The 70,806-nt window shown below is 42.8% G+C and overlaps 5 protein-coding genes and 1 pseudogene across 13 annotated transcripts; 5 read left to right on the forward strand and 1 right to left on the reverse strand.

Annotated features, from left to right (window-relative positions):
* Positions 1–838: 838 nt before the first annotated feature.
* Positions 839–6,656, forward strand: LOC136470838 (serine/threonine-protein phosphatase 7 long form homolog). Of its 3 annotated transcripts, none has more exons than XM_066468573.1 (13): positions 839–1,391; positions 1,935–2,140; positions 2,529–2,632; positions 2,773–3,270; positions 3,885–4,145; positions 4,224–4,421; positions 4,500–4,866; positions 4,953–5,081; positions 5,161–5,366; positions 5,437–5,729; positions 5,832–5,907; positions 5,994–6,335; positions 6,429–6,656. In XM_066468573.1, exons 5-7 carry the CDS (start codon positions 3,886–3,888, stop codon positions 4,603–4,605), a joined length of 564 nt encoding a protein of 187 aa, XP_066324670.1. In that variant the 5' UTR covers positions 839–1,391; positions 1,935–2,140; positions 2,529–2,632; positions 2,773–3,270; position 3,885; the 3' UTR covers positions 4,606–4,866; positions 4,953–5,081; positions 5,161–5,366; positions 5,437–5,729; positions 5,832–5,907; positions 5,994–6,335; positions 6,429–6,656. The 3 variants fall into 3 exon arrangements, with proteins under 3 accessions (XP_066324670.1, XP_066324669.1, XP_066324671.1); XM_066468572.1 differs by having other exon boundaries at positions 2,039–2,140; XM_066468574.1 differs by lacking the exon at positions 1,935–2,140.
* A 5,149-nt stretch (positions 6,657–11,805) lies between these two features.
* LOC136470839 (cycloartenol synthase-like) lies at positions 11,806–17,142 on the forward strand. 7 transcript variants are annotated; one of them, XR_010761874.1, is made up of 8 exons: positions 11,806–12,168; positions 12,364–12,552; positions 12,906–12,995; positions 13,090–13,399; positions 15,523–15,614; positions 15,744–16,124; positions 16,228–16,550; positions 16,676–17,142. XR_010761874.1 is itself a non-coding variant. In XM_066468577.1 (5 exons), exons 1-5 carry the CDS (start codon positions 11,977–11,979, stop codon positions 13,329–13,331), a joined length of 606 nt encoding a protein of 201 aa, XP_066324674.1. In that variant the 5' UTR covers positions 11,806–11,976; the 3' UTR covers positions 13,332–15,459. The 7 variants fall into 7 exon arrangements, 3 of the variants coding, with proteins under 3 accessions (XP_066324674.1, XP_066324673.1, XP_066324675.1); XR_010761876.1 differs by having other exon boundaries at positions 13,090–13,136; positions 13,244–13,399; positions 15,523–16,124; XR_010761873.1 differs by having other exon boundaries at positions 15,523–16,124.
* A 4,073-nt stretch (positions 17,143–21,215) lies between these two features.
* LOC136477160 (putative disease resistance protein RGA4) lies at positions 21,216–24,407 on the forward strand (annotated as a pseudogene).
* An 8,666-nt stretch (positions 24,408–33,073) lies between these two features.
* Positions 33,074–35,041, reverse strand: LOC136477170 (uncharacterized). Its single transcript, XM_066475234.1, has 5 exons — positions 34,825–35,041; positions 33,862–34,254; positions 33,570–33,774; positions 33,323–33,486; positions 33,074–33,237 (listed from the first exon to the last, which is right to left on the reverse strand). The coding sequence occupies exons 1-5, from the start codon at positions 35,039–35,041 to the stop codon at positions 33,074–33,076; spliced, it is 1,143 nt and encodes a 380-aa protein (XP_066331331.1).
* Positions 35,042–37,421: 2,380 nt separating this feature from the next.
* LOC136470840 (putative disease resistance protein RGA3) lies at positions 37,422–42,145 on the forward strand. The gene is made up of 4 exons (XM_066468579.1): positions 37,422–37,525; positions 38,343–41,525; positions 41,609–41,838; positions 42,052–42,145. The coding sequence occupies exon 2, from the start codon at positions 38,378–38,380 to the stop codon at positions 41,480–41,482; it is 3,105 nt and encodes a 1,034-aa protein (XP_066324676.1). The 5' UTR covers positions 37,422–37,525; positions 38,343–38,377; the 3' UTR covers positions 41,483–41,525; positions 41,609–41,838; positions 42,052–42,145.
* An 806-nt stretch (positions 42,146–42,951) lies between these two features.
* Positions 42,952–44,045, forward strand: LOC136477188 (uncharacterized). Its single transcript, XM_066475271.1, is given in 6 exon segments — positions 42,952–42,979; positions 43,493–43,590; positions 43,592–43,611; positions 43,613–43,644; positions 43,735–43,798; positions 43,910–44,045. Coding segments are annotated over 6 exon segments (378 nt in total).
* Positions 44,046–70,806: the final 26,761 nt, after the last annotated feature.

A 70,806-nucleotide genomic window follows, 5' to 3' on the forward strand; every position in this document is an offset into this window, starting at 1 on the left:
CATTGCCAATGATGTGAACCTTGTGGTTCTGAACTTGATATGGGCACCAGCCTATGCCTGTAATTTGCACAATTTTATTCTGAGCACTTGCCTTATTGCTTGTGATGTTTGTTTTCTTATATCTGAACACATGTCCATTGTCTGTGATGCTTTATGACTGAACTGAGCACTTGCCTATTGCCTGTGATGTTTTTGGATTGATCTGAGCACATGTTCATTGTCTGTGATGTTTTTTGATTGATCTGAGCATATGCCTATTGCCTGTGATGTTATTTTGATTAATCTGAGCATATATTCATTGCCTGTGATGTTTTTTTTATTGATCTGAGAACATGTTCAGCTATGGCTTGATATGTTGTTCATGTTGGGAAGGAGCCTGGGGTCTACTCCAGCTGGGCCGAAGCACATGCTCAAGTAGTTGGTTTCAAGGAAAACTGCTAAAAAAATACGAAACAAGAAATGAAGCTTTGCTAGCTTTCTATGGTGATCAACCTGAAAATCCACCTCTCCTCCAACGTGTCAGTACACCTCTACTAGAAAATGATGGAAATGACAACTTTCGCTTGTGCCACAGTTCATTTATACTTGTAATAGCAGTAGTTATTGCTTTGCTAGTAGGTTTTTTCATTTGGAAATTGATGTAATATTTGATGTCAACTAGTGGGTGGTAATGTTACCACTACATGTAAGAGGTGACTAGAACTTGTTGTATGCAGCCAACCAAACAATGATCCATGCATGGGCTTTTTAAATCTACAAACACATGCATACAACCAAACAATGTCTCAGCCCAGCCTAGTTCCACAGATGCATGCAACCAAACAACCTTTGTTGCATGCATCTGGTCTAGGCAAATGCAGCCTGGCTGGCCTGGTCGGGCTGGGAAGGGTACCAAACACGCCCTAAGGCGCCCATCTGCGGTGCCATGGCCTCAACCGTACGGCGTTGCTCAGGCGTGATGCCGCCGGCCCTGATTTGGATGGTGCCGTCGCCTCCGCGCTTGGGGGCCTGACCCTGGGTCCTCGGTCGCTGCCGCCGGCCTTGCGCGCCGGCTTGCAGCCCCAGCCGTCTCCGCCATCGATTCGATCAGGGCCGCGTCGAGTTCCCGTCCAGAACACCACCATCGCTCCAAGGCACCACGCCGTTGCTGGCCATGGGAGTGGCCGCCGCCCCTAGCCGGGTGCAGCCACCACCGTGTGCCATGGGTTCGTCAGTCGGCTCGCTGCTGCTCCCCCAACGTCCCATCTCTGTCGATTAGAATATGCATCAACCCAGAGTCCACCAGAGATGGAGATCTGCGTTGGCACAAGAAGAGGAGGAGAAGATCCACTTCCAGACGGAGATGAACAAAAACACCTGCTGTCGCAGCAAGATCCCTTGAACCAGAAGAGGTGATTAATCCATCCCCTTTTATTTTTGGTTTTTATATTGGTACTGAAAATTCATTTTTTATGGGAAATATGTACTGTCGGTATATGCTTCTGTAATTTGCTGCACACCCTATGTGTAATTGTGATTTTGTAAGATTAGTCGTGCTTGCTGCTTGCAATATGAATCGATCTGAATAAAATAGCCTTTTTCTGTAAGATCTTTCAATGACCTGTCTTCAGAAAATAGATCTGTTTAAAGAAATATTATTAAAATAATTCTTGTACTTAATTGCTATTCAAAGCATAGAATGAATCCTTCTCATTCTAGATCATTTTTGGGTTACAAAAGTCGTAAGGTAATATTCTGCTAAACCAGTTGATTCTACTGCTCTCGACAGATACATTGTTGGTCTAATTGGCTGACCTGGCGCAGGCAAGTCCACATTTATTTGCCTTAATGCCAGCTTAATTGGTCCGAGCATAGTATACATATATACAAGAATACTATACTTCTGAATATATACTCATTTGTTTGTACATTTATTTGAAACTTTTATATTGTAGGAATCAGCGATGGCAATCAATATAGAAGCTTAGAAATAATCCTATGGAATCAATGACAGCTTATTGAATTTACTTGTCTGAACCTTTTTGTTCTCATGTTTCAGCTTCCAGGCATTAACTTCATCGAAGGGGATACGTATCATAGAGATATTAGCCTATCTAATGTTGCTTGAACTAGTAATTTTTCTTTTACCATGATGTTAAAGGTTAGTTTCCAAATTTTATTCTTGCTTTAGACTTTAGATGATTATTTCCTTAAGTTTGTGCAGTCTTAATTTTATCAATGTGCTCTTCCATCTATTGAAAATTTAAATTAGCTAGCCTCTTTCATATATCTGAAAACAGCTTTGTCCGTCTATTGAAAATAGCAGAGTTCATGCTTCCTCATCCCTATATTGGTACCGAACTTTGAGGTAAAATAAAGGGTTGAGTTATTGTTTATTGCCTAGATGTCAAAACTTAGATCATCTCAGGCATAGTTCTGCTTATTCAGTGCATATTGCAACTCAAGATGTCAACTCATGGATTATAGATGAATGTCGCACATCTGTGGTATTAAAGATATGTTTACCTTAGTTTTGGTGACATATGCAGATGCTTTCTATCGAAGAGGAGCTGTGCTCAGTTTACTGGAAAGAGACTTATTACCTGTCTTGTTAATTCTTTTAATAATGGTTATGGGTATAGATATATACAAGGTAACAAGTTAAATTCCTTTAGATCTTTTTTTGAAAGTACATTCGTTTAGATCTTGCAATCTGACATCAGTTCATTTAAGTTTTAACTGGTTATTATTTTGTTTGGGTCATGTATAGTGTTAACATTGAAGTTGCTGCAGGCTTCTCCTTGTTGACAAGACCGAGCTGTCGGAGGACAATGTTGCAGAGTGCCTCCAGTTGAGAATTTTTTTTAATTTTAACACTTTTTGATAACTAATTTTAAATCTAACACTGTAAGTTTTTTTTTAAAACTAATACTTTTGGCCGCGTCTATTACCCTGGCGCGGCCAAATGCCTGTGCCACTCCATGCATGGTGACGCGACAGAGGTCTGACGTGGCGACGACCGGTTTCGGTGACCGGTGACGTGGCAGCTCTTGCCGCGCCACCGATCTTGGTGCGGCAGTGCCGCGCCCTGATCCATGGCGCGGCAGAGCCGAATAAATACCGCCCGCCCTCACGCACCTGCCCGCCCGCCACTAGCGCCTGCAGTCGCCTGTCAGCCGCCAGCGCCCGGCCTCGCCCACCCGACCACGCCGCGCCCGGCCACTCCCGCCGCGCAGCGCCCGCGCCGGCCGCGCCACGAACGCCGGCGCGTCAAGGCCGCCCGCTCCTAAGGTACCTCCTCTTAATTTCATTTTTTTTTTGCTTATTATTGATTTAGGATAATTAGTGATTTAGGATAGTAATTTAGGATAGTTAGGGTTGATTTCATATTTTTTTGATTATTATTGATTTAGGATAGTTAGTAATTTAGAATAGTTAGGGTTGATTTCATATTTTTTTGATTATTATTGATTTAGGATAATTAGTGATTTCGGATAGTTAGTAATTTAGGATAGTTAGGGTTTTATGATTGGTATTGATTTATGATAGTTAGTGATTTAGGATAGTTAGGTTAGTGAATTTGTTTGTGATTTACGTAGGTTTGAGGTTGTGTGTTCTAGTTTAGTTAGGATTTTGGGTTTAGGGATTGTTTATGTATTTATTATTTAGTTTATAGTTAGTTATTTAGTTAGGGATTTTGGGTATATAGATACTAGTTTACTCTAAACCCAAAAGGGTTTCGGTATTTTAGGGATTGATTATGTATTTATTATCTAGTATAATTAGGATTTTGGGTTTAGGGATTTAGGATAGTTAGGTTAGTGATTTATTTGTGAACTTACTAATGTTAATTTAAATTTTGTTAATTTGAATACTCTAACGCTTTGTTTATCAATTCGTAACAGGATGACTCCTCCCACGCAGCACCCGTTGTACCCTATTTTTGAGGTGGAGTACGACGACCAGCACCGAGCACACATCTTGAGTGACAATGACGCAGAGGTGTCGCTGCCTCCTTTGAGGCCCCGCACGCACACCAGGGCGCACCAGTGGGATGAGCGTTATGCGCCGTATATACGACGTGTCAGCTTCCTCGAGCTTGTCCGTGTTGTCAACCACGGTCTTTCGCCCCTTGACACAACACTACTTACTACAGCTGTAGACAGGTACGGGTGCATTCTTTGTACGTAAACTTTCTTCTAGCAAATTTAAGGCAACTAACAGTCGTTCTATTCTTATAAAAGGTGGAGGCCTAAGACCCACACGTTTCATCTACCTTGTGGCGAGATGACCTTGACGTTGCAGGACGTAAATGCTATTTTAGGCCTTCGGTTGCGGGGACTTCCAGTGACAGGGATAGTTGATAACGATCACTGGAGGGAGCTGGTGGCTCAGTTTACTGGCTTTCTTCCACCGAACGACGATGCTTCCAAGAAAAATAAGTGAGTAATTCAAGTCTATTTAATACTTGCATTGCTTTCCTGTAGTTATGGGGTCTCATTTTCTTTGGTCAATTTCAGGAAAAGTTCTGGGGTTTCATTGTCCTGGATCACGGAGCGCTTTGATTATTTAGACCCACAGGCTGAGGAGACTCTGATCGATAGGTTCGCTCGTATGTGGCTCTAGCACTTTCTTGATGCTTTTCTCTTCCCAGACGCCTCGAGCAACACGATCAGCTGGATGTTCCTTGACATACTACGACAGCCGTGAGAGAACATAGCGACGTACAGCTGGGACAGCGCAGTCCTGGCATGGACGTATCGACAGCTATACGTTGCCTGCCATCGCACCTCAGGATATGCGAACCTTGGGGGTTGCTCGTACCTACTCCAGGTGTGGTGTTGGGAACGATGGCCCGTTGGAAGGCCTCTTAATAATGGTTTATCGGTAAGTACTTCGGTTCACTATATTCTTGAAGGTAGTTACATATGAATTCATTATTAATGGCTAATTCATTATCGTATTCAATGCAGCAATGGAACAGACAGGATACACTCCCTACAGCTCTGTATATCTGGACGGAAGCAGAGTTAGTTAGAGGGAATGCGAGGCGTAAATACAGGGAGTACACGGACGGTCTCGACGTCCTAACATAGCACCAGGTTACGCTCTCTTTACTATCATATCTGTGTCTTGTTCGATGTACACTATATCACAACCTAACTCAATTACAAAATTCAGGTGTATTGGTGTCCTTAGGATGCTCCAAAGCTCCAGTACTATCTTAGTCCTATCACTAGGGACGAGTCAGACAAGTATCGCTGCGACGTCCCTCTTATTTTCTTCCATGTGGTCGAGATTCACTTGCCCATCCGGGTCTGCAGACAGTTTGGGAGAATGACAGGCTACCCACCACCGCTTTACTCCACCAACCAAGAATTGCACGGGTACGTTATCGATTAATAACAATGCTACAATCCAGAGGTGTGTGGTATAACTAACATCGTTTTGTTGTAGGTATGACTATAGGAAGAGGTATAAGACCAAGGATTGGCGTGTGACACATAGCTCGCGTATCCATTTGTGGCAGAACAGGGTACGACATCCGGTCCATGCGGGTCCTCTACACGACCAGCACACTTTCGACGAGTACCTGTGGTGGCTTCACAGGTCTATGAGGACACATCAAGTCCCCGTACATTGATGTGGCGATTGACGAGGACTCGGAGGAAGATATCGTCGAAGATGTGTATGACGTTACCACTATGGAGGACACACAGCTGGAGAGAGCCCCGCTTCAAAGATACGTGGTAATATACTTGAATGGTACAATTTGTTATCCTTTTGGTATTAAGTATGTGTACTAAAACTGTCCAAACGCATTTCTATACCCATGCGACACAATTGTTAAGGCTGTCCAACGAAGCAGCGTTTTGGCTTCACAAGTCTAGAGGTCAGGGGCTAGGCATTCTCGCGGCTTTTGTGGAGGTAACATAAACTTGACCGTTCCGAAAATGTTTCTTTAGTATATATGCATTTAGGTAATGCACTAACTTTAACGTCTATTTATGCAGAAGGTGAAGAAGAGCTGCATGAAGCTAGCTTAGAAGCTGAGCTGCATGGACACTCCTTATGAGGAACCGCCACTCCCGCCGTGGTCGGATGCCACGTCTTCAGCCTCTTTGAGGACACCAGCTGGCTCTTCTCAGCAGATGATAGGTGTCAATTCCGCAGTGCGTACACCACCACATCATAGCACTGGGAAGGACCCTGCAACCGAGGACGACGAGGACGACGGTGACGATGACCCCCCAGGTTTCCGCAGAAAGCACGACCAGTGGGACGATTGGCCGCAGCACGAGATTGACATGTCTCAGCTAGGTGATGCCCTGCTTGGTACCCAAGGAGCCTCACAGGTACTATCAAAGATAGTTTATTTAAATAAGTAGGCTCCCTAAACTAACGATCATAAAGAATTATAATTAATTGTGCGTATCATATACTTGCAGGGTACGAGCCATACGCACCGTCGACGCGACTATACCGACGTTGGCTACACTCCCAATGTGTTGTCAACAAATCCGAAGAGACAAAGGCGTCCGAGGGATCCTTATACTTCTTGTCTTAGTTTGTTAGGTCAAACGAATATTGGCATCCGAAACTTGCGGGGTTATTTGGTTATGTTATATCAAACTTATGTCAAAACAATAAAAATGTTACGTGGCAGCTTGTCAACTTACGCACGAACTTCATTTATCTGTTTCATATCCGTTTCTTTGCGTCGCGGCAGCACTGCCGGCGAGATTATGTACCAACTACTTCGGGAACCGGCAGTCCCGGCGTATCTCAACGCCGGTGGCAATTTTTCATAATTGATTAGTTAAATTGATGGTTAACCGTATTATGAAAGACGGAAAACAAATCATTGGCTTATCAAATTCTCTATTCGTCCGTGAAAAAAATTCAACAAAAGACAGAAACAAATCTACTATTGATTTTACGTCAAGCAATACTTAGAATAACTCCCACTATTGGCGAAACACATTCGGATTAAACCGTTAAGGTACCGCCGGCCGGACGGCGGGCGCGGCGGCCCGGCGGGCTTGCTGCTCGGGTAGGCGGGACTGGATGCGGTATTTATTCAGCTCTGCCACGCCACGTGTCAGGGCGCGGCACTGCCGCGCCACGTATCAGGGTGTGTCACTGCCGTGCCAAGGGCGGTGGCGCGGCAAGAGCTGCCACGTCATCTGTCACCGAAACCGGTCGTCGCCACGTCAGATCTCTACCATGCCACCATGCATGGCGCGGCACAGGCATTTGGCCACGCCAGGACAATAGGCGCGGCCAAAAGTGTTAGTTTAAAAAAAACTTACAGTGTTAGATTTAAAATTAGTTATCAAAAAGTGTTAAAATTAAAAAAATCCCGGTTGAAGATTAGTATTTTAGTTATAGTAGTACACGGGTGTTCACCTTCAATATAGCTTACTGGTGCTAATTTTTTTTTGTAATAGGAATTATCCATAAGTTAGTCACTGTTAGTTTAATGGTGAGCTGTTTTTTTCTATTTTTCAACAATATATTTTTATGTATTGATAAATTGTAAAAATAATAATTGATTGCTGTTGCAAGTTTATTACTTGTATTTTCTCTGCTGTGAAAAATATGTCATTGTATATGGTGTCAAGTGGTGGCTTGTGTTATAAATAAGTAGCCAATGTGGAAAAATATATCAATGTAGATGTGCCCAAAAATATTATTCATTACAAAAAAATGTGGTCGTTATTACTAAAACATGGTCCTTAGTGCCTCATGGTAGATGGCGCAAAAATATTAACGATGAAAATGTGGTTGTTACTATTAGAATTGCGGTCGTTACATGTCTCGTATCAACGACCACATATTGTTCGGTCGTTGAAAAGTTAACGACGAGAAATATTATGTGGTCGTTAATTGTATTAACGACGGAGCTTTTAACGACTATGGACGACCACACTTTTGTGGTCGTTAATACCTTTTAACGACCACATTTGGAGTTTTAACAACCACATATCCCGTCGTTAATACCACTTTTTCTTGTAGTATGCCGGTGAATGACTTAGGTAATTACTAATTATCTAAAGTTCAAATTGAGTTGCTGCCAAATCAGCCAATTAGGTTTTAGGATTAGCGGACACTCTTACAGAGAATGTGAAGCAATGAACTGCTTACCACTGATCAGCTATTGCTGCCGTCTGCTGAAAAATAGGGCCGATGGTTGGGTGTTTGGGTCGCCGAGATCGTCGAACACCGACTCCTGCTGGATTTTCCAAATTCCCAGCCTCCTCAGCATCGATCACCTCATACACCTGTTCAATGTTCTAATTCTAGTCACGCAGTCCGCATTCACGTTCGCCAGGATGTGACGTACGTACTTGCATTGGGCCATATACGGACATGTGGACGTGAAGTTTCTATATGTTAGAGGTGTGGAGCTGGTCTCCACTATTCAGTTTTCAGATGAGGAGGATGAAATGGTCTGGAAGTTCACATCTAAAGGCACTTACTCATCACAATCTCTCCTAGGGTTCATATGTTTCTTTGGCTTCTTATAAATAACAATAGAGTCCTTACTAGAGATAACCTTGCTAAAAGAAGGAAAGTGGAAGATGAGAGTTGTTTGCTCTGCTCTGAAAAAGAAAGTAGTCGGCACCTTTTCTTTGATTGTGCAGTAGCTAAACAATGTTGTCTAGTGATCTCTGGGATTCTAGGAATTTCAGTAGGTAGAGCAATATTATTGATGTTGGTAAATTTTGGCTGAGCTCTAAAAAATTCTTAATAGTTAATATGGTTACTTCTGCTGTTTTATGGTCTATAATATGGAAACTCAGGAATGAGTGTTGTTTTTAGAGAATTGGATGGAAAAGTATGGAAGTTCTCCTTTACAGAATTCATGGGCACTTAAAGAACTGGAAAGTTCTGTGTCCTGGAGACAAGACAAACCTATTGGATGGATACCTGGAGAAGATCAAAGTGGCGGCAAAGATGGTGAGGTGGCTCCCAGGCATACAAAAGGGGAGATACCTGAAGCTGTATCGCTGCATGGAAGCTGGAGCACAGGACGGGGAAAACTACTGGAAAGATGCTCCGAAGGTGATGAAGGAAGCTCCTCTCACTCCTTAGTGGGGAGATCTGGAGGTGGCCATGAGGCCTGTGTAATAGGGTTTTGTTTCAGTAGCTTAGCTGTCTCGTTCTGAACTGTCTAAGGCGTGGACTGTCTCTGGAGTTTTGGTTCAACGACCCACTGCCGGTTGGCGGTTGGAGTTGGGTTTTCTTTTGGTTTTATCTGCGCTGTAACTGGATATATGATCTTTTGATTTTAATTGAAAGGCCGGGGCTGATTGCCCTTGAACTCTAAAAAAGTTTTTATATGTTCTTGGGAGGTAAAATCACAATTTCCATTATTATTAGGGACACGCTGGTGCATTCATGCATGAAAAAAAGGCATCATATATAATATAGAAGAAGCAAAAGCTGTCCTAGAATAGTGGGATCAGCTGGGCCTATTCTAGAACTACACCTGGCCTGTTATTTTGGTGTGAGAAGGTTATTTTGAAGTTCTCAACTATTGTTGAGTTCTCAACTAGGTCTTTAAATTAAGAAATTGTTGTTTTGGGCTCCCTAATCTATTTTGGTGATTAGCTTGGTTAGGGTTTGGGGTTGAGTGTCCTTTCTTCTCCAACTTCGACGAGTTTAGAAGAGGCTCGGGGGAGGCAAGCCGGCCAAGTGGTGGGGATGGCGGGAGGGCGGCTTTAAGGTTCCAGCGGCAGTGGAGGCGGCTAAGCCAGGTCCGGGCAGGGGCGTCCATTGCCATGGCGGCGGCTGTAGGTGGGGAAGGGTAAGGAGGAGGATGCCGCGGACGCGGTGGGGTGTCGCCGGAGCTCCACGGCCGTAGCCGCCACCGCGCCACCGCGGAGCTCCGTCGAGACCCTACCGCGCCACGGCGGGGCGGTGGGCGCTGGGCGGCGGTGGCGCGTTTGGAGGAGTAAGAAGAACAGTGAAGAAAAAAAAAATCGAGTGATCCCCACCAGTAAAACACTCAAGTGTGTTGTATAGATGCCTCCTAATAAAAGCGGACATCAGGTTAAAGTAGATGCGAAACATCAATTCCACATGATCACGGACTCATGGTAGAACATTGTTTATATTTTTATAATTACAGATAGATCATAGTTTGTCAACAGCCGATCGTCATCGCATTAACAAACTGATCAAACACTACGGGTTGTGTGTGACTCTGAAATCTGAACTGAAGCCGTCACCATCAGTTGGCGGCGTCTTTCAGTTTCAAGGGAGCGGAGTGTCCGATGCTGCTGCGGCAGTCAGGCACGCCTCAGCATCACCTGCGGCCACCGCCGTGGAGGCGGTGCTCATGACGCCGCAGATGCTTTTGCTTTGGCAGATGCGGTTGCAGCAGTCGGCGGCGGACGTCGGACGACGACGCGCGCGCGCCTTCGTCGGCAGCTGCTGGTCGGCGGCGGCTGGCCGTTTGATGCAGTCCTCGAGGCAGCTGACGTTGCAGGGGTAAACGCCGGTGTCCTTCCGGCACTCGGCGTAGCACGCCTTGTAGCAGCGGCAGAACTTGGACATGGCCGCCTCGCCGGCCGCTGCTGCGCCGACAGCAGGAGCACGTACGACGAGCAGGCAGCAGGCGGCGAGTCTGTTGCCCTCCATTGTACTACTTGCTTGTCTTCTTCCGCGTATTTCCTAGTATCATATTTCATATGTTGCCACAGAAAATTGATCAGACTGTATGTAGAATTGTAGACTAACAATGCGCGACGATGCATGCAAGAAAAATAAACTGGACGAAATGCATGGAATGCTTACTTTACTTTGAACTGAATACCTTGGGAATTCTACTGTTCGATGTGCTGCGCCTCTCTGCTTGCTGCTTGCACACATGTACGTACCATACGGTATATAGGCGCTGTAATCGATGCTTTATTTTGGCTAGTAAATGAGTAAATAAATCAAAGAATTATTATATGCCTCTATAACGTACGCATGCAGTAAAACGGAAGGCATCAATTACGGATTTTTCTATCTATGTATAAGTTACTATATAGATTTGAAGAACAGGCAAATAATGCAGGAAATCGCTGATCAGGCACAACGCTGGAAATATTGCCATAAGCATAACGACACTAATGTGACCCGCATTGTACGGCCTGATTGATTAGTTGCATCTCCTCCTAGCCTGGCTCGCATGAAAAAAAAATTTCATGGTATTTTATTATTAATAATAATGAAAAAAAACATTGTGGAATATTACAAGGATACTACTATATGAACAACACACAATTAATATCTATAGAACATTTCATGAATATAATATTAGGTGAATGATCGATAAGATATCATGAAATATCCTATGGATATAACATGAACAACAAAAAATACACCACGTGGCCACGTGAAATGAGGAATACAAAATATACTTAAAACAAAGTAATAAATAAATAAACAAGTAAGGTAAAAAAGATTATTATAAAAAGAAAAAGTTCGTAAAAAAAAGAATAGGGAAAAGGGGAGTGGAGGTGGAGTTCAGGCCACGTGGACGTGGCCACGTGAATAGCGCCATGCAGGGCCGGCCGCGGCCGGCCGGTGTGCACGCGCGCCGTGAACAGGCCGGCGTGCTGCGTGCAGCCACTGCAGCGTCCACTGCTGGGCCGCGGGCTGCCGGCTGGGCTCCTAGTCCACTGCATGGCGACGCGGGCCCAATCTCTGGAACGGACTCGTGTCATGCGGGCCCCAGCGCGAGCCACCCACCACGCTCGCACGGCACTGGGACGGCACGAGACGAGAGAGAGCAAACCAACGGTTGTGGAAGCGAAAAAAAAAAACAAATTGAAATGCCTGCAGCCGCTTCTGCCTAAACCTAAACCCCACCAGCGGGAGCGGGAGGAAGGAGAGGAGGCCGGCGGAGGGGAGCCAGAGGAGGGAGGGTCGTCCGCCGCGGATCGGGATCTCCCTCGAGCGCACCAGCACCCGCGTGCCGCGGGAATTCGAGGAGGTTAGATGTGGCGCCTGCGGATCGCGGAGGGAGGCGGGGACCCCAGGCTCCGCACGACGAACGCACACGCCGGCCGCCAGGTCTGGGAGTTCGACGCCGCCGCCGACCCCGACCCCGCCGTCGACGCCGCGCGCCCGGCCTTCCTCGACCGAAGGCACCAGCTCAAGCACAGCGCCGATCTCCTCATTCGCATAAAGGTGGGTGCCTGCCTGCCGATCGCTGTCTTGCGCATTTTTTTTTTCACCACAGTAACCCTGTCACTGACACTGTCAGTGTAGCACTGCCACGTGAAATGGTTTAAAATGGACACGGTTTTTGGCAATTATAAAATCCAGTGTTTCTTCAGCATTCCCTTTAAATTTGAAACATCTCTTCTTTTTTACACACTGCAGTTCGCCAAAGAAAATCCTCTTGAGCTTGACCTGCTTCCGGCGATCAAGCTCGATGAGCATGAAGATGTCACCGAGGAAGCCGTGACGACTGCTCTGAAAAGGGCAATCGACCGCTATTCTACTCTAAAGGCACATGATGGACACTGGCCTGGGGATTATGGCAGTCCTATGTTCCCTATGCCAGGCTTGGTACGTACCTCTGCTTCAACTCTGTCTACAGTGATATGTATGCATTCTTACGACTAATAAATCTGTGCTCTGTGCTTAATAAGCTTGTGATAGTGTAAGACGAAATTGTGTTGTTTTTTCTCTCTCACTTATGTCTCATGTTGTATGTGAGCCCGATATATGTTTTTTTTTTCTGTTTTGGATTCAATGCGAGTACCAATTTAGATGCCTCCTAAAACAGGAACTGGCAAAGTGTGGCGGGCATCTCATTTTTAGATTATATATGTAGAAAACTTATGTCTCGTGCTTCCTGCCTTCCTGTTTTATTTACAAAACAGGCAAACAGCTACTAACTTTATTTATCATTTATCCAGATCATAACATTGTATGTGACTGGAGCACTAAACACTGTCCTGTCATCAGAACACCAGAAGGAGATCCGCCGGTATCTTTATAATCATCAGGCAAGGATTCATCGGTTCTAAATTTGTCAACCCTAACTACAATGCCTAAAAATAAAGGTAATCTAGCTAATTTTGTCACTGTAACTGTACGTAGAATGAAGATGGTGGCTGGGGCTTGCACATTGAGGGTCCAAGCACCATGTTTGGCTCAGCACTGAACTACGTTACCGTAGTCTTTTCAGTAGTTTGCTCTTGGTTGCTATGTTATTCTTTGCTTATATGCTATTGTGGTTTACAATGTCTTGCAGGGAGGATGTGGTGTCATTGTCGAATGGTGTATTTGCCAATGTGCTACATTTATGGGAAGAGGTTTGTCGGCCCTTGTGTTCGAATTAAGGAAGGAACTTTTCAAAGACCCTTACAGCAAGATTGATTGGGACAAGGCCCGCAGTCTATGTGCTAAGGTTTGTTAACTTTTTGCGTGACTTTCCTTGTGGCTATTGATACATGTGGGCCAAATTGTGCACAACAGCACAAATTTCATTGTGAAGTGCCACAAAGTTATCTATTAGTCTCGAAGTTGTTCTTGTTTTTGGCCAAGGCTGTCCTTACTCCTTGTTCAGAAATCCCACTGCCGAAAGAGTATGTTTAGTTACTGGAACAACATTTTAAATTTCTGTTCAAGCTGATGAACAGGATTTTGCTCCTGAACATTTTAGAAATACGATAGTTAATGAGAAATCAATGAAATTTCTATTCATTTTTGTGTCAAATTAGCCACAAATAAATGTAGGCTTTTAATCTTCGTTTGCATCGGCCTGTCAAGAGAAAAAAATTAAGTGTTGAGATATTTTTTACTCCTACGTAATTCTCTAATCTGGTTGAGTGACTTAACAGGTCATTTTTCTTTGGAGATATGTTTGGTACAATATGATTTTTTAGCCTAAAAATTAACCTGGCATTGCATAAAAAGAATCAAACTCAAAGATAAAAAAAAAAATTAGTACAAGAACTGGCTCATACCAAGATCTCGTGCTACAGTTGCCTAAATCAGACAGCACGTTACAGATCAATATTTGCAATTGCAAAGAACTTGACGTTAGACGAGAAAGAATACCACACACCGACACACACACTTGACGTTAGGCTTGATGTGCTCTGCTTGCCCTGGCTAAAGGCCCGCCTAAGGCTAACTGATGGGCCCTGGCCGGCCAGATGGCCCATACGCCCCAAGCCACCAAATCACAGCACGCCATCTTGCCCCTGCCCCGGAGAAATCTTTAAACAGTAAAGCTAGCAAATACTGTTTTGGAGAAATGCAGCATGGTGTGCTGAACTTTTGTGCATGCGCGTCATGGTCTGTGCCTCTATCTCTATGCCAGATAGTTTTAGCAACATGAGGAATCTTCGGTACCTTAAAATCTCTGACGCTTGCCTTTTCAATAGCCTTCCTGCAGCATTCTGTCACCTCTATAATCTAAAACTATTATTAGCTAGGAAATGTATAATCAAAGTAATACCCAGAGGCTTTAGTAATCTGATCAATCTACAAAAGTTTGAATCGCAAGTTCTTAAGATGGATGCTGGGTTGCTAAATAATTTTAATCTGATCACTGGAGATTTGCATTTATGTAACCTCTGTGAAATAAGCAAGGATCGGGCGGCAAAAATTGAACTTATGAAGAAGAAGGTTACTTTTAATCTGACTCTAGATTGGTCTAAAGAGATATATCTTTCACCGGGACCTCAAGTGCATAATGAGACAGAAGTGTTTGAAGCATTACACCCTCCCACCAATATCAAATTTCTGTGCCTCAGATGTTATCCAGGTTAATATCTTCCAAGCTGGTTTCATGGTTTTGATGTCCCTGCCATTTTCTCATCACTAACAGAGATAAGGGTTATAGACTGCCCGAGGTTATCAAGGCTTGAACAGTTTCTACAGCCAGCTTATATGCCTGCCATCAAGAAAATGTTGATTAAACATTGCACAAGTTTGGTATATGTACCAGTAGAACGGTTTGGTGGTTTGCCTTCCCTTGAAGAACTAGAGGTGCGCAATTGTCCAAAGATCTTTCCGTTGTTCCAGTGATCTGTACTGCTGGCCACTGTCTCCGTGTTGTCGTGGTAGACCGTGGCGTGCATACATTTGTCAGTAGGTGGCCAATGCGCTGCGTTCGCGTTGTGGCTGCAGTGTCCCTGAGTCCGAGTCGCGCGGTGCCAACTTGAAGATGGCGCACAACGCCAGAGTTGGCGGCGCGCCAGTATGTGTGCCTCTGGTGCCATGCATGCATGCCTTGTCCGTACGTGTGGAATGGCACACGTACGGTCATGGCGCGAACCTAGGACCTCGTTTGTTTTCGCTATATATTTGTTGATTGAATAAAGGAGAAAACATTGCTCTGTTTTGTGACACCAAAAGTCTTCCAGACTTCCTTTATTCAAAGCAGGCTTTTGGTTTCTGAAAATAGACACATAGTGAAATTGTATTTTCGCTGCCTCACAAGTGCATATTTGTTTCGTTGCACAATTGCTAAATTATATTTTCTGAAGCTGGCATACCTGTGTGTCAATTCTCCTCTTTCAGACTGGCTCCACAACTGAACATCTGAAATGACTCAGATCAGAGTGTTGCAACATATTCATGGGTTCAGACACTTAAGCCACCAATGTCCTTCGGTGTGTTTCCAACAAAATGCATGTTTCCGATAATGTGTCGAGACATTGTCGTCGCCTAGCTTTTCCTGGATTGGCACTTGGAATAATAATCCTTTTTTTATTGGACATTTGCATGTTCGCTGGTGTCAGTGTCACCATATTCTTGTTTCTGAACACAGAGAGATGCATGCGGCCATCAACCACAAATGTTAATCTTGCTCCAGAAGCTGAAATTAGCCTGAATCTGGCATGCTTGTTTGGTACTCCTCCATGTCTATGTGTAATAAAACAGAAACCGGAGATTCTTTGTCTGGCAGAGCGAGCATGTCATTTCTCTGTCAGACTGTGTATAGCAACCTCTTGGAAGCTTCTGCAAGAATGTACACCTGCAAGAATCTCCAAGCCTTGGCTCCAGCGATATTTGTACTTATAAATGGACGACATGATCTGAATGCCACCACACCAAGTGAGCAGTAGACATATCACAGAACCCTCTCAAGTCCAGCATCTGAAGAAACGCTCGCTGGTAAGGTAAGCATATATCACTACTTCAACTCCCCCTGCATTTGCTTTCATCTGCACTCGTCTCTGCAACACTTTCATGAATGGTCCTCCTTTTGAACTGCTACTGCAGGGAGAGGCAGGAGACAAGGATGGAAGAGAAGAGAGCTGCATCTGCTGCGCTGTACTGCTACTGTATGCTCATCATGCTGTCAGTGTCAGGCCAGAAGCATCAGGTGGCCGGGTTCGCAGGGCTCTGCGGGTGCTTCGGCGACTGCTACCATGACTGCAGGGAGGGCCACCGCCACCCTGGGTGGTTCTGCACACTCAAGTGTGTGGAGACCTGTGCTGCCGTCGTCTCCGACGAGGTGCAAGGCGCCATGGTAGGTACTGATGCCGGTTGCTCCGAGATCTGCTTGACCACCTCCATCTGCGGCATTGCCCAGACCACTGACGGTAAGTACGAAGGGGCTTGCTTACTACAGCAACCATGATTCATGCATGCAAACTTGACAATTTTGTATTCGTTGTTGTAGAGACATGCATTATGCTCCTAAAATTGCTCCATTTTGAGTTGGCAGGGACAGCTGATTCCGGTGCTATAACTGCAGCAGCTTGTGTTGATGATTGCATCGAGAACTGGAACCCATACAAGAACAAGCACACTTGAAAAGTGTTTGGTGGAACGTGCTGGACTTCTTCGCGCAGTCTGGTGTTCTGCTGGGCACCTTTATAGCATAATACATTCTATATAGCTCTCTTCTGTCTATAGTACCTGAGTAAATGCATCATTAGCATATTAACGAATGTAACACTATTTTAATTGGACGATATATATACGCTTTGTGGTTGAAACTGTGTAATTATCACGTACTACTAGACTACTGGTGGCTGAAAGCAGGTGACAATACTGACAAATCTGAATATCTTCTTCCGTGGCAATCATATATGGTTCATCCTCAAGCATCTAAGCTTCTAGTAGCATGTGATTTCGTGAGGCATTGTTGTTGGGAAGGAAAAGACGATATATAGAAGCAACCATGGCCAAGTGGAAGAGTTATGTCAGTGCAATGTAATGGTCGATTGTTGAGCAACGATCTACAATAATAAGATAAAACAAGTTGATTCCTGCTTATATTTTCATATCTTACTCAGTTCTGTCGATTTATTTTTCATGTCCAGTTCTCTACTAATTTTCATTCTCAAAGAAATAAACATAGTAGTATCTTATTTTATTGTTACTAATTAGAGGCTTAATATAATTATCACGGGATACCCTAGTAAAAAAGACAAATAATAAAAATTCTCATAATAGTCATAAACAGTTGGCCGTTAATTTGATAGACGCTAACCATCGTAGCCAATAATAGCATTGGATCTCTTATGTTTCATAAAAAATATTCATATAGTAAACCTCTAAATTGGTATCTAAATTACCCATCTCTGTCACTATAAAATATAATTCAAATAAACCCTAATTTTTTCTCTAAATTACCCACCTCTATTATTATGAAAGATAATTTAAAATAACCCCCTATTTTCACATAAATTATCCACCTCAGCCGTTATGAATGATAATGCAAACTAGTCCCTAAGTTTGCATCCAAATTACCCACATATATCATTATAAAAGTAACATTTTAAACTTGTATATAAATTACCCACCTTCTTCATTATAAAAATAAACAAAAAAAAAATCTCCAAACACTCTGTGTAAATACTTATAAGCTCCTATGGAAAACAAACAATTTAATAGCCATAAAGTATGCTATATACATTTCTAAATTTACACACGTCTACCATTGTTACGTTAAAATTAGGAAAAAAAAATTGCTACGCTTCACCATGTAGACCAAGTGTGCCAAGTGTAGAAAAATATTTCCCAAACTATATATCAATATTAGTGACATTAATATTCACTTTAAATTATATTAATACCCCATGAAAAGATTTATGTACATTTTTATTTAAAAAGTTCATATATTTTTTACTAAAACATTATCCCATATCAATACTGTTAATTTAATTTTAAGCACTCTATTTTATACTACTACACACACAATTATTTGATATACTACAAATACAAATGAACATCTTGAATGTTGTGTTGCATGTTGAAGCGACTATTTATGCCATTCTTAATAAAATAAAAAAATAAAGCTTTGGATAAAATATACAATGAGCACTAGAGTTTTTAATGTAACACAAGATAAAAATATTACAACGACTAATATAGATTCATGATGTCAACAAGAGCTTATATAGCTTAAATTCATGATGTCAACAAGAGCTTATATAGCTTAAATTCAAGTTTCAATAAATTCTAGATATTCTAACTAGCATAATACATTCTATATAATTCTCTTCTGTCTATAGTACTAGAGTAAATGCTTCATTAGGATATTAACGAACGTAACACTATTTTAATTCGACTGTATACACTTTGTGGTTGAAACTGTGTATAATTATCACGTACTACTAGACTGCTACGTAGTAGCTGAAGCAGTGGACAACACTGACAAATCTGAATATCTTCTTCCGTGACAATCATATATGGTGAATCCTCAAGCATCTAAGCTTCTAGTAGCATGTGATTTCGTGAGGCATTGTTGTTGGGAAAGAAAAACAGATATATAGAAGCAACCATTGCAAAGTGGAAGAGTTATGTCAATGCAATGTAATGGTCGATTGTTGAGCAATGATCTACAATAGTAAGATAAAATAAGTTGGTTGCGGCTTATATTTTCATATCTTGCTCAGTTCTATCGATTTATTTCCAAGTCCAGCTCTCTACTAATTTTCATTCTCAAAGAAATGAACATTAGTAGTATCTTACTTTATTGTTACTAGTTAGAGGCTTAATATAATTATCACGGGGTAGTAGGAAAAAAATCATAAAAATTCCCGTAACAGTCAGAAACAGTTGGCCTTTAATTTGATAAACTCTAACCATCATCGCCAATAATAGCTATTAGATCCCTTTTGTTCCATAAAAAATATCCATATAGTAAACCTATAGATTGGCATCTAAATTACCCACCTGTGTCACTATAAAATATAATTCAAAATAAACCCCAAATTTATCTCTAAATTATCCTTCTCTATCATTATAAAAAATAATTTAAAATAACCTCCTATTTTTTTCATACAAATTATCCACCTCAGCCATTATGAATGATAATGCAAAGTAGTCCCTAAGTTTGCATTCAAATTACCCACATATATCATCATAAAAGTAACATTAAACTTGTGTCTAAATTATCCACTTCACCATTATAGAAATAAACAAAATGTCTCCAAAGAAAGTATGAGTAAGTACTTATAAGGTATTGAAAAAACAATTTAATAGCCATAACGTATGCTATATATATTTCCAAGTTACACACTTCTACAATTGTTATGTTAAAAGTAGGCAGAATGCTACATTCCACCATGTAGACAAAGTAAACATTTATACATTATTAGGGTAAGCATTTATTTTATTAGTTTACCAAGTGTAGAAAATATTCCCTGAACAAACTATATATAAATATTAGTGACACTGACAATTCACTTTAAATTATATTAATACCACATGAAAATTTTTATGTAATTTTTTGTTTAAAGAATTTTATACATTTTAGCGTAGGTGATTCACAGAATTGTCATGCAAAACATTTTTAGCGTAGGTTTCACAAAAACGCCTTTCTTATTGTGGCGTTCACAAAATTGTCATGCAGAACATGTACACCTAGGCAATTTCATTCTTTTGCGTAGGTGATTTTAGGAGAAAAAAGAAAAAGGAGAAAAAGAAACGATATGTCCTCCAAATTAAGGTGCACACATTCTGCATGACAATTTTGGGAAGCTCAAGATAATAATTTTGCGAAACCCACTCTTTAGGATGGCAATTAGGGATACAAGCAGCCTCCATGCTGCTGCTCGCGATGCTTTTTTCTATAATGGAAGACTTTATTAAAAAAAATTCAAGGACAATGCATTAGCCGGTTCATAGGGTCCGTTTAGATACGAGAGTTAATTGCTAGCTAGTAAAAAAATTAGTCCTCTAGCTCATCCAACCATGAGGACTATCTGGTCCGCGACGATACCAATGTCAGCTTAGACGTCCGGTGCTGGAACTAATGACAAATATCTATTTTTCTCATTTATATATGGACCAATTGGATTGACAAGTTGCTGTTTATATACACATGCCAGCGGCACTGTCTGAGCTGACATTGGTAGCATCGCGGCCTCGAGAGCACCGTCGGCATTCCGTCGTCTTCTACTTTCTCCTTGTATTTGTATGTATGAAGAGCAGATGCTTCGGTGCTTACATCCGTCAGATAGCTGTTTCTGAGCCTGAAGAGTGCTTCAGTTATAATCAAGGCCAACCAATCTGCTCTGCAATCTGATTTCAACCTTCCTGTAAGCTGATGACTATAAGTTCCGCATTTTAACCTTCCTTTCGTATTCCCTAGCAACTTGATTTTTTTTGAACTAACAAACTGACAGGTGAATGATTACTTGTCCGTATGCACTAGATTGGCCCCTAATGTAAACGACCATCTCTGCTCTGGAATGTGCACACGATTGATGATGGCAAAAGACAGGAAGGGCGGGCGATATACTGATTAGATCCGGTGATAAAAAGGTAATCCAACAAGACATCACCAAGTATCTGGTATCACCAAATATCTGGTGTATTATGCATGTTTCACTTTTAACAATACTCTGATCTATCTGTAAAAAATAAAAAAACAGGGTAAAACATAAGCTGATTTTCACATCCACTAATTTGTTTTGTTCGTTTACAGTAGTTCCATCATTTCCCATTACACTATATGAACATCTTGTGAAGTAAGATCTCTACTGTAAGCATTTCAGTGACAGGTTCAAATTTTGTTCTTCATGTTCATTATCCCTTGCCAACTCAGTGAGGTAGTACCCATCTAAACTTTGACTTAATGATGGGTGCTCTGTTTCTATTAAAAGAATATTTGCTTCATCAACTTGCTTCTCATATAACTATACATTTGATTAGCATTCAAATATGACCACAAGATGTCGCTTTCTAATGTTCAGTAAATCTACTATTTATCCAGCACAGAGGGCTACAAAAATCTTCAGAGTCAAGTCAGTATGAACATAAGCAACATACAACCGGTCGTCGAGGCCATTACTGTCTTCAATGAGTGTGTCACTTTTTTCCAGTGGCTTAAATCTTTGGGATCTCGTTCGAATGCAGTAGAAAATCAAGAACTTAAAGAAGATGATGTACTGAAGTTGCAAAGTTCTCTACAATGCCTCCGGGATACTCTACCTGTAATATACAACTTTATTGATCGAGCAGAGTGGAGAAGCCATGAGAAGTGTGAGGCAAAGCTCCTTCCAGAACTTAAGGCTTCCATGTAATGCAGAAGACCTTCTGGAGGATTTCCAATGCTACGAGCAGAAGCTGAAAATTGAGGGCAGTGCGACCAAAGTGGAACCGAGAAGTAAATTCTTTCACGATGTCATTCAAGGTAACTTTAAAAAATTGACTCACGTCAAGGAGAGGCTAGATAATCAATCTAGGCTGCTCAAGAGAATGGGCTTACACCAAGCAACTCTACGGTTTGACAAATCAGTCAGACCCGAGACCACTTCGTTCCCCACTGAGGCAAAGATATTTGGTCGTGATGATGAAATAAAGGAGCTAATTAGACTCCTTGGGGTACCTGCCAATAATAGAGGGGGTCCTTCCAGACCCAAGAGGAAAAGAAGTGCAGCCTGTTCATCGGCAAGCAACCAAGCGTCTGCTGCCCTTGACAATAATGAAGCAACAATAACAAGTGTTCCAGTTTTGGCCATTGTTGGTATTGGAGATGTTGGAAAAACTACTTTGGCCTAGAGTATCTGCAGCCATCCACAAGTGAAAAAACACTTTGATGTTATAGTTTGGATTTGTGTCTCAGATGACTTCGATGTCAAGAGGTTAACAAAAGAGGTCATAGAACAATTTTGTAGGAAAGCGCCGACTACAGATAATTTGAAATCTCTTCAGAATGATCTTGCAAATAGCCTCAACAAGAGAAGATTCTTAGTTGTTCTCGATGACATGTGGGCTTAAAATGTGGAGCTCTGGAAGACGTTCTATGCACCTTTTAAACATGTACTTGAGGGAAGCATGATGCTTGTCACAACTAGGTCTCAAAAGGTTGCGGATGTAGTGCGGACGGCGGATCCTTTTCTATTAGAGGGTTTGAAGGATGATGTATTTCAGAATTTCTTCCAACTATGTGTGTTTGGGTCTAGTAGCTCCAATAATAATCATGAGTTGGAATGGATTGGTGAGCAAATACTCCCAAAGTTGAAAGGCTCTCCTTTAGCTGCAAAAACCCTTGGACGGCTGCTAGGAAGGAGCCTTGACCCAGCACATTGGAATATGATTCTTTGCAGTCAGCTGTGGGAGCTTAGGCAAGAGGAGACTGACATTTTGCCAGCACTTCGATTGAGCTACATGTATTTACCATTCCATTTAAAGAGATGCTTCTCATTCTGTTCCGTGTACCCGAAAGATTACAATTTTGTAAAGGAAGATTTAGCTGAAATTTGGGTGGCAGAAGGCTTTGTGGAACCTCAGTTTAACACTTCACTTCAACAAACTGGCTGCGAGTACTTTGAAGAACTTGGATATCTGTCATTTTTTCAGAAACTTCGTGGGAAATATGTAATACATGATCTGATGCATGACATGGCACAACTAGTTTCAAAGGATGAGTGCTTCATAATAAAAGAGAAAAAGGATCTTGAAAGGATTCCTCGTAATGTCCGTCAACTATCGGTGCTCAAAAGCAGATACTTTAAGTGTTCTGAATTAGAGATTCTATGCAAGCAAACAAAGTTGCGTACTCTACTTTGTGACATGTCTTTAAACAGTACAGCTGGCAATGAAGTGATGCAGAAATGGTGTACTGAACTTTTGTGCATGCGTGTCATGGTCCGTGCCTCTATCTCTGAGTTGTGGGGCTTGCCAGATAGTATTAGCAACATGAAGAATCTTCGGTGCCTGAAAATCTTGGATTCTTGCCGCTTCAATCGCCTTCCTGCAACATTTTGTTGCTTGTATAATCTACAGCTATTATGTGCTAGAAAATGCATATTTGACAAAGTACCTAGAGGCTTTAGTAATCTGATCAATCTACAAAAGTTTGAATCACGATCTCTTAACATTGATGCTGCAATGGAGAATGGAGATGGAATTAGGTTCCTAAAGAAACTTAATCTAATCACTAGAGATTTGTTTATAATTAATCTTTGTGAAATAAGCAAGGATCAGGCAGCAGAAATTGAACTTACGAAGAAGGATATTTTTTGTCTGTCTCTGACATGGTCGAAAGACATATTTCAATTGCCGGAACCAGTCCACAACGATGAGATAGAAGTGTTTGAAGCATTACACCCTCCCACCAATATCAAATATGGGCGCCTCAATTGTTATCCAGGTGAATACCTTCCAAGCTGGTGTCATGGTTCTTATGACCCTACCATTTTCTCATCATTAACAGAGATAATGGTTATAGGCTGTCCGAAGTTATCAAGCCTTGAACAGTTTCTACAGCCAGCTTATATGCCTGCCATCAAGATAATGATGATTAAAGAGTGCACAAGTTTGGAATCTATACCAGTAGAAAGGTTTGGGGGTTTCCTTCCCTTGAAGAACTGAAGGTGACCAATTGTCCAAAGATCAACTCACAATGTCTATTGGCCCCGTCCCTAAAGAAGCTTTCTTTGGAAGATCCTGGGAATCTTGGAAATGATATTGATTGCCGTTCCCTGACCACCATTAATTTATCAAACTACCATCTGGCATCTCTAACATTCAATAGAGAAAAGCTCCCACTGCTCACTGAACTAACCATTGGAGAATGCAGAGAGCTAGAGACACTTAATGGGGGTTGGCCTATTCTGAAGAGCTTGTCCATTATGCTTTGTCCACGTCTCAAATGGGAAAATGGAATAGTGTTACCATCATCCCTCCAAAGCCTCCACTTATGGGATCGTGGTTATTTTTCTGTGAGGTGTCTGGAGAACCTCACATCCCTCAAATCACTGGTGATGACAGTATGCAAACACATAGAGTACATTCAACGTGACTTGTGGAGCAGTAATCTCAAATCACTCCAGAAATTAACTATTAAGCACTGTGAAGACGTTGTATCAATTGGTGGACAAGAAGCGATTGCACACATACCAAAAGTGGACATTCAAAACTGCCCAAACTTGAAGGAAGTACAGCAACCGCTGTTGAGAGGCTATCCGTTTAGGTTCTTCTCGTGTAATAAATTATGATCCAAAAGGTACTCTTAGGACACTTAAGGATTAAACCTCTGTATGTGTTTGTATCCTGCAATTGTGAGGCAGTGCCGCAGCGAACATATAACACTAGTTCAGAAACCATACACATACAGAGGTTTAATCCTAATAAGTATTCTCCTCTTTCAGACTAACTCCACAGCTGGACATCTGAAATGACTCAGATCAGAGTGTTGCAACCAACAGCTGTCTTGCTCTTACCCAGGCAACATTTTAGTAGGTTCAGACACTTAACCAAGCAATGTCCTTCTGTGCGTTTCCAATCAAAATGCATGCTTCTAATAATGTGTCGACCCATTGCTGTCGCCTAGCTTTTCCTGGATTGGCACTTGGAATCCTTCTGATATGACATTTGGATGTTGGCTGGACACAGTGAGATGCATGCTGCCAACAACTACAAATGTTTATTTTACTCCGCAAGCTGAAATTATCCTGAACCTGGCAGTGATACTTGTGCGGTACTCCTCCATGTCTATTTGTGAAACAGAAACGAGACATTTTCGTCTGGCAAAGTGAACAGGGTACCAATTTTTGGTACCAAGTCACTCTAGCTCACGTCGGACGGAGCTGGCAGATGAATAGCAGCAGTGGCGGAGCTAGGATTTATACTCAGGGGGGGTTGGCCGTCAGGAATTATACTTAGGGGGGCCGGCTCGGTCTTTTTCATTGCGATAATTTTATTATCTAGTTGTGTTTTGTATGATTATATTATCTAAAAGATATTAATAGGTATATATGACAAGAATTTTATATAATCTCCCTCTTAATATAAATAAAAAATATTAAATCATACTACTATTTTTTTTTTGTTGTCAAACATTGGGGGGGGGGGGGGCCATGGCCCCGCCATGGCCCCCCCCCCCCCCCCCCGCTTGGCTCCGCCAGTGGGGACGGGGCCAACAGACGTTGTGAGTAGATCTTTGGACAATTGCGCACCTCTAGTTCTTCAAGGGAAGGCAAACCACCAAACCGTTCTACTGGTACATATACCAAACTTGTGCAACCTTTAATCAACATTTTCTTGATGGCAGGCATATAAGCTGGCTGTAGAAACTGTTCAAGGCTTGATAACCTCGGGCAGTCTATAACCCTTAGCTCTGTTAGTGATGAGAAAATGGCAGGGACATCAAAACCATGAAACCAGCTTGGAAGATATTCACCTGGATAACATCTGAGGCACAGAAATTTGATATTGGTGGGAGGGTGTAATGCTTCAAACACTTCTATCTCTTAGACCAATCTAGAGTCAGATTAAAAGTGACCTTCTTCTTCATAAGTTCCATTTTTGCGGCCCGATCCTTGCTTATTTCACAGAGGTTACATAAATGCAAATCTCCAGTGATCAGATTAAAATTATTTAGCAACCCAGCATCAATCTTAAGAACTTGCGATTCAAACTTTTGTAGATTGATCAGATTACTAAAGCCTCTGGGTATTACTTTGATTATACATTTCCTAGCTAATAATAGTTGTAGATTATAGAGGTGACAGAATGCTGCAGGAAGGCTATTGAAAAGGCAAGCGTCAGAGATTTTAAGGTACCGAAGATTCCTCATGTTGCTAAAACTATCTGGCATAGAGATAGAGGCACAGACCATGACGCGCATGCACAAAAGTCCAGCACGCCATTTCTCCAAAACAGTATTGCTAGCTTTACTGTTTAAAGATTTCTCCGGGGCAGGGGCAAGATGGCGTGCTGTGATTTGGTGGCTTGGGGCGTATGGGCCATCTGGCCGGCCAGGGCCCATCAGTTAGCCTTAGGCAGGCCTTTAGCCAGGGCAAGCAGAGCACATCAAGCCTAACGTCAAGTGTGTGTGTCGGTGTGTGGTATTCTTTCTCATCTAACGCCAAATTCTTTGCAATTGCAAATATTGATCTGTAACGTGCTGTCTGATTTAGGCAACTGTAGCACGAGATCTTGGTATGAGCCAGTTCTTGTACTAATTTTTTTTTTTATCTTTGAGTTTGATTCTTTTTATGCAATGCCAGGTTAATTTTTAGGCTAAAAAATCATATTGTACCAAACATATCTCCAAAGAAAAATGACCTGTTAAGTCACTCAACCAGATTAGAGAATTACGTAGGAGTAAAAAATATCTCAACACTTAGCACGCCGGCCTGTTCACGGCGCGCATGCACACCGGCCGGCCCTCCTCTGATCTCTCTACATGCAGCGGCACCACCGCCAGTCGCCCTGCATGGCGCTATTCACGTGGCCACGTCCACCTCCACTCCCCTTTTCCCTATTCTTTTTTTACGAACTTTTTCTTTTTATAATAATCTTTTTTACCTTACTTGTTTATTTATTTATTACTTTGTTTTAAGTATATTTTGTATTCCTCATTTCACGTGGCCACGTGGTGTATTTTTTGGTGTTCATGTTATATCCATAGGATATTTCATGATATCTTATCGATCATTCACCTAATATTATATTCATGAAATGTTCTATAGATATATTAATTGTGTGTTGTTCATATAGTAGTATCCTTGTAATATTCCACAATATTTTTTTCCATTATTATTAATAATAAAATACCATGAGATTTTTTTTTTCCATGCGAGCCAGGCTAGGAGGAGATGCAACTAATCAATCAGGCCGTACAATGCGGGTCACATTAGTGTCGTTATGCTTATGGCAATATTTCCTGCGTTGTGCCTGATCAGTGATTTCCTGCAGTATTTGCCTGTTCTTCAAATCTATATAGTAACTTATACATAGATAGAAAAATCCGTAATTGATGCCTTCCGTTTTACTGCATGCGTACGTTATAGAGGCATATAATAATTCTTTGATTTATTTACTCATTTACTAGCCAAAATAAAGCATCGATTACAGCGCCTATATACCGTATGGCAGGGGTGGATCCAGAACGGGGCTGCGCCCCGGGCTGAGCTGCTGATTCACGTTCAAAACAGTCTGATCTGGTTTCCTAGGCCTCCTTTTATCTAATTAAGATCATAGTTTTTTTAGGCTAAACACCACATATGTTACAGGAACTACATAGACTCGCCCCGGGCTACAGCCCGGGCAGCCCGAGCCCTGGATCCGCCCCTGAATAGCAGGCAAGATAGATATGCCGGTGACGAACACTGCGGCGCCAAACGCTTGTATCTTGGCTTCTATTATTAATCAAAACACAACTCGGAACAAGTTGAGCTGACACATTACATTACATTGGCTTTAATATAGCCCACGGCCTTAGCTCATGAAAGAGCCACGACGGACGGGCACGATCCACATGAACCGCTCAGACCTCTCCTGCCGGCGCTCGCTCCTCCACTGCATGCCTTCAACGCTACTACCTCTGCCCGTGAAAGAAAGTAACTATGGTATGCGTGTAAGTTAAAGTGCTTCACGTTTGACCATGTTTTTAGTAAATAGTATTCACATTTATAACTTTAAATTAATTTATTATAAAAATATATTTCGTAATTAATCTAATGATGTTTATTTGATATTATAAATATTTATATTTTTTTAACTATAATTAGTCAAACTTGAAGTACTAAACCATGACACTGTTCTAAAATTGCATTCTTTTGCGGACGGATGGAGTAGCTTCTAAAGACCCGCCACCACCTTGAGTACTCAGCTAACAAATGACTAAAAATAGAACACATGCACACATGCAGGAGACCAGGTGGAACACGCGCACTTGCCTAGACTCTACGCATAACACGTCGTGCACACGACGAACTCGACCCGGTCAATGGACTCCATGCGAGCTCGAACATGCGCGCCATCGACGACTCAACCTGACACACGCACACACACCATGCACGGACATGACGTGGTTTATTCTAACACATTTCGTCTAACATAGCAAATAACAATCTCTCGTAAGCTTCTGCAAGAATGTACACCAGCGAGACTCCAAGCCTGGCTCCAGCATATTAAAGCCCTTTGGAAGCTCAAGGTACCCCTAAAAGTCAAAATTTTTGTTTGGTTCTTAATAAAAGGGGTGATTTTAACGAAAGACAATCTTTTAAAATGAAACTGGAAGGGTGATGAAAAGTGTTGTTTTTTTAACAACAAAGAAACCATCCAACATTTATTTTTTGAGTGCCATGTAGCACGCTTTATTTGGAGGATTGCTCACATAGGGGTTTACAACCACCAAGAGATATGACTAGTTTTTTCCAAACATGGTTACAACATGTAGACTCAAAGTCGTGACCTCAGATTCGAGTAGGAGCAAGCGCAATATTTTGGTCTATATGGTTGACCAGAAATAATGTAATATTTGATAATAAAGTATTTTACTCCTATTTACAGGTTATTTTCAGGGCGACTTACTAAACGCGATTCTGGTCCACACTTCAAAAGGAGGCCGACCAACCAAATTCGAAAAGGGCATGCCGAGTAATGGAGATTGTAGCAATGGAAATTTTCGCCAAGAATGGATGGTTGCTTTCTAATAGGCTTAGAGCTTAATTTATTTATACAGTCTCCCATACTTTTGATGTTTTTTGTGAGATTTTCTACATCAGCCGGTGGCTGAAATGTTGTAATAATGAATGGTTGAGTGCAAAACTCTTGCAGAGGCCGGAATAAAAATTCCTTTATCTAAAAAAATAAATGGATGACATAATGCCATCACATGAAGTGAGCAGTAGACAGAACCCTCTCAAGTCTGCTGAAGAAACACTCTGGTAACTGGTAAGCATCTCACTGCTTCAACTCCCCCTGCATTTGTTTGCATCTGCACTCATCTCTGCAACACTTTCGGCCGAAAGAAAATCCAAAATTTTGTAATACACTAATACATGTGCTATAGACTCATATTTTCTATTGTTTATATTACATATTTTTCTATTCAATAGATATGTAGTCATAAATCATACTAATATTTGTTTAGATCTAAATTTTTTTTTAGAAAAAGCATACTTCATGTGTTAGTCTCTAAAAAATATTCGGTGAAATTTTGGGCGAATTTTGTGAAATTCAGTAATTTCGATGGTGGCCGAAATTTTTGCAATACTGAAATTAAAAACCATGGAAGGATGGAAGGGAAGAGAGCTGCAGCTGCTACTCTGTACTACATGCTCATCATGCTGGCAGGCCTGCGGCAGCAGGAGGTGGCTGGGTTCGCAGGGTTACACAAGAGCTAAAAGGCAAGTTCTATAGAACGGTGATTAGACTGGCTATATTGTATAGAGCAGAATGTTAGCCTACAAAGATTCAACATGTTCAACAATTGAGTGTTGCAAAAATGCGTATGTTGCGATGGATTTGCGGTTACACAAGAATGGACCAAGTTCGGAACGATGATATACGTGATCGCCTAGAGGTAGCATCAATTGAAGAAAAGCTTATCCAACATCGGTTGAGGTGGTTTGGCCATGTCCAAATGAGACCTTCAGAGGCACCAGTGTATTGTGGAGTCCTAAGCTAAGCTAATAATATGAGGAGAGATAGAGGAAGACCAGAATTAACATGAGGGAGGCAATAAAAAGAGATTTGAACGCTTGGAATATACCTAGAGATCTATGTTTGAATAGGAGTACTTGAAAAGCAGCTATTGAAGTGCCCGAACTGTGACTTGGGATTCTGGGTGAGTTTTAACTCTAGCCTACCCCAACTTACTTAGGACTGAAAGGCTATGTTGTTGTTGTTTGTTGTTGGAAAAGAAATGAACATAGCAGTATCTTATTTTATTGTTATTAATTAGAGATTGATGTTAATTATGACAAGATGCATTAGAAAAAAAGACAAATCATAAAAATTCTCATAATAGTCAGTAACATCTAGCCTTTAATTTAGTAGACTTTAACCATCATCGCCAATAATAACAATTAAATCTATTTTGTTTTATAAAGAAAATATCCATCTAGTAAAACCCTTAAATTTGCATCTAAACTACTCATCTCTATCATTATAATACAATTTAAAATAAACCCAAAATTTATATTTAAATTACACATCTCTATAATTATGAATGGTAATTTAAAATAACCCCCTAATTTTCCTATAAATTACCTAACTTAGAAATTTTGTAAGATAATGCAAAGTAGTCCCTAAGTTCGTATCCAAATTACCCACATACATCATCATGAAAGTAACATTTTAAACTTGTACATCTAAATTATCTAACTTGGCCATTACAAAAGTAAACAAAATAAAATCTCCAAAAACTATGAGTAATACTTATACCTTATAAGTTATTATAAAATCAATTTAATAGCCATAAAGTATGTTATATATATATATATATATATATTTTTAAATTACACATTTCTACTACTTTATGTTAAAAGTAGACCGAATGTTATGTTCCACCGTGTAGACTAAGTAAACATGTATACGCTAGCAGGATAAATATTTATTTTATTACTCTGCAAAGCATAGAAAAATATTCGCTTAACAAACTATATCAATATCAATGACACTAATAATTTAATTTAAATTATATTAATACTCCATAAAAATATTGTTTTCAAAATTTTTATTTTAAAATAGTTTATACATTTGGACTGAAACATTATCACCGTATCAATACTAGTAATTCAATTTTAAGTACTCTATTTTATACTATTATTACACATATAGTTTTTTGAGATACTGCACATACAAATTAAAAATTTTGAATACCGCGATGCAAGCTGAAATGACTATTTATGCCATTTTTAATAAAAGAAAAAAGTAAAATTTTGAATGAAATATGCAATGAGCACTAGAGTTCTCAATGTAACAGAGGATAAAAATATTGCAACAACTAAAAAGACTAAAAGTTAGAACTAAAATATAGATTCACGATGTCACGAAGATGTATGCAACAAGAGCTCATATATAACTTAAGCTTAGGTTTCAACAAAATACGTATCAGGCTAGAAAAAAGATAAATACTAGATATTCTAACTAGAGGTTCCAAACAGAACCTCCACATTAATTCCCACAAGACTTGCTAGAAAAATAAACCCTAGAAATTCACACAAAAATTTAGTATACTCTAGTCACCGTTGATAGTAATAACCATTGATATATTATATTTTATAAATAATTATCCACCTCTAAGACCACCACAAACAACATAAAGTAACACATGAACCTATATTGAAATTTAGCCACCTATGCTGTTATGAAATAAGGTCTAAAGTAACCATAAATTAGCATCTAATTAATCACCTAGGATTATGATAGATAATATACTTAGCCTCTTAAAATTTCACTTTTTAGATTATTTAAATGTTTTGCCTTTTTAAGTTTTTGTCCAAAAATCTTCTCGGGCTAAAATTTGCTAAAACAAGGTCGACTAGATTGGGAAACAGGGCGTCAGCAACAAGGACAATGTAGCTAGCCAACTCTACTCTAAGGCACAATCTACCGGCTACAGATCTTACACGAAAATGTTGAAGTGCGTAGGGTGGCGGGGGCATGCCGAGCCTTGTAACCGTCGTCCATGGGGCCGCCGCGCGAAGATGCCAGGTTGGGCGGACGACAATCATCCATAGGGCTTTCTTCGCGGAGCAGAGACAAATTGCCCGGAGGACTGACATTTCATTTGATCAAAGATGTACTAATTTGCCCCGAGGACAATGTTGTCGTCCTTTCTCGCAGGAATCATGGGGTCCAACCGGATGGATCCGAGTCGCCTGCCGACCACCCCTTCCCTCTCCCATGCGACGCGGCCAGGTGGTGGGCTTAGAAGGGGGTTCTGGGGGAGGCAAGCCGGCCAGGCGGTGGGGATGGCGGTGGGCGGCGTTAGGGTCCTGGCAGCGGCGGAGGCGGCCGGGCTAGGTCGGGTCGGGGGTATTGCAGCGCTGCTCTCCAGCGAGCATGGCCATGGCGGTGGCAGGCTAGGGGCGAGGAGGAGGATGAGGAGGGCGGGGTCGAGGACATGGTCACAGGCGGAAGTAGCGAGGACGAGCACGAGCGGGAGGAGGAAGAAGAACAAAAGGTGGCCGGCGCTGGCTTCGCCACCTTGGTCAGACGCTAGCACGACCCCCTTTTTCTCGTGGTTAATTTTAGGAGTAAAAGAAGAGATGGCATAGAAATCAAGGTGCATAAGTTCTGTATAATAATTTACCAAGTTGATGATGACAATAATAATTTTAGATCTTTAGCATGGCAAATAGGGATGCAAACAGTTAGCATGGTAAATATGGATGCAGCCCCAAGTTTTTCGAACCGGACCGGAGATCGAACCGGCGAGGTCCTCGGTTCAATGGTTCATTGGTCCAACCGTTAAGAACCGATTGAACCGCCGGTTCAATTTAATTGAATCGATTAATCGAACCGGCCGCAAATACTTTGAACCGGTGCATATATATATATATATATATATATATATATATATATATATATATATATATATATATATATATATATATATATATAATTATATAATTGACAGACAGAACAATATAATTATATTGTACAACCATAAGGACAAGGTTCACACATCATGAAAATATAGGATGACAGATTGACATGGTCTTAAATTCAAAATACAAATTAAAGTGCGTGATAACATATATAGGTTCATCTTCACACACAAGAGTGACAACTGACAAGACACAACCATAAGGTTCATAGCAACATAGTCTCACAATCACAGGTTCGTAAATTCAAATATCAAGTGCGTGATGATAAGATAGAAACACATGAAGCATGGTACTCAATAAAAACGTATTGGATCTCATTCATCTTGAGCTTGAGGTTCTGCTCCTCCAACATCAACTGCAAATCCACCATAATCATATGCGTCTTCCTGCCTGAGGTTCTGGTACTCCTGGTCCTCTATAATCTCATCACTGTCATCCATGGCATCAGCCTCCACCATGTCCATGTTAAGCTCCAAATCTGAATTTTTTTTACCAATTTAGATTTGATGGTATATAAGCAAAAAGTTGTATATATGTTAAACTGGTTTCACAAGGGACATTACCATCACTGCTGCATTGTATATTCAGCTCAGACAGTTTAGTGCGAAACGCTTCTAGCTCTTCAGAGTTAAGGCAAGGTGGATTGTCTTCTAAAATCCAAGCTTCATTTCCATTTCCAATTTCTTCCAACATTATTGGGTCATAATTTCTAGTAGACAACTTGGACCTGATGTTTGAATTCACAGATATGTATTACTTATGCAAACAGCTAAAAAAGACAATGAATGCAAGGAACAAGAGAAGAGGTACCTTTGTCGCAGTCTCAGATTACAATGCACATACACAATATCATTTAGCCTTTGATGCTCTAATCTATTTCTTTTTTTGGAGTGCACATGCTCAAAGTAGCTCCAGCTCCTCTCACATCCAGATGCACTACAAGTTTGGCTCAACACACGCAGAGCAAGCTTCTGTAAATTTGTTGCACTGCAGCCATAAGTTTGCCACCACTCATCTGTGTGAAAAATAGAATTTAGTGCTGCTGAAATGTGTGAAATGACAGAATTAAGTGTGCTGAAATGAACTACAACAGCTGACTTACCAGCAAGCATGACATGACGATCATTTTTAGCAGTTGGACGCCCAAAATCACCTTCTCCATTTCTGAACATTTTCATTTCTTTTGTCAAAGCACTTCTAAGGGCAACATCTTTGCCAGCATATTTCTCTATGACATCAAGAACTCCAGAAGTGGTGAAGTTGTACTTGTCTCTAAGTTCAACATTGTATTGGTTATTAGGATTAAACCAAAAGCCAGCAGCATGAAGATTCTTATCAAAATGCTTATCCCAATGTGCATCCATGTATTCTAAGAAAAGCTTTACTAAGTCTTTCTTTCTCTGAAATCTCTTCACAATTTCTTCTCTTGCAGCATGGAATGCTCCAAATAGGTAGCCCATTGCAGGTCGCTCATCGCTATCCACAATTCTCAGCACTCGAACAATTGGTTCTGATAACTGACAATCAGTAGCACAATCTTTCCAAAAATTTTGATCTAGCATAGCTTTAGTGAACTTTTTGGCTTGTGATTCCTTATAATATGCACAGTTTGTCCACTCATTGGAGACAACCATTGCTTGCAGTTCAGTCTTGTGCTTATATATGCTTTGCAATGCAATAAAATTAGTAGCAAAACGAGTTTGGGCTGGGCGAAGAATCTCATGACCTTTTGTGAACTTTCTCATTAGATATAATGGGAAGCAATGGTTGTACACATATTTTGTAATGATTGATGCATGAGCTACAGTATTCTTCACCAAATGCTCCTTACCAAAGTCTGACAATATCAAATTCACACAATGGGCAGCACAAGGGGACCAATAAATGGATGGGAACTCATCTTGTAACCTTCTACCAGCAGCGACCATGTTTGATGCATTATCAGTAACAAAATGAACCACATTTTCAGGCCCAACATGATTAACTACATCTTTGAACAATCTGAACAAAAAATCTGAAGTTTTGGAGCTATCAGTGGCATCAACTGACTTAAGAAAGACAGTACCTTTGGGACAGTAGACCAAGAAGTTGATGAGGGTCCTTCTCTTTCTATCAGTCCATCCATCAGCCATAATAGTGCAACCAGTTTCTCTCCAATGTGTGCGGAATCCATCAACAAACTTCCTAGTCTCTTCAACACATTTTGCAAGATATGGACCACGCATCTGATTACAAAGCGGCACCTTGTATCCAGAACCAAATGCACACACAGCATCAAACATCGGCTGATAAAAAACAGAATTGGTTGCATTAAATGGAATAGATGCATCGAGAAACCATCTTGTCACACACATATCTGTCTTCTCTTTGACCGCTTCTCCTTGAAGAACACTCTTAAGTGTTGGTTGATCCCCTGGTCCAGTTCTAGGCTTGAAGTACTTTCCAACACTAGGAGTAGTAGTACCAGCCGGTCTTTTTTCCCTTTGTTTGATGCAACTACAACAGGATTGGTATTGGAGACTTCAACAACATCTTCCTCTCCAGGTTCTGGTCCATATGGGTGCCCTTCCACATATTCCTGTTGCATCTTCTTTTTCTTCTCATTCCAATCTTCAATATTTTTATACATTGTATGCTCAACCTCAGGATCAACCTTCTTACATGCAGCTACATTACTAGGCCATTTGGCCAAATGTTCCTTGAAACGATGGATTCCTCCTCCTAAGAAAGTCGTATCACAGTACATGCATTTGATCTTCTTTCTTCCTCCTTCCATAATCTGTGTGCAATATCCCCATGCTAGATCAGTTTTCCTTCTTGTCCTTCCTTCTGTGGCAGCCTCTTGGGATGGGGTTGAATTCTGGTTAGAATTTTTAGTCCCAACTGGAGTAGGAGTGTCTGAAGAATCAACTGTGTGTGAAAACAAAAAAAAACAGTAATAAAGTTATCAATTTTCACATGAATGAAAATGTTGAACTTAGTCAGTAACAAATTAACCAGATCTGGTATACTCTATTACTCTAGCACTAAACATACTAACAGAGGGCTTCACCAATGAACTCACTAGATCAAATCAAATAACAGCAGGCTAATATATATATAACAGCAAGCTAACATACTAACAGGGAGCTAGTTCTAGATCGAACCATCCAAGATTACTTCCATGTTCCATGTTCCATCATCTATGCATACTTATATACGGCATCAAATTTCAAACCTAAATATCTAAAACTTGAACTCCCAGTAGCCATGGTTGGACTTGGAGGCGTGGAGCCAGAGCAGAGACAAGAAGTACTGTCGTAGTCGTAGCAGGCTAGAAGCAGCTGCCCTGCCGGCTGCAGCACGGCCGCCCGCTCGCCGGCTCGCGGCGACGCGGCCTCGCGCACGCCCGCACGGCCGCACCGCTCGCCCCGCGCAGGCCCGGCTCGCGGCAACGCAGGCCTGGCGCATGCCCGCACGGCCGCCCGCTCGTCCCACCCTGGGTGTTGGGGCCGCGACGGGCGCCCGCTCGCCCCACGTAGGCCCGCAGCCCGCTCGCCGACGGCGCGATGGCGCTACGCTGCCCCGGCAACGCCCGGCACCCCGGCCTCGCGCTCACGCACGCCCGGCCGGCCTCACGCTCGCCCGGACGCCCGCTCGATGCGCCGCCGCCGCCGCCAGAAGCTAGTGGGGAATTTTTCCCTCCCTCACGCGCGCCCAGTAACCTAAAAGAAACAGTGACACATTATTCCATTATTACCCCTGAACAGATAGCCTTCTCCTGAGCTACCAGAGGGTATTTTTGACTAAATAAAAAACCGCCCCAGTTCACACAGAACCGCCCGGTTCACCGGTTCGACAAAAAACCGGCCGGTTTAACCGGTTTTTAGCGGTTCGATTACATGGACGATCTTTTAAGTGAACCAGACCGGTGTAGACCCTGGTTCGGTCTTTTAGCGGTTCAATCGCCGGTCCGGTCCGGTTCGAAAAACTTGGATGCAGCCCCCGCGTTGCCACCGGCGATGCTACCAATGTGAGCTCGGACGTCTGGTGCAGTGGTGCTGCTGGGATATGTATATCAAAACTGCAGCTTGCCATTCTAATTGGCCCATATATAAATGAGAAAATTGGCTATTTGCCATTAAAGATACAAGTAAGCTGGGTAACCTATAAAATTAAATCTAGTCGGCTGGTATCCTAATGACAAAGACAAATAGCTAACTTTTTCGTTTATATATGGGCCAATTATTATAGATTGGCAAGTTGCGGTTTTTATACATATCCCAGAGCAGCACCAAACCTCTGAGCTGACATTGGTAGGATCGCCCTCGCGGGCGGCCTTCACATACGGCCGGCCTGCAGCAACACGGCTTCGAGAGCGCCGTCGCCCTTCCGTCTTCTTCTACTCTCTCCTTGTATTTGTGAAGAGCAGATGCATCGTAGCGTGGTTGCCTTCACAGATGCATCGTTTCTCCTCAGCCTGAAGATTGCTTTAAGTACAATTGAGGCCAACCAATCTGCTCTGCAGACTGCAGATCCACCTTGCAATCCATCCTGTAAGCTGATGTCTCTAACTAAGTTCGGCATTTTAACCTTTCTTTCGCATTCGCTATCAATCTGATTCTTTTCTGATCTAACGAAATGACAGGTGAATGATTACTTGTCCGTAGTCACTGGATCAGGACTGAATATAAAGGATCATCTCTGCTTTGGAATGTGCACACGACTGGTGATAGCAAGAGACAGGAAGGGCGGCGGATACTGATTATATCCGGCGATAAAAAAAGGTAATCCAACAAGGCATCACCAAGTATCTTGTGTATCATGTTTCACTTTTATCGTTGCTCTGGTCTATCTATAATACATAAAAAACACACGGTAAAACAGGAATAATTGGGTAGTTCTAGTGTTCTGTATATTGCTTGTCATGTTATATACTTGTATATTACATTCTTTTACTCCTAAATCTTTTATCAACAGTCAGCTATTTGACCACCCGAATTTACATGGCTTAGCTCCAGTATACCATCATCTAATTTCTCCTTCATGAAGAAACGATCTATCTCTATTGTTTTCCATTAAACTATATGAACATCTTGTGAAGTAAGCTCTGTACTGTAGCCACAGCGACAGGTTCAAATTTTGTTCTTCATGTTCATTATCCCTTACCAAATCAGTGAGGTAGTATCCATCTAAACTATTGACTATATATATATATATATATATATATATATATATATATATATATATATATATATATATATATATATATATATATATATATATATATATAATATTAATATTTATGGTACAAAATTAATATCATTAGATAGATCGTTGAATCTATTTTCATAATAAATTTATTTGGAGATACAAATGTTGCACATATTTTCTATAAATCCAATCAAACTTACGGCACGGAAATCAAAAGCGACAGTTATTTAGGGACGGAGGGAGTATGACTTAATGATGGTTGTTCTATTTCTATTAAAAGAATATTTGCTTCATCAACTTACTTCTCATATAACTATACATTTAATTAGCATTCAAATATGACCACAAGATGTTGCTTTCTAATGTTCAGTAAATCTACTATTTGTCCAGCATTGAGGACTGTAAAAATCTTCAGTCAAGCCAATATGATCATAAGCTGTATAAAAGCAGTCGCCGAGGCCATTACTGTTTTCAATGAGTGTGTCACTTTCTCCCAATGGGTTAGATCTCTGGGATCCCTTTCAATTGGAAGGGAGAAAGAAGAACTTAAAGAAGATGATGTACTGAAGTTGCAGAGTTCTTTTCAATGCCTTCGGGACACTCTACCTGCAATGTACAACTTTATTGATCGAGTAGAGTGGAGGAGTCATGAGAAGGGTGTGGCAGAGCTCCTTCCAGAACTTAAGGCTGCCGTGTATGATGCAGAAGACCTTCTGGAGGATTTCCGATGCTACAAGCAAAAGGTGAAAATTGAGGGCAGTGCAACCTCGGCGGAACCAGGCACTAAATTCTTTCAAGATTTCATTCAAGGTAACTTCAACAGTAAATTGACTGCCATCAAGAATAGGCTAGATAACCAATCTATGGTGCTTGAGCGAATGGGCATACATCAAGCAACTCTACGGTTTGACAGATCAGTTAGACCTGAGACCACTTCATTCCCCACCGAGGCAAAGATATTTGGTCGCGATGAGGAAATAAAGAGGCTGATTAAATTGCTTGGTGTACCTGAAAATAATACCAGGGGTCCTTACACACGCAAGAGATCAAGAAGTGACAATACTAAAGCAACAATAACAAGTGTTCCAGTTTTGCCCATAGTTGGAATTGGAGGTGTTGGAAAAACTACTTTGGCCCAAAATTTTTGCAGCCATCCGCAAGTGAAAAAACACTTCGATGTGAGAGTTTGGATTTGTGTCTCGGATGACTTTGATGTCAAGAGGTTAACTAAAGAGGTCGTAGAACAATTTTCTGGGAAAGCACCAAAGAAGGATAATTTGAACTGTCTTCAGGATGATCTTGCAGATAGCCTCAACAAGAGAAGATTTTTAGTTGTCCTCGATGACATGTGGGATGATAATGGGGAGCTTTGGAAGACGTTCTATGCACCTTTCAAACATGTGTTTCAGGGAAGCATGATGCTTGTCACAACTAGGTCTCAAAAGGTTGCTGATATAGTACGTACGACAAATCCCTTTCTATTAGAGGGTTTAAAGGATGATGTCTTTAGGAATTTCTTCAAACTATGTGTGTTTGGGTCTAATAGCTCCAACAATGATCCTGAGTTGGAACGGATTGGTGAGCAGATACTCCCAAAGTTGAAAGGCTCTCCTTTAGCTGCAAAAACCCTTGGACGGATGTTAGGAAGGAGCCTTGACCTAGAACATTGGAATATGATTCTTTATAGTCAGTTGTGGGAGCTTACTCAAGAGGAGACTGACATTTTGCCCGCTCTTCGATTGAGCTACATGTATTTACCATTCCATTTGAAGAGATGCTTCTCATTCTGTGCTGTGTACCCGAAAGATTACAATTTTGTAAAGGAAGAGTTAGCTGAAATTTGGGTGGCTGAAGGCTTTGTGGAACCTCAGTGTAACATTTCACTTCAACAAACTAGTTGTGAGTACTTTGAAGAACTTGCACAGCTGTCATTTTTTCAGAAACTTCATGAGAAATACGTTATACATGATCTGATTCATGACATGGCACAACTGGTTTCAAAGGACGAGTGCTTTATAATAAAAGAGACAAAGGATCTTGAAAGGATTCCTAAGAATGTCCGTCATCTATCGGTGCTCAAAAGCAGAGATGTTAAGTGGTCTGACTTAGAGAGTCTATGCAATCAAACAAAGTTGCGCACCCTACTTTGCAACATGTCTTTGAAGGGTAAAAAGGGCAATAGTGTGATGGAGAAATGGTGTACTAGTACTGAACTTTTATGCATGCGCGTCATGGTATGTGACTCTATCTCTATGCCAGATAGTATTAGCAACATGAAGAATCTTCGGTACCTTAAAATCTTGGATAATTGCCACTTCAATAGCTTTCCTGCAACATTTTGTCGCCTTTATAATCTACAACTATTATATGCTAGGGAATGCAGATTTAAAGAAGTACCCAGAGACTTTAGTAATCTGAGCAATCTACACAAGTTTGAAGCGAAATTTCTTAAGATTGATGCTGGGTTGCTAAATAATTTCAATCTGATCACTGGAGAGTTGTCTATTTGTAATCTTTGTGAAATAAACAAGGACCAGGCAGCAAAATTTGAACTTATAAATAAGGAGGGTATTTTTAGCCTGACTCTGAATTGGTCTAATGGGATATCGCATTTGCCGGGATCTCCAGAGCACAATGAGGTACAAGTGTTTGAAGCATTACACCCTCCCACCAGTATCCAATCTGTGGACCTAGAATGTTATCCAGGTGAATACCTTCCAAGCTGGTTTCATGGTTCTGATGACCCTACCATTTTCTCATCATTGACAAACATAAGGGTCATAGACAGCCCGAGGTTATCAAGCCTTGAAAAGTTTCTACAACCAACTTATATGCCTGCCATCAAGAAAATACATATTGAAAACTGCACAGGTTTGGAATTTGTACCAGTAGAAATGTTTGGGGGTTTGCCTTCACTTGAAGAACTGAATGTGTGGAATTGTCCAAAGATCAACTCACAACGTTTGATGGCCCCATCCCTCAAGACACTTTTTTTGAGGGATTCTGGGAATCTTGGAGACGATATTGATTGTCATTCCCTAACGACTTTTCGTTTATCAAGCCACCAACTGGCATCTCTGACACTCAATAGAGAAAACTTCCCGCTACTCAGTTTCCTAAAAATTCAAAGCTGCAGAATGCTAGAGACTCTTATTGGGGGTTGGCCTATTCTGAAGAGCTTGTACATTTCGGGTTGTCCACGTCTCAAATGGGAAAATCGAATGGTGTTGCCATCGTCCCTCCAAAAGCTCCAGTTATGTGATTGTGGTTATTTTTCTGTGAGGTACTTGGAGAACCTCACTTCCCTCAAATCACTGGAGATGCTTACATGCAATCACATAGAGTACATTCCACGCGACCTGTGGAGCAGTAATCTCAAATCACTCCAGGAATTAAAGATTTGGGATTGTGAAGAGCTTGTATCAATTGGTGGACCAGAAGCAATTGCACACATACCAATAGTGCTCATTCAAGACTGCCCAAAGTTGATGGAAGTACGACAGCCCCTGCAGACAGGTTTTCAATGGTAGTAGGTATGGCACTTGCTTTTGGGTATAAACCATGATCCAAAAGGTATGGCACTTGTTTTCATTGTTAGATTATATCTTACTAGCCAGTTATGTAATCGTAATAATGTTAACCATTTTTGAAAGTAGAGAACGATAGTGAAGTCCTGTCCTTGCGCCAATTCCTCATCTCATGCAAGAATGAAGCCGAGAAATGGCGATGTCAGCTGCCATGTCGGAAAAGAGCAATCGTGGACGACTGGTATTTAGCCTTTGATTTGGCAATCTAAAACTATTGCTGCGTTTGTGGTGGTGACGCGCTGTAAAACAGACATGTAACGCTCATCATGCGGGCTGTTTTGGGCCAAGAATGAAATCAGGTAGGGATCGGACCACCCCCCCCCCCCCCCCCCCCCCCCCCCCCCCCCCCCCCCCCCTTCTTCACCTAAAAAAGTTTTTTTTTGAATGTTTTTTTTTTTTTTTGTCTGAATGCCCAGCAGTAAGGCTACTGCTTTGCAGCACCATTTAGATTTTCAGTTTTGGAGAATAATCCTTTTGCTGACCAGCGTTCTCTACTTCTTGATACTTGATAGGTGAAATGACGGCTCTGCAACCTCCGGGGACTCTCGATGATCGCACTCATATGTAGGAGTACTGTACGTCTGTTTTGTTGTTTGTTTAGCTATATTAATCCGGTCAGTGCACAATGTTTCCTTTACCTTTCCGTTGTTCCAGTCTGTACTGCTGGCTCACTGTCTCTGTGTTGTTGTCGACCATGGCATGCATGCATTTGTCAGTAGCTGGCTATGCGTCGTGGTTGTAGTGTCCCTGAGTCCAGAGTCGCGCCGCGCCAACCTGAAGATGTGCGGGATGGCGCACAACGCCAGAGTTGGCGGTGCGCCTGAACATGCCGTTCGCGCCATGCATGCCTCGTCCGTGTGGGATGGCACAAGTACGGTCATGGTGGATCATGCATGGCGCAGATCAAGGGCCGCCTCGCTTATTTCCCATATATATTTGTTGTCTGAATAAATAAAGGAGAAAATATTTCTCAGTTTCTTGACAAGAAAAGTCTTCCTCTGTTTTACTTTGTTTGTACTTGATTGTTTTTCTTTTGTCTTCTAATAAAATTAGCAGCAAATCTCTTGCCGCCCTTTCAAAAGAAAGTGTTCTGGGCAGCATGTTGACTTTTGACGATTCGAGCTCTCTCATTCTCAACTCCGTAGCTCCCACGTGAGGCTGATGATGATGAAATGAAGATCCAAGAATCTACCAGATGATAATGCAGATGGATGACAGTGGTAGAGGTAGAGGTGCTTCTTACAAGACCAACCTGGACATGCATCCAGAGGTAAAGGCGCTTCTTCTATGATTGTTTTCTGTTTCAATATCTCTATCTTTCACTGCAATAAAGAAATTTAGTTTGTTTCTCATCTTTGTCCCCGACTCTGTTTTCCTTCTTTTGCAGAACAAGAGAACGAGTGTCACGGCTCATGGAAAGTCTAGCGTCTGAAAGAGTAGGTTATTTATTCCCTCATAAAAGCTGATACTTGGTACTGGTGCTCTTGTTTATGCTGCTGCTAACAGGTTTTAGTAGTCCATTCTTTTCTTGAAATCCTTCTGAGCCATGAAAGTTCGAACACCTTGGTTTTATGTGTTAGCCTAGCATTACAACAGATCAGATATCATTTCTCTTCCCCCACCTCTCTTTTGTCGGAATCATTAGGTTTCATTGCGATTTTATACAGCAAAGCACTTCATTCATACATATTTTTCTTGGTTCAATCAATATTTGGGTGTTCTACCCATGCTTGTTTGCATTTGACGCTCAATGCTGAGCTATCAGCTATACCGATGGGCTCTTGTCTGAACTGCAGCATCTCTGAACCTGTGACCGATTTGGTCCTGCTGATAATTCAAATAGACCGGGGTTTCTCCCCACTGAACTCAAGGAAAAAAACATATTTGGGCATTCAGAATGCATTATGGTGATGTGCGTGTATCCACAGAAGCATTTATTGTTGCATTTCACAGGAAAAAAAAACGAAGTAATGCAAAAACAACTTGAAGCCCTTTCGTTCCTTGACAAAAGAAAGGCTACAAAGTCAAAGCTGGTGACTGATCAGATTCCAAAGTGCATCTGGTGCACCTTCTTGCTATTGTTCCTGTGCAGCAGGCGACATCAGGTTACATATGGCTTCTTCTTGATGCATACTTGCAAGTGCGAAAGAACCTAAGAACTCTGTCAGCTAACGGATTTGCAAATAAACCTGCAGTGGCATCACCTAGCAAAGCTCCTCCTGCTAAAGCAACGAAGCGGGTGGCCCCTGTGTCTCGGAGGTTGTACACAGCGCTTGAAACACTACTTTTATGTGAGTTGAAGTTAAATGTATAAGTGGTATCATGTTGGTGTGTATCATGTTGGTTCTGATGTTTGCTGTTGTTTTTTAGGGCTAGAGTAGGAGGAGCTTTGCAAGATACTGAAGAAAACGATGATGATAAAAGTTCGCTAATGCTTCCTGTAGGGCTCAGGCCGTCCGTTTGGACTCCTAGCCCCACACGCGCAGCCTGCCCTTTGTCCGCCTAGATTCACCCCGCCCAACCAGCTCCCCCGGTGGCTGGCGCTGCCGCCATGCCGGCACGTGCTCGTGCTCCTTCCCTTGAAACCCCCCCCCCCCTCCTATCTCTCTCCGCGCAGACAGGACCTAGGACTCGGGAGCCAGGATGAGTGGCTGAGGACGATGATGGCGCGCAGAGCCACGCCATAGGAGGCCGCGTCAGCGACGTCTACCTCAAGTACTGCGAGCAGCGGGGCGCGCCTGACCCTGGCTTATCGAGCTCGACCATGGGTAGCTCCACCGCCGCCCACCCACCCGGACTCGTCGTGCAGCTGCGGGCGCCTCCATCAGTCTGCCGCGGCCTTCTCCACCGCACCAGTTGGCCGTCCCGCGCCCACTCAGACTCATCTCGCCTGCCTCGGGCGCCTCCACCGCACTAGTTTGCCTCGTCGTCCGCTTGGTTTCGCTCAAGCAGCAAGGAGATGTTGAGCTAAAAGCGTATGTTGCAAGCATGTGTTTCAAGTGTTTCAGATGTTTCAATGGTATGTTGGAAGTGTTTTGTGTGGACGTTGCAAAAGTAGATCCGGATGTTGCATATGTTGCAAGCAAGTGTTTCGTATGGACGTTACAAAGTAGATCTGGATGTTGCATATGTTGCCATGGTTATACACGTATGTTGCAAGTGTATGTTGAACATGTTTCATCTATGTTTCAGATGCATGTTGCAAGTGTTTTATCTAAATATTGTAATGTTAGAAATATATGTTCTAAATGTTTCATCTATTTTAAACATATGTTACAACGTATACTCTTCGATGGGACAACCGGACTCACAGGGCGCGCATGTGCAGACGAGCGCGGGCGGTCCCCACGTACGCCCACAAAACGGAGCAGGCGTGGGAATGAGCGTGTGTGCAGGAAATGAATCTTACGCGCGGGCGCGCCGGCGTCCGTCGTCCGGGCGCTAGCCTGTCCCATAAAAGTTTGATATTGCTGATGTACCGTTGTTAATTAACTCTGGCATGTAAACCTATATATTAGATTTAGGCGAGAGAGAGTTAATCTTGTGGCTGCCTGACTTGTGTCAAACTTGTGGAATCAAAAGAGGAAAATTCACCAGCGGTCCACGAAGTTGGCACAAGGTGTCACTTAGGTCTCTGAACTTTCAAAGTGATATCTGTAGGTCCCTAAAGTTGGCAGAGGGTGTCATCTAGGTCCCAAACTTTCAAAGTGATCACCGGAGGTCCCTAAACTTGGCAAAGGGTGTCATCCAGGTCCCAAACTTTCAAAGTGATCACCGCAGGCCCCTAAACTTGGCAAAGGGTGTCATCCAGGTCCCAAATACTGTAGCGATTCGGCACATAATTTTAAAAAAAGAAATCTAAATTTTGGTAATGTAGCTACATTCTGCAGAAAATTCTAAAAATTGTATCTTTTTAATACGATCTCGCACGAAGATGATTTTTATATAAAAGTTGTAGCTCTCGACGGGATCTACAACTTTCTAGTTTTGAGTTTTTTAATTTGAGGTCGCTAATACACTCAAAAAAATTAAATAAATTTTCAGCAGTATATTAATCGTGTACGAACGCTTGTCGCCTTGAAAAAAAAACAAATCTTCTTTATATGTCATCTGATAGAGATAATTTTTATATAAAAATTATAGTGCTCGATGAAACCTACAACTTTCTAATTATGAGTTTTTAATTTAAGGTCGGTAAGATGCTAAAAAAGTTAAAATGCTGATTTCAGTTCATGTATAGTGGTTTTGCATTTTAAATTTTTTTGAACATCTTAAAGACTTCAAATTGAAAAACTCAAAATTAGAATGTTGTAGATCTCATCGAGCGCTACATCTTTCATATAAAAAGTATCTCCATTTGATAGCATATAAGAAAGATATGTTTTTTTCAAGGCGACAAGCGTTCGTACGCGATTAATATACTGCTGAAAATTTATTTAATTTTTTGAGTGTATTAGCGACCTCAAATTAAAAAACTCAAAACTAGAAAGCTGTAGATCCCGTCGAGAGCTACAACTTTTATATAAAAATCATCTTCGTGCGAGATCGTATTAAAAAGATACAATTTTTAGAATTTTCTGCAGAATGTAGCTACATTACCAAAATTTAGATTTCTTTTTTTAAAATTCTGTGCCGAATCGCTACAGTATTTTGGACCTGGATGACACTCTCTGCCAAGTTTAGGGACCTGCGGTGATCACTTTGAAAGTTTGGGACCTGGATGACACCCTCTGCCAAGTTTAGGGACCTCTGGTGATCACTTTGAAAGTTTGGGACCTAGATGACACCCTCTGCCAACTTTAGGGACCTACAGATATCACTTTGAAAGTTCGGGGACCTAAGTGACACCTTGTGCCAACTTCGTGGACCGCTGGTGAATTTTCCTCGAATCAAAATACGTCCAGCTTATGGTGTAAAAAAAGGTCTAAGACTAAAGTTCCTACAAGAAAGGGTTTTTTTACTAGCATATTGCGCCTTTCCTGCTTGTCTATGGACTCTGGTTCTGCTCTGCATGAGCTTAGGGTGCTTATCATTATGCATCTATTCGCGGATTCTTTTGAATTAAGTTGTTTATCGTTGATGGTGAATTTTACTAAAGCTACGTAGAATCATATTTGTCACCTTTTCTTGGTTGGTTTTGGGTTGTCCGATTCACTGGTTTAATTCCTTATAGTCTGCAGTCACTGCCGGCGAGCACCTTGGCGTGCTGTCGCCCTGGCCTCGTCATGCTTTACCACATCCGCCTACCCGCGCTCGAGTGTCCTCGCCGCCAGCCGAGCCAAAGGAGGTGTTTTTCGTCTCCCTGGCCGCCGCACGTGTTCTGGTGGCCAAGGGCGTCGCCTTCGTCCGTGAGCACGAGCACCGCGTGACGTCACGCAAGCATCGTGTCGGCTCGGCAGCCGCTCCAGCCAGAGCACCATGTCCACTCCACGGCCGTGGCCTGGCCTCCCTGGTGTCACATGCATGGTCAAGGCCGGGTCTTGGCAGCCGCGGACATCAACACTCCATGCACCACTTGCTGGTGTTTTTTCTACTATCCCCTGCCCGGTGAGGACATAGACTCCGGTTGCTAGTTTCTCTCCACTTCCCATCCATGTCATTGGTTCATTGGTGGAGTTTTTTTTTTCTTTCTTCCTTTTTTATAGTTCATTCTTCATTCACTCGTTGCAGGTCATCAATGGAGGGGCCACAAGTCTGCCGTCTTGGTCCGGCGTCTCTACTGACAGCCACATAGACATGGTCGGTCGTCTTCACCGCTGCCGGCTGTTTGGTGTTTCTTCCGGACAGCTGGTCGCTTCCTCGATCTACGCCCGACCCCTCCCTCCCTCCCTCCCTCCCTCCCTCCTTCCTGGCTACAACTAATTAAATGGAGCCACCAATGTCGTACCTGAATGTCCACAATGTGTCCTCACCACGGCAATGACATCTTACGGTCACGGTAAGCCGCCAAGTGTTGCTACTTGTGTTACAACTGATATAACTCTATTGCAAACTTTATATCTCCCTTTCAATCATTTTTTGTTATTACATTGGCGAAAACAAATTCTCTCAGATCCATTGTTGTCGTAAATGGCCATGTAGTCCGCTTGCATGCTGCTTACACTACTACAAATTCGATTTTTAGCAACGGGAGCCCTTTTACTATAGAGGCGTCTAGAAATTGAGCCGGCTCTATAGTGGCCTCCAAAACGAGCCACCTTTAGAAATACATTTTTATAGGAGGTGGCTCTACAAATGTCCCTCTATTTCTAACCACATCTAGAAATGGCATTTGTAGAGACGGCTCTATTTTAAGCCGCCTCTAGAAATCCATTTGAGACGCCTCTAAAAATAAGAGCTGCATACAAAATTTGATTTTTTTAAACGATCTTAGATGGAGAAACGAGCAAAACAAAACTTGTAGATCTCAAAAAGTTATGCAACTTGTAGTTTACAATTTTTTCATTTGAAATCATCTATGCTTGGAAAACTACCCTTGAATTTCTTACATTTGAAATTTGAATTTTTGAAACGACCTCGAATGGAGAAATGACCAAAACTAAAGTTGTAGATCTCAAAAAGATAAACAACTTTGTAGTTGACAAGTTTTTCACTTGAATTTGTTTGAGGTCTCAAATACTCATTTCAAAACCGGATGAAGATAGAATATGAGGAGGACGAATATCCCATTTTGACACAAGTGCTGTATGGGTGGAGTGGATAGGGAAGGAACGCGCGAAGCCACACATGTTGCAGGTTCCAGCCCCTGCGGCCGCGAAGCGTGCGAAAAATCATGCGACTAGCAAGAAATTTCCCGGGTTTCCCCATGAGGCTGCCAAGTGGGGTATCCCTTGTTTAATATTTTTTGCTATTTTTCCTGCCCATATTTGTGATTTCTCGAAAACGATTTGTAGAGGCGGCTCGAAATACAATTGCCTCTACAAATCGATTTCTAGAGGAGGCTCCTATTTCTGGCCGCCTATACAGATCTGATTTCTATAGGCAGCCAGACGTCCACCTCTACAAATGGTTGATTTGTAGAGGCGGGGGTAGTTGAAAGCTCTAGTTTGGTTTTGGTTAATTGATGAAACCCCAAGTGCTAACCTAGTTTATCAAAGTGATTATGAGATAGGTAGCACTACTCCAAGTAATGAAGCAATGGCGAAGATCATGACAATGGTGATGGCATGGTGATGATCAAATGCTTAAACTTGGAAAAGAAGAAAGAGAAAAACAAAAGGCTCAAGGCAAAGGTAAAATTGTAGGAGCCATTTTGTTTCGGTGATCAAGACACTTAGCGAGTGTGATCACATTTAGGATAGATAGCCATACTATTAAGATTAGTGAAACTCGTATCGAAATGCGGTTATCAAAATGCCACTAGATGCTCTAATTCATTGCATATGCATTTAGGATCTAGTGGGGTACTAACACCCTTGACAAAGTTTGTGAAAATATGCTAACACATGTGCACAAGGTGATATACTTGGTGGTTGGCACATTTGAGCAAGGGTGAAGGAGATAGAGTCGAAAAGGAGTGAGTCGCACTGTTTACAGAGTGACCGGACGCGTCCGGTATGGTGACCGGACACGTCTGGTATTCGGCGACGTACTCAGCGACCTGACGCGTCCGATCACCACACCGGACACGTCCAGTATGATTCAACAAAGGCAGTGTTCGGCAGTGAAGTCAATCGGACGCTGGCAGCGTCCGGTCGTCCATGGGTGCTTACTGTACTCGACCGGACGCTGAGGCTCAACGTCCGGTTAGTATCTACCAGACGCGTCCGGTCGGCCCTGGTGGCTTACTAGACTCGGCCGGACTCGGTGGTGCAGCGTCCGGTCAATTGAGTTTCTACATTCGGTGTGAGCGTCCGGTCGTCGGCAGAATGCACGGTAACGGCTATGATGATTTGAACTGGACACGTGGCAGTCTGGGGCTACTGGACACGTCCGGTATGCCGACCGGACGTGTCCGGTATTCACGACCGGAGCGTCCGGTGTTGTGTCCGATCAGTTGGACTGTAGCATCCGGTCAGCCCGTGTTATGCCTAGTGAAGGGGTATAACGGCTCTATTTGATGGGGGCTTCTATTTAAAGCCCCATGGCCGGCTTAGGCTACAACTCTTGCACATTTTCATTGACATAGCAACCTTGTGAGCTTAGCCAAAGCCCTCCCACTCATCTCCATCATTGATACATCATCTTTGTGAGATTGGGAGAGAATCCAAGTGCATTGCTTGAGTGATTGCATCTAGAGGCACTTGATATTCGTGTTGCGCTGCGAATTTCGCTTGTTTCTCTTGGTGGTTGCCACCACCTAGACGGTTGGAGCAGCGGTGGAGGATTGGCACGAGTTGGTGATTGTTTGTGGCCATCTCCGGTGATTGTAAGGGGAGTTGTACCTTCCCCGGTGGAGTACCGAAAGGTAACTCTAGTAAATTGCTCGTGTCATTGAGTTACCTCACTTGTGGGTCGGTTCTTACAGTGTCCTATCGTGTGGACGAGGTTTGTGAAACACCTCTTAGCCGCTGAACCACCAAGTGTTGGTCGACACAACGGGGACTAGCGTGTTGGCAAGCACGTGAACCTCGGGAGAAAAATCGATTGTCTCTTGTCATTTGCATTCTCCCGGTGATTGGCTTAATCTTCATCTTGTGATTGGTTCATTCCACTACACGGTGGTATAACTATCCTACTCACTCATTTATATTCTTGCAAACTAGTTGTAGCAAGCTCTTTAGTGTAATTAGATTTGAGAGCTTGCTTTGCTATTTAAGTTTGCTTAGTGGAGCTCTTTAGAGTAGAAAGTTTGAGAGCTCTTAGTGAGTAGTATCATAGCAAGTTGTGTGTCTAGCTATCATTGCAACTAGAATTGTTGGATAGGTGGCTTGCAACCCTTGTAGAGCTAGAGCAAGTTTGCATTTTGCTATTTGTCTTACTAATTAAATTGCTCTAGTTGATTTGTAGAATTTTAAATAGGCTATTCTCCCCCCCTAGCCATATTAGGACCTTTCAAGTGGTATCGGAGCCATGGTCACCGTTTGATTGAAGGCTTAACAACCTTGGTGTCAAATTATTGCTCAAGTTGTGTTCAACCATGTGGGGGCAAACCACCGTTCTTTGATGGCACATGCTATGGTTATTGGAAAAAAAAGATGAGGATGTATCTTGGTTCAATCAATGATCAAGTATAGGAAGTGACCGAGAATGACTATGCTATCATTGATCCCGATGATCCAACCAATCAAGATAAGATTAACAAGCAATGCAATACAATGGCTCTCAACACCATATACAATGCCATTGATTCCAAGGTGTTTGAGCAAATCAAGGATTGTGAAAGAGCAAATGAGGTGTGGAAGAGATTGGATGAAACATATGAGGGCACACCAGCGGTGAAGAGTGCCAAGTTGTATATCCTCAAGGATAAATTGATAAGCTTCAAGATGAAGGAAGATGAGAGCATTCTGGAGATGTTCCATCGATTGTAAGTCATTGTCAATGACTTGAAGGTATTGGGAGAGAAGATCAAGGATGATGATGTCTCTTATCGATTCTTGATGTGCTTACCTCCAAGATTTGAGATATTAAGATTGCTCATCATAAGAGGAGGATTGAAGGACATTACCCCCAACCAAGTACTAGGTGATGTCATGACACAAAAGACATACCATATGGAAAGAAAGGGGGATGACAAGGATGACAAGAAGGAAGAAGAGGACAAGAAGAAAAAGAAGAGTATAGCATTCAAGGCTAGCTCATCATCATCCAAGAACAAGGGCAAATCCAAGAAAGAATCAAGTGACGATGATGATCTTAGTAACATTGATGATGAAGCCATGGCCCTATTTGTGCGTAAGATGGGCAAATTCATGAAGAAGAAGGGCTATGGTGCAAGAAAGAGAAGAGATCACACCAAGAACAAAGAATATGTGAGAAAGATGCTACAATTGCAAGAGTCCCAATCATGTTGTAGCAAATTGTCCCTACAATAGTGATAATGATGAAGATGAAAAGAAGAAGATAAGAATGAAAAGGAGAAGAAGGAGAAGAGAATGACCTTCCAAAAGAAGAAGAAGGGTGAAGGCTATGTAGTCACTTGGGATAGTGATGGCTCATCGGCTAGTGATAATGGCAAGAAATCTATCAAGAAAGCACTAGCAAGTATCGCCATCAACAACAAGCCCTCCATCTTCGACACTCCATCGACATATCTCATGGCAAAGCCTACCAAGGTAAAATATGATGAGAGTGATGATGATGAATATGAAAGTGACTCTTGTAGGAATGATAATGATGATGATGATGATGAGGAGGAGGAGGAGGAGTACTCCAAGGAGGAGCTCTTGGACATGTGTAAGCAAGTGCACGCTTGTAATGAGATGAAGAGAAAGGAGTGCAAAGAATTACGCAAGAAAGTAAAATTTCTTGAGCAATCCTTTAATGTGCTCAATGCCACTCATGAGGGGCTAATGGATGCCCATGAGAAGCTTGGCAAAGCTCACTCTAAGCTTGAAAAGGCTCACTCCTCTCTCATTGAGCAAGTCAAGAAGGAGGAAGCCAAGAAGGAGCAAACGATAGTAACATGTGATGTGGGACTAACATGTGATATTATTGATGAATCTTTTCATGAACCCATTATTGTTGCTCCTACTAACACTTCTTGTAGCACAACCATTACCACTCCACCTATGAATGATACATCACTAATGGTGAAAAATGAAACCCTCAAGAAGGAGGTGAACGAGCTCACTCGTGCCTTAGGCAATGCCTATGGTAGAGATGCATGCTTGCTAAAGTGCTTGGGTAGCCAAAGGTTTTCTCTCAACAAAGAGGGATTAGGCTATACCCCCAAGAAAGGCAAGGCGGTCTTTGTCACTCCCAAAGTTAGCTTTGTGAAAGGCAATAGTCGGTTTTGCAATAGATGCAAGCAAGTTGGGCATATAGAGCGAAATTGCAAGACTAACAAGAACAAGCTACCTAATGTATCCTCAATCAAATTTGATTCTTGTTACATGCTTTATAAGGGTGCTAATGGTGTGAAGGCTAAGTTCATTGGTACACCAATTGTGGGCCCGAAGAAGAAGGCCATTTGGGTACCAAAGACCTTGGTGACTAACCTACAAGGACCCAAGCAAGTTTGGGTACCTAAAAGGAATTGATCTTCTTTTGTAGGTAAATTATAAAGCCGGAGGAAGGCATTGGGTGCTTGATAGTGGGTGCACACAACACATGACCGGTGATTCAAGAATATTTAATTCAATCAATGAAAGCAAGAGCAATGGGATTGATAGTATCACATTTGGTGACAATGGCAAAGGCAAGGTAAAGGGCTTGGTAAGATTGCAATATCCAATGACTTGAGCATTTCCAATGTGCTACTAGTAGAGAGCTTGAACTTTAACTTATTGTCGGTAGCTCAATTGTGTGATCTTGGTTTCAAGTGCATATTTGGTGTGGATGATATAGAGATCATAAGTGTAGATGGCTCTAACTTGATATTCAAAGGATTTAGATATAAGAATCTATACTTAGTTGATTTCAATGCTAGAGAAGCTCAATTGTCAACATGTTTGATCACTAAGTCTAGCATGGGTTGGTTATGGCATAGAAGGCTTAATCATGTTGGAATAAAACAATTGAATAAGTTGATTAAGCATGACTTAGTTAGAGGCTTGAAAGATGTCACATTTGAGAAGGACAAGTTATGTAGTGCATGTCAAGCCGAAAAGCAAGTTGGTAACACACATCCTAAGAAGAGCATGATGAACACATCCAAGGGATATGAGTTGATGCATATGGACTTATTTGGACCAACCACATATACTAGCATTGGAGGAAATAAATATGGATTTGTAATTGTGGATGATTTCACTAGATACACATGGGTATTCTTTCTTGTTGACAAGAGTGATATGTTTGCAACATTCAAATCATTTGTCAAGGGCATTCACAATGAGTTTGAAACAACCATCAAGAAAGTTAGAAGTGACAATGGTAGTGAATTCAAGAACACTAGAATTGATGAGTTGTGTGATGAATTTAGAATTAGACATCAATTCTCGGCCAAGTACACTCCTCAATCAAATGGCTTAGTTGAAAGGAAGAATAGAACTTTGATTGACATGGCAAGATCAATGTTGAGTGAGTACAATGTGAGTCATTCATTTTGGGCCGAAGCAATCAACACGGCTTGGTATTATAGCAACCAACTCTATTATCACCCCATGATGGAGAAGACACCTTATGAGCTTTTGAATGGAAGAAAGCCCAATATAGCATACTTTTAGGTTTTTGGTTGTAAATGCTACATATTAAAGAAAGGCACTAGATTGAGCAAGTTTGAAAAGAAATGTGATGAAGGTTTCTTGCTTGGTTACTCCACTACTAGCAAGGCTTATAGAGTTTAGAATTTGGCTAGTGGTATTCTTAAGGAGGTTCATGATATGGAGTTTGATGAAACAAATAGTTCCTAAGAGGAAGATGAGAATCTAGATGATGTAAGAGGCACTCAATTGGTCAATGCAATGAAGAACATGGACATTGGTGAGTTAAGGCCTAGAGAGGTGATTGATATTGAAGATGACAAGAATCAAGTGCTCTCTAACTCAAATGTGCAAGCTAGTGGTTCTCATGATCAAATCCAAGCAAGCACTAGTAATGGCAATGTGCAAGATCAACAAATGTCTAGTTCATCATCTCAACCAAGTGATCAATTAAATGCTAGCAATTAAGTGCAAGTGCTTCAACCATCCAATGTTGCAAAAGATCATCCATTGGACACTATCATTGGTGATATTTCAAGAGGTGTGCAAACAAGATCAAGATTGGCTTTATTTTGTGAGCATTTTTCATTTGTGTCATCCATTGAACTTAAGAAGATAGAAGAAGCTTTGAGGGATGTTGATTGGATCAATGCTATGTATGAAGAGCTAAACAACTTCACAAGAAACCAAGTATGGGATTTAGTTGAGAGGCCTAAGGATCATAATGTGATTGGAACTAAGTGGGTCTTTCGGAACAAGCAAGATCAAGATGGGATAGTAATAAGGAACAAAGCAAGATTAGTGGCTTAAGGTTACACTCAAGTTGAAGGTCTTGACTTTGGAGAAACGTATGCCTCGGTTGCAAGATTGGAAGCAATTAGGATCTTGCTAGCTTATGCTTATGCCCACAACATCAAGTTATACCAAATAGATGTGAAAAGTGCATTTCTAAATGGGTACATCAATGAGCTTGTGTATGTTGAGCAACCTCCCGGTTTTGAAGATGAGAAGAAACTCAACCATGTCTACAAGTTGAGAAAGGCTTTGTATGGATTGAAGCAAGCACCTAGAACATGATATGAGAGATTGAGGGATTTCCTATTCTCTAAGGGATTCAAAATGGGAAAGGTTGACACCACTCTCTTCACCAAGAAGCTTGGAAATGACTTGTTTGTAATGTAAATCTATGTTGATGATATCATCTTTGGATCAACAAATCAAGAATTTTGTGAGGAGTTTGGCAAGATGATGGCAAGTGAGTTTGAGATGTCTATGATTGGAGAACTTAGTTACTTCCTTGGTCTTCAAATCAAGCAAATGAAGAATGGTACATTTATGAGTCAAGACAAATATATCAAGGACATGCTCAAGAAGTTTGAAATGGATGAGAGTAAAGCTATTAGTACACCAATGGGGACAAGTGGAAGCTTAGATAGTGATGCTAGTGGCAACATGGTGGATTAAAAGATGTATCAGTCTATGATTGGAAGCCTACTCTATGTGACCGCATTAAGACCAGATGTGATGTTTAGTGTATGCATGTGTGCTAGATTTCAAGCCTCACCAAGAGAAAGTCATTTGAAGGCAACAAAGAGAATATTGAGGTACTTGAAGCATACACAACCTGTTGGATTATGGTATCCCAAAGAAGCAAGATTTGAGTTGATTGGATATTCGGATTCCGATTATGTGGGATGCAAAGTTGAGAGAAAGAGCACATCAGGCACATGTCAACTATTGGGAAGATCACTTGTATCTTGGTCATCAAAGAAGCAAAATAGTGTAGCACTTTCAACCGCCGAAGCAGAGTACATTTCGGCCGGTAGTTGTTGTGCTCAATAACTTTGGATGAAGGCTACCTTGAGTGACTTTGGAATCAAGTTCAAGCAAGTGTCATTGCTATGTGACAATGAAAGTGTCGTAAAGCTCACCAACAACTCGGTTCAACACTCAAGAACAAAGCATATAGATGTCCATCATCACTTCATAAGAGATCACCAACAAAAAGGGAACATTTACATAGAGAGTATGGGCACCGAAGATCAACTTGCTGACATATTCACCAAGCCACTTGATGAGAAGAGGTTTTGCAAGCTAAGGAATGAATTGAACATACTTGACTTCTCAAATATGTGTTGATGCACCCCCACTATATGACATGCCTCTCCTTCGAGCTAAGCAAGGTAAAGTTGATTGACATGTCATCCATCCATTGCTAAGGACTTGTTTAGTGCATCTAGTTATTCCTATCATGTTCTAGACTCATTCATGAAAATCAAATGAATTTGATGCTTGTATGGTACCACTATTGCTTGTATGTTTGAAATGATCTAGTGGTAGCATATGATATATTTGTGGGCTTGTAAACCTAGTTTTGATTTAGAAAATGAGCTATAAGTGTTTAACTCAACATGGTACAAGATAACCCTTATTTGGAGGTGTGAAGAAGCTTGTCCTTGGATCAAACCGAGTTAAATATCTTTTGCAAGTAATCTAGATTGAACCAAATTGGGAAAATGATCCTTATTTCACATAATTTCACCCCAATATATCTATAATTTGAGCTCATCTTTTGTGCTAATTGTTGACAAAGGGGGAGAGAAACAAAGATATGAGTGATAGGGGAGTATTTAACATAAGGGGAGAGATATGATAAAGGAAAGGGATCAATTAAAATCTTGATCACACAAGTAGGGGGAGCAAGCTCATAAACTTGTATGATGCATTTGAGTGAACATTTCATATATTTGCTTGCATGGTACAAGTTCTTAATTTCAATATCCATGCTTGTGTGGTGTATGCTAGTTATAGGTTTGAATGATGAAATGAAAAACTAGCATGCATAGGCTAAAGTAACTAGACTTATGTTCATTCTATGGAATCTAGACCCTTGCATGTAATGTTGATCTCATGGGGTATTCTAGTTTTTGTGTATATCTAGTTACTAATGATGCTAAGGATGGTATATTGGTGCACTCCAATTGGTATCATGCTTCAAAGGTCCATCTCTTATACCTTAGCATCATTTGGTAGAAATTGACACCTATATTTCCTATCTAAGCATATGTGTAAGCTACAATCCAAACTCTTAGCACATATGTAGGGGGAGCAATTACTACCATTTGGAGTTCATGAAACTTGTCCATATTCTTTTACACATAGTAGATATGCTTGGGCAAGCAACGTGAATTCAATTAAATCTAAATTCATATCTTTGTGAAAGGGTTGTCATCAATTACTAAAAAGGGGGAGATTGAAAGCTCTAGTTTGGTTTTGGTTAATTGATGAAACCCTAAGTGCTAACCTAGTTTATCAAAGTGATTATGAGATAGGTAGCACTACTCCAAGTAATGAAGCAATGGCGAAGATCATGACAATGGTGATGGCATGGTGATGATCAAATGCTTAAACTTGGAAAAGAAGAAAGAGAAAAACAAAAGGCTCAAGGCAAAGGTAAAATTGTAGGAGCCATTTTGTTTCGGTGATCAAGACACTTAGCAAGTGTGATCACATTTAGAATAGATAGCCATACTATTAAGAGGAGTGAAACTCGTATCGAAATGCGGTTATCAAAGTGCCACTAGATGCTCTAATTCATTGCATATGCATTTAGGATCTGGTGGGGTACTAACACCCTTGACAAAGTTTGTGAAAATATGCTAACACATGTGCACAAGGTGATATACTTGGTGGTTGGCACATTTGAGCAAGGATGAAGGAGATAGAGTCGAAAAGGAGTGAGTCACGCTGTTTACAGAGTGACCGGACACGTCTGGTATTCGGCGACGTACTCAGCGACCGGACGTGTCCGGTCGCCACACCTGATACATCTGGTATGATTCAGCAAAGGCAGTGTTCAGCAGTGAAGTCGATCAGACGCTGGCAGCGTCCGGTCCGGTGTGACCAGACACGTCCGATCGTCCATGGGTGCTTACTATACTTGACCGGACGCTGAGGCTTAGCGTCCAGTCAGTATCTACCAGACGTGTCCGGTCGACCCTGGTGGCTTACTGGACTCAACCGGACTCGGCGGTGCAGCGTCCGGTCAATTGAGTTTCTACGTCCGGTGTGAGCGTTCGGTCACCGGTAGAATGCGCGGTAACAGCTATGATGATTTGAACCGGACACGTGGCAGTCTGGGGCTACCGGACACGTCCGGTATGCCGACCGGACGCGTCTGGTATTCACGACCGGAGTGTCTAGTGCTGCGTCCAGTCAGTTGGACTGCAGCGTCCAGTCAGCCCGCGTTATGCCCAGTGAAGGGGTATAACGGCTCTATTTGATGGGGGCTTCTATTTAAAGCCCCATGGCCGACTCAAGCTACAACTCTTGCATATTTTCATTGACATAGCAACCTTGTGAGCTTAGCCAAAGCCCTCTCACTCATCTCCATCATTGATCCATCATCTTTGTGAGATTGGGAGAGAATCTAAGTGCATTGCTTGAGTGATTGCATCTAGAGGCACTTGGTATTCATATTGTGCTGCGGATTTCGCTTGTTTCTCTTGGTGGTTGCCACCACCTAGACGGTTGGAGCAGCGGTGGAGGATTGGCACGAGTTGGTGATTATTCGTGGCCATCTCCGGTGATTGTAAGGGGAGTTGTACCTTCCCCGGTGGAGTGCCGAAAGATAACTCTAGTAAATTGCTCATGTCATTGAGTTACCTCACTTGTGGGTCGGTTCTTACAGTGTTCTATCGTGTGGACAAGGTTTGTGAAACACCTCTTAGCCACCGAACCACCAAGTGTTGGTCGACACAACGGGGACTAGCGTGTTGGCAAGCACGTGAACCTCGGGAGAAAAATCGATTGTCTCTTGTCATTTGCATTCTCCCGGTGATTGGCTTAATCTTCATCTTGTGATTGGTTAATTCCACTACACGGCGGTATAACCATCCTACTCACTCATTTATATTCTTGCAAACTAGTTGTAGCAAGCTCTTTAGTGTAATTAGATTTGAGAGCTTGCTTTGCTATTTAAGTTTGCTTAGTGGAGCTCTTTAGAGTAGAAAGTTTGAGAGCTCTTAGTGAGTAGTATCATAGCAAGTTGTGTGTCTAGCTATCATTGCAACTAGAATTATTGGATAGGTGGCTTGCAACCCTTGTAGAGCTAGAGCAAGTTTGCATTTCGCTATTTGTCTTACTAATCAAATTGCTCTAGTTGTTTTGTAGAATTTTAAATAAGCTATTCACCCCCCCCTCTAGCCATATTTGGACCTTTCAGTAGTGTTAAACGCTACTCTATAGTAGTGTTAAACGCTACATGGTGACCAACTGTGTCCACTAAAACGACCACTTATCCCATTTAATTGACTATGTAGCCCGTTTTAACCGGTCGTGTAGCCTGAATAAACGCTAAATGATAAGTGTTCGGTTGTTTACCCTTTAATATTTACGTGAACATTGCTTGGATGACATTGGGCTCCTTTCTAGGTAGCCTAGCTTCCCATAGCATAACTTCATCTTACCAGCTTAACTCGTATGGTGTAGACCATAGCGCGATCCACTGAAGATAGCATTGTTCCTCCTCTTCAACAACATCCAACATTATAGAAGAAAGAGAGTGTTGAAGCATTGCGGCAGTAGGCAGTTAGGCACATAGATAGGAGATCGACAACAACATGAGAGCTAGTGTCACCAACCTACTCTATGATAGCCTGAAAGGATCACTTGAGGCCTAAAGGAGGTGTGAATAGGCATAATCTGAAAATTCTCAAACAAACTTATAGTGAAAGTCAGTTTCAATCAGATGTTCGCTTTTGACACCAAATATCCGAGGGAAGCGGATGTCCGGTCTAAATGGAATGTCATACTAAATCTACAAGAACTACAATCGAGATGAGCAGCAAATTGTTACCAACACTACTACACTCGCACCCTTCATAGCTGCGTCGTAACTCACATCGTAGTCCAATTTCGGCCTCGGTAGTAAGCTGTTGGTAGTGATAGTCATAGCCATCACTGTCGCTATCTCAGACCAACTGGGAAGTACACAACACCGTTGTATTGGCTTATCATCCGTCCGTGATAAGGTCCAAACTTCCGTCTCATTGGAGCACAACTCGTCTGTGTCGGTATGCACTAACACCGTCGCATGGCCTATGATCCGTCCGTGATTAGATCCTTATTTCGTCGCATTGAGGCCCGACCCATCTATGTGGGTATACACTAACACTACAGTATTGGCTTATGATCCATCCATGATTAGGTCCCTATTTCCGTCACATTGGAGCATGACCTACCTGTGTCCAAGTGAACTTCACTGTTGCTTCAGCGTATGAACCGCCTAGTCATAGGGCATGGTCACCGTCGCTTTGCAGTACCATCCACCCGTGATGATCCTTTAGTCAGTGTCGGTTTATTAAACGATTCGGCAGTGACACACTATTGACCGCTGCTGCATTAGACAAATAGTGGCGGTGATGGCATCCAGTTTTCATAATTTATTTACTAATTCAGTTAGGCCTTAATAACTTACTCAACACACACCATATAGATAAAATCATTACACACCATTCATCATGTCCACAATGAAGAGTACTTTTATAATAACAATCGACACTAACATAACAATTGTGTCAACTGATGAATTAACACAAGCGGTACATAGATAGCAGAATAAAGGTTCTGCTCCCTATAGACTTACATAACCAAAGCGAGGTAGATATGCTCTACTCCTTTAGATTGGCACTCCTGCTTGCAAGGCAAAGCTTCCTTCGGATTGGTGCGGCTGGATGGCGGCGGCGCCGATCCGTTGCACGGATCCATTACCGTCCTTGTTCAGGTTCAAGTGGAAAATCCACCTCCACAAGTCAAAGTGGGCTCGATGCCCAAATAGCACTTGAAGAGAGTGACAAACATCACAAGGTGCACCACCTCTTGCGGTGTTAAGTCAAGAAGCCACAACCCAAAGTGGTGAAGGAACCTCCCCATGAACAGATGCGCGGGGCCCCCGAACCTGGCGAGGTGGAAGGGGACGAAGGAGACGACCTATGACTCCCCAGGCGCGGGCTCTGACACCTCCAGATCTGGTAGATCCCATCTAGAGGGGGAAAGGATCAACCACGCCCGGGCCACCTCCAACATCTCACCCTCGGCCTTCGACGTGTCCCACTCTGCCATTGAAGCCTAACCAGGGAGAAGCACAAGTAGGTGCGGCGGCGCTCGGATGGAGAAGCAATAAGGAGGTAGGATAGAAAGGTACGCCCACTATTTTCTCAGTCCGGCCCTTTCTACAGCCCGAGCATGTTGGTGTGGACACAAACTGGCCCGGGCACGCCGCCCACTCCACACACGCCTAATCACGGGACTTAGGGGGATTCGCCTCCCCCGGGCCCACATGCTGCCATTGACGGCCCAGATCCACGTGCGCCAAGCGCCGTGGCTTCTCCTCCGCCAGATCTGCTCCACATGGCCCCAACGTCCCATCTCCTAGAATAGACGAGATGGCGCGGGGGTGGACACCTTAACTCCTCCACCAGGCACGACGGCCTAAACGCCATCAACCACTTGCGCAAGACGTCAGCGGATGGGACATGCCCAAAAGTCACTCCTTCTGCTAGCAAGGAGGCTCCACAATGGCCTCGGGGGCTACGCCAGCTCCCCAGATGAAGCAGCCCAACCCCCCGATCGACAGGTGCTCGGGTGGCGCATCCCCCGAAAAACCAACAAACTCCCTAGAGTTTGGATGGGAGCCACTGAGTGGTGAGCCCAACAAAGGCCTCCGTCTGAGCCTTGGCATGCTCCCACTTCCCTGATCTATGGCTGTAGAGGGTCGGCTCTAGAAGGCCAGCTTGAGAGGATTGGGACCTATTATCACAACCCTCAGGAGGGCGTGGAGCTCTAGACGATCAGATGGCCCCGAGCCAGAGCCCAGCGTTCTTGATCACCCAGCCCATGGCAGGCTCCGATCAGAAAGGAGGGCGCCCCTGGGCCTATAATTGGGGACTCCCAGACGAGTTCATCGAGCTCTCACTCGAGTCAAAGACCCATGCGACATGGACTCGCAAACGGATCAGCACCATCTTCACTCAGCCTCAACAGCCAAGCACCATCCATCACACTAGAGAAGAAGGCCCCAAGCATGGCACATCACTCTCGCTAGCGGAAGCCATCCTCGCCAAGGAGGGTTTGGTCACCAGAAGATCAAATTCAGCCCTTCGTCGCCATCACGCCAAGTGAGGCCATGAAGGGCTCAGGGCTCCTAACGAGATCTTAACATACATGTATATTAAGCCTTGAGTCTAAAGGTTCCCAAACGAAGAAGACCCTCAACCAACCCCTTTAGGATCGCCCAAGGGCTCGGGGGCTATGCCCATCAGGCACGCTCATGCGCATCCTCTAGCAAAGAGATCCAACCGAGCCTAACTCGACCGCAGCTTCTGCCTGGAGCTCGGGGGCTTCCCCAAGCCTTGGGCTCCCGATCTACGGCACCTCCGAGCTCGGCCCTTGGCTCCTGCTTGGCTAACGATGCTAGCCAAGGCCCGAGCACAAGAAGACAAGCCCCAGGCTATCGATGCCCGGGGGCTCCCTAACGCCGCTCCCTAGGCATGCCTCTACCAACTACTCCTCCAACAGGGTCATGTTTAGGGTGTGACACAAGAAGACAAAGCTTCCCACAGCCTTTGGGGGCTCAGGGGCTTCTGGGCCCACGCGTCAGCCCTTGGAGCCCACCTGCTTCGCCACCAAGAAGACTCCATAAGGTCTCACCTAGGGGAGGCCGGTCCAAGCCGATGCATCTGACAAGCAGAGTGTTAGAACAGAGGAGCCGAACGACGCCTGGGCTTCTTCGGCTCCAAGACACCTCGACGGTCCACGACGCACCGCTGCAAGACCCTCTTAGACTCTTGCGTAGGTAGACCATTGACTAGAACCCCTAAATCGCCATGTACCTAACCTATCTCGTTATATAAGGGATAAGGTCGGACCTAGTGAAAGCTCTAGTTTGGTTTTGGTTAATTGATGAAACCCTAAGTGCTAACCTAGTGTATCAAGATGATTATGAGATAGGTAGCACTACTCCAAGTGATGAAGCAATGGCGAAGATCATGACAATGGTGATGGTCAAATACTTAAACTTGGAAAAGAATAAAGAGAAAAACAAAAGGCTCAAGGCAAAGGTATAAAATGTAGGAGCCATATTGTTTTAATGATCAAGACACTTAGTGAGTGTGATCACATTTATGATAGATAGCCATACTATTAAGAGGAGTGAAACTCGTATTGGAATGCGGTTATCAAAGTGCCACTAGATGCTCTAACTCATTGCATATGCATTTAGGATCTAGTGGAGTGCTAACACCCTTGAAAATGTTTGTGAAAACATGTAACACTTGTGCACAAGGTGATACACTTGGTGGTGTTGGCACATCTATTCGGCGCTTTTGGGAAAATGAAATGCCTATTTTCTATTGCGCCGGATGCAAAATTCTTGGTGGTTGGCACATTTGAGCAAGGGTGAAGAAGTTAGAGTTGAAATGGAGTTGGTTGAAATGATGCTGGAGTCGGTCTACTGACCGGACGCTGGGTCACTCAGTGACCGGACGCTGAAAGGCTGCGTCCGGTCGAGCTGTCAGACGGCACAGTGGCTAGGGTTGAGCACCGGACACTGGTCTGCGTCCGGTCAAGGTGGATCGGACGCGTCCGGTTGGAAAAATATGCCTCGGGGAGCTTACTGGAAACGACCGAACGTTGGGGCTTTAGCGTCCGGTCAGTTTTACCGGAGTGTCTGGTTAGCTTCGTAGCCATTGAAATCTGACGAACAGCGTTTGAAGCTGGTGACGCGTGGCGTCCATCGGGCGACCGGACGCTGAGGGCCAGCGTCCGGTCAGTATGATCGGAGCGTCTGGTCAGAGCACGTTTTGCCTAGTGAAGGGGTATAATGGCTCTATTTGATTGAGGCTCTATTTATAGCCCCATGGCCGGCTCAAGGGGATACTCTTGCACATTTTCATTGACATAGCATCCTTGTGAGCTTAGCCAAAGTCCTCCCAGTCATCTCCATCATTGATTCATCATCTTTGTGAGATTAGGAGAGAATCCAAGTGTATTGCTTGAGTGATTGCATCTAGAGGCACTTGATATTCGTGTTGCGCTGTGGATTTCGCTTGTTTCTCTTGGTGGTTGCCACCACCTAGACGGTTGGAGCAGCGGTGGAGGACCGGCACGAGTTGGTGATTGTTTATGGCCGTCTCCGGTGATTGTGAGGGGAGTTGTACCTTCCCCGGCGGAGCGCCGAAAGGTAACTCTAGTAAATTACTCATGTCATTGAGTTACCTCACTTGTGGGTCGGTTCTTGTGGTGTCCTATCGTGTGGATGAGGTTTGTGAAACACCTCTTAGTCGCTGAACCACTAAGTGTTGGTCGACACAACGGGGACGTAGCGTGTTGGCAAACACATGAACCTTGGGAGAAAATCGATTGTCTCTTACCTTTGGCATTCTCCCGGTGATTGGCTATATATTCATCTTGTGATTGGTTCATCCCCTACACGTTGGTATAATCACCTTACTCACTTATTTACATTCTTGCAAACTAGTTGACACAAGCTCTTTAGTGTAATTAGAATTGAGAGCTTGCTTTATTATTTATATTCATCTAGTTGAGCTCTTTAGAGTAGCAAGGTTGAGAGCTCTTAGTGAGTAATTACATAGCAAGTTTGTGTGCCTAAGTAATCATTGTAACTAGAATTGTTGGATAGGTGGCTTGCAACCCTTGTAGAGCTAGAGCAAGTTTGCTTACGCTATTTGTCATACTAATCAAATTGCTCTAGTTGATTTGTAGTTTTTTAAATAGGCTATTCACCCCCCCTCTAGCCATATTAGGACCTTTCACCTAGGAGGGGAGAGGATCTCGATTCGATCACCAGACACTCCATTCCATTCCATCTGCCTCCGCTCTGCACCAAGCGCAAGGCAACCTAGAGAGGGGCACCGAGAGCTCCTCCTCCACCACATCATGTTGTCTCCTTCCTCTACGATGAGGGGGAGACTCCACCGGTAGCAAGGCAACCTTAGGAATTAGAACCGAGCTAACCCCCTACCAAATCTTCTTCCTTTACACTCTGTTGTAACCCCCTAGATTTTGGGTGCTCTTGAGTATAAGGATCATCAGCTGCTGGATGTAGGGACTGAATTGGCCCGAAACCAGGATAAACCATTATGTCTTCTCTACGTGATTCTTGTGTTCCTGAGTCCACCCGAGCCACTAGAGACCCCGTACTCTGACATCGACTCGAACAACATGCTTGTCACGGGTTTTGACCCCACGACACCCACCTTAGGCTCCGCTTTTATAGAAGGATGGGCGAGATAGGCGCCCGTTGGAGTTCCCTTTGATTGCACTAAGTGAGAGCATGAGTTAAGGCAAGGCCATGTCTCGCACTGATCTTAGTGGAGCATGCTTCTCCCGACGAAAGTAATGGTGATGGAACGGTGTTGGTAGTTGGGCGGAGAAAATTGACTCGACCACGTGGCTCAGGCCCCTCTAGCGCTAACCACGTTGTTTAGGGGGAGACGGTTATTTTAAATTATCTTTTGTAATGGCAGAGGTGGGTAATTTACATGCAAAATTAGGGGGTTAACAGGGTTTACATACACAGTTTACGCGGTTCACATGGTTTACACCATTGAGGCCTCTAATTAGTAATAGTAAGATAGTAAGATAAGATTCTTTCATTCTGAATTTTTGTCGCATTTTGATACATGGTTTACGTGGTTTACACAGTTCGGAGGATGATGATTGACTTCCCTGAGACAGTTCGACATCCCTGCGTCGTGGAACCATCATGAACGGAGCGATCAAAAAAACCCCAAGAGGGTTTTTTGGAACTCACCTTGCTCCGCTCCGATGACCCTCCCCAGTGCACCGCTCTGCCATGACAATGCTCCCCGACCCGAGGATCTGTCTTTTTCCATCGCCGCACGTGTCCTTGTTCCATGGAGAAGCTCCCAATGGATATGGCTATTGAGATTGCTAGCCGTGTCGTTGCGGCTATAGCAGATCCCATGGAAGATCTTGGCAGCCTATGGGAAACCTATTCGCAGATGCGTAGGGTGTGCGGCGACACCGTAGTGGGACGGAGCATACCACTGCGGTGGGTGCTGCTGCGTGGGAACCAACTTGGGACCTAGAACTAGTTCTATGACCACGAGTACCGTGCCAAGCTCATCGCCTGGCTTGCTAGTGTCGACAACTCGGAGGCCTGCTTCTACGCTAGGATGCACGCTGTCTTCATGGAAGACCATGGCACGCTCATGTCGTGGCTCGACATGCTTGAGCACTCCGCTACGGCAGGCCATGATGTTGCTGCATTTGTTCTCTCCCTTGTGCTCCACAGGTGCAATAGCGGTGCCGGCAACGACAACATTAGGTCGAAGGTGATTAAGCGGGCCCAGCGGCAAATGTGATGTGGAAGAATAGGAAATGTACGCGGCGCCTCCAACAGGCCATGTTCGTGTTGTAGGACTTGGCTAGGCGGCCGGCACCGGGTGAGTCTAGTCCTCTGCCTCCTCTAGCCATGCCGGTGCGTCACTCGGACGGACATCAGTGCGGAGGCGAAGGCTACGGCGACCATACAAGATGGGAAGGTTGGGAGGAGTGGGCTATGTTCTGCAGCGAGGAGTGTAGGATCCGCAATGAGTGTGATAGGTTCTTCAGAAGAATATGGTAGATTCTACGTAGATCAATGTTGATATGTATATATCTGGATGATGGGGATTTGTATGATAAACTCTTCATTCTCCTTAATACAATGATACGCAAGTACAATTCCTTTCTAAACTCGTTATAGTTACCTTCCTTCTCGTATGATGCAGTTCAGATTCCCTTGCACATGTTTCCAATTTCTTAATACAAGTTATTCAAGTCATCTCCACTAATAAATACGAGCAGGGAAGGCAACAGTAAAGGTCTGTCATATCCATGGCCACCCAAGCGAGTCGCAGGCGACAGAGCAGGGAAGACGATGTGGACCATTTGATTCCCTACACTTTGCGATCAAACACTAACGCTAAATCACTATATGAAACCACGACGGGAGCTGCAATAATGACAATTTGTAAACACAACAAACCAATTTGCAAATAAATCAAGGCAAATACTTTCACCCCAGCACCATCTCAGTGAGGTGCTTTATCTCATATATGTGTAGCCAAGGCAAATACTATGACACTTAAAAAAATGGAGTAACAAGCATCACAACCATTTAGTTATTAATTGTTTTTTAAGGCAAAAACTATATATAAACGACACAGTAACAAGCATCACAACAATTTCATTGATAACTTCAGTTACATTGGTCCATTTGCAAACAAAATAAAGATGGCACACAAGTTTAGCTGAAATAATGACAAGCATCCATCATTGAGGAAATTAACATGTCCATAGACAAGCAAACAACATTAGTCCATTTAAAATGCATGACATAGAGATACATCAAATGTAGCTTTATTTACATGCTCTGCTAATGAATCCGAGAACAAGGGAATATAAGAAAGATAATATGGTCTAGCAGATGAACTCTTTTTTAACGGTATGTCTACCATACCGAAAGACACGGGCAGGGATGGCACGAACTCTTATGCGGTCCATGTCATATGCGATGATTGTTCCATCCTCCCCTAGCAAAGAAAATCAAATTTCATTCAGGGGATAATCACTATGCACTCGTCAACAAAATCTGGGTAACCAAATCTAATATTAATCCTTCCAAACACGATCCACGTGGTGACCATATGCTTCAATGTCCAGTTATTAGTACCATAGTCTTCAAGGATCTAGATTGAAAGCTTGGAATCATTGGGACCATCAACTAGTACATATACACAAGTGACCCTGAGCTTGATGCATAGAGTGGTGAAAACCACTAGGCCTATCAATTGTCCTCCTATCTGTTTCCCATCCATATCCATAGCAAGTATCATAGAGTACCTCCTAGAGTGCCCCATAATGTGCAGACAATCATTAAAAACACATTTAGGTCGCCTGTAAAATATCACATCAGTATGCTCGTCCCATTCAGATTTCTTATAGATCCATGCTGCAGTTTGAGATGAGTAGATCTCCACACCTACGCACACAACCTCGACATCCACATATTCAATCACATGGAAGTGCGAGGAGGCTGTCGGATCGAACCCTAAGCGAGCCTCACCAATAGCATGGCCAACATCATGGGTGCTAGGCGGCAGAATTTTAAACTTCTGGGTTATTGGATTGCAGACGACATAGTGGTATCCATCGGCCCCAAGGAACCAGCATAGGATGAGGCCATTGCAGCAATCTGATACAGCTACATTGTCAATGTTGAAGGGCAAGAATTCCAAGGAGGGGGGGACGTACACTAGGGATGACGCTGGTGAAGTTTCGATTGCCGTTCTCACTATCATAGAAGAAGCCATCCACAGTCTAGGGGCAGTACCTGATGGTTAGTCGGAGATGAGGCGGTTCCAGGAGCAATAGACACATTTACAGTAGAACAAGGAGCGAGGTGGAAGGTGGCGAAGAATGTCAAGAAGGAGATTGTCTATGAGGCTGGCCACTACATTCCTCTGGTTAGGCGCCGTCTCCATTTCAAAGAGCCTATGACAAAGATCCATTCCTTACTGACGAGATCTAAAGAGGAACATAATCTGACAAAGATCCATCACTGAAGTGCGAGAACATACCCTTGCCTTTGGATCCGGCGACGGCGCGGCGCGAGGCGTGCAATGGTTCATACGAATTGCGAGAGGAACAATGCGTCGATCGTGTGGGAGGTGGCGGCGGCACGGCGCGAGGCATGCAATGGTGAGAGGAACAATGCGCTAACCTTGAGGATTGAGAAGTGGAATGGTGATGCAACTGTGTTGTGGGTAGTTGAGAAATGGGGAAAATAACTCATGCTGAATTTACTACTACTGGTAGACCAAACGGTCGTGTAGGGCCGACGGCCAGAACGTCTATCCTGTCGGCTCGACTTTTCATGTGACAAAGAAAATACCACTGCCGTATCTACTGTTAGCCCCTGGGTGGTAGAAGTTTCAACTGTCGGTTTCCTTCATCAGGAGGCCTCGCTATCGGTCCAACCGGCGGTGGAAGTATAACACTGTCGCTTCTATCGCGGCGGCAGTGAAAGTGGCGATATTGAAAAGTCAATCCGTAGTAGTGCAAGTCTTGTATAGAGATGAAATAGTTGACCTCCAACGATTCTTGCACCTAAATATTCTAAGGAATATTTCACAATAATAGCTCAAAGTAATAAGAACAAGTAGAACACAAGTGACATGCGATTTAATCTGAGGTTCGGCCAAACCACAAAAGAATGCCTACATCCCCGTTGTTGAGGACTTGAGGTGACCACAAAGGCCAGAGTCTATTTCACCTCCTTGCCTCTCTTAAGTGACCACAAAGTTCACTTGAGAAATCCACTAAGAACAACTAGGTGATACAAACTTTTCAGGGGGGGGGGGATCCACAAGTTGGAAGCTCCTAGACAACTCCTTATCGGCTAGGATTCAAGAATCCAAGAGTAATAAACTCAAAGCAAGCCTTGGAGGAGTCTCAAATGCTCTAGAGAATGGATGTGATGGTTGTGGGCTCAAATCTCAAGTCTCAAGCAAGTCTCCTCTCAAATCCACACAAGAACAAGTGCTTAAGTCAAAGCTATGGCCCTATTCGCTTGTCTTATAATATGTACTTTTTAGCTTGTTTTTTTTCAGTCGGAACAGTATTTTTCTCTCACAACAAATCAGCCGGAACAGTGTTTTGGCTTGTTTTTTCAGCGAAGCGAATGGGGCCTATGTGTGTGTCGGAGAGGGAGAAGGTGAGTAATGGCACGGAAGTTTTGGCTTGAGGTAGGTGAAGGGTGTTTTGGCTTGAGGTAGGTGAAGGGTTATGGCCAGAGAGAGAGAGAGAGAGAGGGATATAAATACCACCCTCTCAAATCCAGCCGTTGGAGTGCTGAAACGCCAAATCCTAGACATCTTGTGAGGACCGAAGCTCCGGAAAACTAGATCTAAGCAAAAAGTCTATGCAAAACCGGACATCCGGTCCAAGTTGTCAGTTTTGGAAAATTCATTTTAAAATTATTTTCAGACATCCGGTTTGGAGAAGGGGACATCCCGAAAGTGTTGTCAGCCTTGGAAAAAAATAGAAATTCAATTATTTATCTAGAGATCCAGTCAGGACCCGACATCCGGTTTGGCTGTTAAAAATCAAAAATAATTTTTCCTTAAACTTTTTCACAAGGATGTTTGGGCAACTAAAATGGGTTAGATTGGCCACCTCTTTGAGCATTAAGACACTTGCAAGATAATGACTTCGAATCCCTCTTTATAGTGTGGAATTTTTCTATACTCAAATGCAAAATATAAAGAATTTAAATTGCTATGAAGCTCCAAATGCCACAACTTATATTGAATGAAATTGGAGGGTCGTCATTCCACAAATGCGACACATATGTAAATTAAACCTGCTCAAACACTTGTTAATGCGTTAGTCCTTTGATTGCTTATCATTAATCCACCAAAACCCATAGACGGGAGAAAATACACTTTCATAACCAAGGGAAGGAGATTGGAGACCGGGTAGATCGCACAGGGCCGATGAAAGAATCTAAATGGCTAGAGGGGGTAAATAGTCTAATTAAATTTCTATAAATTCACTAGAGTATTTTTTTCTTTTCGTCTTTTGGCGTGACGACCAGGCAGAGACGGCAACCGACGCTCCTTCCCCTCTCTCTCTCTTCAGCTGCCAACTGGCCCCCACTGCAGACAGCAACGGACGGCAGCGGCAGCAAACGGCAAACGGTGAATCCAGCAGCAGCCAATGGCAGAGCGACAACGGGCGCCGGTCCTCCCGCTGTCCATCTCGGTGCGGTTCCCTTCCCACGCGCGTAGCAGCGCAGGTGCCTGGTCAAGCGCGCCGCTTCCTCTCTGCATGCAGTGACTGGACCAGTCCGTACGGCGTCAGCATCTGGTCCCCACGCTGGCCTTCCGAAGTCCGTACGGCGTCAGCATCAGCATGCAGAGACAACGAGCG

Source organism: Miscanthus floridulus, chromosome 8 (genome assembly GCF_019320115.1).
Source record: "Miscanthus floridulus cultivar M001 chromosome 8, ASM1932011v1, whole genome shotgun sequence".
Classification (NCBI taxonomy): domain Eukaryota; kingdom Viridiplantae; phylum Streptophyta; class Magnoliopsida; order Poales; family Poaceae; genus Miscanthus; species Miscanthus floridulus.

What these genes read in the sequence shown, in the direction of transcription:
- LOC136477170 (XM_066475234.1), bottom strand. Translation starts at nt 35,041, where the DNA reads ATGTTTGATGCTGTGTGTGCATTTGGTTCTGGATACAAGGTGCCGCTT. An exon ending in CTTGGTCTACTGTCCCAAAG is followed by an intron (nt 34,255 to 34,824) that starts GTACTGTCTTTC and finishes CAATTGTTCGAG; the next exon opens with TGCTGAGAATTGTGGATAGC. An exon ending in AATCTGAGACTGCGACAAAG is followed by an intron (nt 33,487 to 33,569) that starts GTACCTCTTCTC and finishes TTCAAACATCAG; the next exon opens with GTCCAAGTTGTCTACTAGAA.
- LOC136470839 (XM_066468576.1), top strand. Translation starts at nt 11,977, where the DNA reads ATGTGGCGCCTGCGGATCGCGGAGGGAGGCGGGGACCCCAGGCTCCGC. An exon ending in TGTTCCCTATGCCAGGCTTG is followed by an intron (nt 12,553 to 12,905) that starts GTACGTACCTCT and finishes TCATTTATCCAG; the next exon opens with ATCATAACATTGTATGTGAC. An exon ending in GGTATCTTTATAATCATCAG is followed by an intron (nt 12,996 to 13,089) that starts GCAAGGATTCAT and finishes AACTGTACGTAG; the next exon opens with AATGAAGATGGTGGCTGGGG.
- LOC136470838 (XM_066468573.1), top strand. Translation starts at nt 3,886, where the DNA reads ATGACTCCTCCCACGCAGCACCCGTTGTACCCTATTTTTGAGGTGGAG. An exon ending in CTTACTACAGCTGTAGACAG is followed by an intron (nt 4,146 to 4,223) that starts GTACGGGTGCAT and finishes TTCTTATAAAAG; the next exon opens with GTGGAGGCCTAAGACCCACA. An exon ending in GATGCTTCCAAGAAAAATAA is followed by an intron (nt 4,422 to 4,499) that starts GTGAGTAATTCA and finishes GGTCAATTTCAG; the next exon opens with GAAAAGTTCTGGGGTTTCAT.
- LOC136470840 (XM_066468579.1), top strand. Translation starts at nt 38,378, where the DNA reads ATGATCATAAGCTGTATAAAAGCAGTCGCCGAGGCCATTACTGTTTTC.